Source organism: Crocuta crocuta, unplaced genomic scaffold (genome assembly GCF_008692635.1).
Source record: "Crocuta crocuta isolate KB4526 unplaced genomic scaffold, BGI_CrCroc_1.0 scaffold168, whole genome shotgun sequence".
Lineage (NCBI taxonomy): Eukaryota > Metazoa > Chordata > Mammalia > Carnivora > Hyaenidae > Crocuta > Crocuta crocuta.
In genome coordinates, this window is record NW_027532591.1 from 3,488,892 (window position 1) to 3,560,980 (window position 72,089).

Here is a 72,089-nt window from a genome sequence, read left to right on the forward strand (position 1 = left end):
CATCACGTTGATTCTCAAGTCAGACAGAGACCCAGCAAAAAAAGAGAACTACAGGCCAATCCCAATCAAAATTGCACCAGCATTCTTCTCAAAACTAGAACAAACTTTCCTAAAATTTGTATGGAACCACAAAAGACCCCGAATAGTCCAAGTAATATTGAAGAAGGAAACCTAAACGGGAGGCATCACCATGCCAGACTTTAGCCTCTAACAAAGCTGTCATCATCAAGACAGTATGGTACTGGCACAAAAACAGANATAAACAATTCTTATACCAAAAGGTAATTCGAGCCAAACATTGATTTTTTTCTTCCCAAGTTTTTAGTTAACATGCAGTGTAATGTTAGTTTCAGGTGTAGAATTTAATAACTCATCACTTACATATAACATCTGGTGCTCATCACAGGTGCCGTCCTTAATACCCATCACCTATTTAACCCATGCCCTCGCAGGCCCCGTTACCCTCCAGTAACCCTCAGTGTGTTCTCTACAGTTAAGAGTCTATTTCTTGCTTTTTCTTTCTCCCTACTATGTTTGTTTGTTTTGTTTCTTAAATTCCACATGAGTGAAATCATATGATATTTGTTTTTCTCTGAATAACTTATCTTGTTTTGCATAATATGCTCTAGCTCCAACTATGTCATTGTAAATGGCAAGATTTCATTCTTTTTGATGGCTGAGTAATATTGCATTGTATTTATATTCCACATCTTCTTTATCAATTCATCAGTTGATGGACATTTTTCCATAATTTGACTGTTGTTGAAAATGCTGCTATAAACATTGATGTGCACTATTCTTTCGAATTAGTATTTTTGTATCCTTTGGGTAAATACCTAGCAGTGCAATTCCTGGGTCATAGGATAGATCTCTTTTTAACTGTTTTCCAAAGTGGCTGCACCATATTGCATTCCCATCAACAGTATAAGATAGTTCCCCTTCCTCTGCATCCTTGCCAATCCTGTCATTTCCTGTGTTTTAATTTTAGCCATTCTGACAGGTGTGAGGTAATATCTCATTGTAGTTTTGATTTGTATTTCCCTGATAATGAGTGGTGCTGAGCATCTTTTCATGTGTCTGTTGGCCATGTGGATGTCTTCTTTGGAGAAATGTTTGTTCATATCTTCTGCCCATTTTTTAACAGGACTATTTGTTTTTTCGGGTATTGAATTTGATAAGTTCTTTACATATTTTGGATACTAACCCTTTATCAGATATGTTATTTCCAAATTTATTTTCTCATTCCAAAGGTTGCCTTTTAGTTTTGTTGATTGTTTCCTTTCCTGTACAGAAGCTCTTTATCCTGATGAAGTCCCAATAGTTTATTTTTGCTTTTGTTTCCCTTGCCTCAGGAGACATATCTAGTAGGAAGTTTCTATGGCCAATGTCAAAGAGGTTACTGTCTATGTTCTCCTCTAGGATTTTAATGGTTTCCTGTCTCACATTTAGGTTGTTAATCCATTTTGAATTTATTTTTGTATATGGTCCAGTTTCAGGTTTTTTGGCATGCTGCTGTCCACTTATAATACAAAGTTGTAGTGATCTAGACAGCATGATACACGCACAACTATATGGGCAATTAATCTTCAACAAAGCAGGAAAGAATATATAATGGAAAAAAAGATAGTCTCTTTGACAAATGGTGTTGGCAAACATTTTTAACAATAATAACAACATCATGAGGGTTTAAAAAAGCAGAAGTACATGAAAAAATAACATATTAATCTAAATTATTGTACTGACTCATTTGTTCCAAAAAAGCTTGTTTCTATTTTGTCTTTATGTTTATATCACAGTACTAATGAAATAAAATAAAATGTCTGCCACTTATCAAATATTTAGATTAAGTAATGAGAACAGGAAAAATAATTAATTAATTAGTTAATGGATTCAGAATCTCTATGTTGTTTGGAAAAGGATAAACGTATTAAATCATTTTCATCATTTTTAAAAATATTTTATAGCTTTTTTTAATGTTTTATTTATTTCTAGGAGAGAGAGAGAGAGAGAGAGACAACGTGAGCAGGGGAGGGTCAGAGAGAGAGGGAGTCACAGACTGAAACAGGCTCCAGGCTCTGAGCCAGCAGTCAGCACAGATCCCAACACGGGGCTCGAACCCACGAACCTTGAGATCATGACCTAAGCGAAAGTCGGACGCTTAACCGACCAAGCCACTCAGGTGCCCCCATTTTCATCATTTTTAAAGTTTCTTTGTTTATTTTGAGAGAGAGAGAAAGAAAGCAAGAGGAGGGAAGGGGCAGAGAGAGAGAGGGAGAGAGAGAGAGAGAGAGAATCTCAATCAGGCTCTGTGCTGTCAGCACAGAGCCCAACAGAAGGCTCGATCTCAGAAAATGTGAGATCGTGATCTGAGCCAAAATCAAGTGTTCAATGCTTAACTAACTGAGCCACCCAGGAGCTAATTTTCATCTTCAATATGTTAAGTATAAACATAAAAATATAAAAGGCAATAATTAGAGATACTTTCCAAAATAGTAGTGTGTAAAAAAATAAAATGAAAAAAATTCAGAAGTTGCAAAGAAAACAGAAAAAATGAACAAAAATGGAGTAAGAGGTAACACAAAATAAGATAATAAGATAAATCCAAGTATATCAATAATTGCAGTGCATAAAGGTATATAAAAGCTCAGATAGAAGACAAACACTGATACACTGGATGAAAAAAAAAAGCTAGCAATATCTGGTGTACTAGAGACAAATCTAAAACCAAAGAATAGAGTAAGATTAAAAACTAAATAGATGGTCAAATATATACCAGGAAAATATTAACCACAAGAAAGTTAGTATCATTATACTAATATAAATGTAAGCTTCAAGGCAAAATGTATTTTTTAAAAGTTTGTTTATTTTGAGAGAAAGAAAGAGGGAGAAAGTGGGAAAAGAGGCAGAGAGAGAGGAGAGAGAATCCCAAGCTGACAGCACGGATCCCAACACAGGGCTCAATCTCACAAACTGAAATCACAACCTGAGCTGAAATCAAGAGATGGATGCTTAACCAACTGAGCCACCCAGGTGCCCCTCAAGGAAAAAATATTAACAACATAGAAGATAACAACATAATTTACCTAAAGTTTAAAGTTTAATAATTCTAAATAATTGTTGCATGTACCTAACAAACTGTCATACATACAAATATAAATTCACATATGAATTGTCATACATATAAATATAATTTCTCATCATTACTATATATGCATGCATACATAAATACATGACAAAAATTGACAGAACTACAAGAAAAAATAAGCAATTCTACCAAGCACAGTGGGAGATTTTTATTCTTTTTTATTTATAAAAAATTAAAAAATCAGTAAAATAAAACACTGATTAAGAGTAATACATGAGGGACGCTTGGGTGGCTCAGTTGGTTAAGTGTCCGACCCTTGATTTCAGCTCAGGTCATGATCTCACAGTTCATGGGATTGAACCCCACGTCTAGCTCTGTGCTGGCAGCATGGAGCCTGTTTGAGATTCTCTCTCTCCCTCTCTCTCTGCCTTCCCCACCTCCCACCCATGTGTGTGCGAGCTCTCTCTTTCTCAAAATAAATAAACATTTTTTAAAAAGAGTAATACATGAACATATAGTTTATGAATTATTATAAAGTGAATACCCTTCACACTAGAAACAATTTATTGTGTTCCTCTGATTCCTATTATTTCCTGCAAGGTGATAGCCAGATCCAGTGGCTTGAATTGATTCAGGTTCATTTACATCTGCAAGACCACAAGAAATGTTGTGGTTGTTTGTTAAGAGGCATATCATGTCTAGTTGTGATTTAACAACCATTGCTGCCAAATGCTTATAGCCATTAATTTACTGAGACTTCCAAAATGCTGATATTCTAATGCAGACATTTATTTTTTTATTAGGTGAAATACTTCATTAAAGGGATAGTTTTCTTTGTCTACTATTTGAGTGCCAAATGATATAGTTCATGCAATAAAGGCAGGATAAATTCTTGATCTTTTTCTTTGTCAGCTTTCAAGTAACAAATTTGTTTCTTATCAATTTCTGAATATGATCATTTTTTTATCACTTTGAGCTCATGGATTCTATGAATTTCAATCTATTATAATTATGATCCTTCTTGAAGTTCAATTTGTTTCATATGTGGCCAGTGGGAACTTCTTCAAGTTTAATAATGTGTCCTTTTGATTTGATCCTAGTAGTCTTTGATAGCTTCCTTGTTATATAGTATGAAAAGATATTCTAGGCCCATCTTGCACATTTCCTGGACTAAACTATTTTTCTAAGAAGCCCTAATGGAAAATGTTCATTCTAGACTACAGTCTGGAAATGTAGGTGCTAGGATTGCTCATTATTACTGCGTTGGTCATTTTTTTTAATTCTTTTTCAGTGGACAAACTAATTCATACACATACACTAATTCATACATATATGTACACGTACATATGTGCACACACATCTATATGATATCTCACATGTTCATACTAACACTTCCAATTCAAATGTAATACTACCATGTTTTTATATGATCTCTTCCGTCTTCTGTATTACTTCTTTATTTCCCCTCTTCCATACTGAGAATCTTGGCTCTCAAAAACATAGAATATGACAGTAATAAATGACAGAATTTAACATACATCTGTCAGTAACAGATATATAGATTTTCAAAACATAGTAATATAGAATATGTGAACATTAATTCACAGGCTTAATTTAATGAGAATACTTAAGACATTGCATGTCAAACTGAAGAATTCATGTACTAGTTAGGGTCTCAACAGTAAACATATGGCACACTTGAAAAAGGATAATTCAATGAAGGTTTATTTACAAAGGAATATTTGTAAGATATAGGTACAAGGAAACCACAAGGGATAGTTCGGTAACCCTGAGTTTAATAGTAGCCAAGCTATCACTACCCTAAAGATAAAAGGGAAGTTTTCGAAGGAAATAATTTCGAAGGAAAGAGCTGCATTGAATTAGGTATCTTAAAAAAGAACAATAGCTATTAGGCAACAGATACAGCCAAGTGACCTTGAAAGAAGTAGTCCCCTTACAGGGAATAATTACCCTGACCTTAGCCTTATTCCTCCCTCCAATCTCTTGTTGGGGACTATTTCACCTAGATTACTTACTAAAATAACTTCATAATTTGTTTGTGCTTCCTCTTTTGCTCTTGTCCATTATATTCTCAGCAGAGCAGCCAAAATGATCCTGTGAAAACATAATAGAGAATTTGGGGAAGATAGCAGAGAAGGAAGCACCTTGAATCTGTTTCCCCACCTAGACAACAATCGCACTGTCAGAATCTGTCTGATGTAACTAATTTTGAAACTCTGGAGTCTGTTGAAGGTTTGTAACTTCCAGTATAAGGCCTGGACAGGTAAATTGTAGTTAATTATAGTCAGTTTCAGCTCTTAGTACAGTAGCAGCTACCTTCTCCCAACCCCCAGACACATGGCAGGCAGCTGTACATGTGGTTCTGGAGCAGCTTGCACAGCTTGTGGGAGCTGGGGTGGGTAAAAAGGACCCTATCCTCCATATATTGGTGATTTGTGCTCTGATTATTGATTGCTGCATCTGATCACAAAAGTACAAAGAGCCTGGCAGCCATTGTTATTACATCTCCTCCAAGAGTTGCAAGCCCATTTCCTTCCAGCTGAAGTGACTTCCAGGAGATTAAATTAGGGCTAGTGCCCTTTTCCTCACACTTGATGTTTTGCTTTTCTCCTTTCAGTGGCCAGATATTAAAGACAAGTACATCCAAAAAATGACTGAATATATGGAAAAAAATCACAAAGCGACTGTGTATGCCCAGAAAAGACTTAGGAAGACATTAAGTTTACTTTGTCAGGCTGATCCTCAGCACAGAAACAGCACAGACAAAAACAATTAAAAAAGCAGAAATATTATTTTTAAATAATAAAAAACAGCTAACCTTGGGGAAAGGAGAGAATCTGATTGCCAAAGTTACCACATTATTCAATTCAAGGTCCAATGTTCAGTAACAATAACAAAAAAATCACAAGGTGTACAAAAAAATTAGAAAAGTATGGACTATTAAAAGGAAAAAGGTAAATCAACAGAATCTGTCCCTGAAAGACTTAATTAGCAAATATATTAGACAAAGATATGAAAACTTCTATCTTAAAGATGCTGAAAGAACTAAAGGAATATGTGTAGAGTCAAGAAAGTGATAGATGAACAAAATGGTAAATCAGTAAAGAGATTAAAAAATTAAAAGGAAACTGAAAAGAAATTATAAAGCTGAAAGAACAGTAATTGAAATGAAAAGTTCACTAGAGGGATTCAAAGGCAGATTTGATTGAGCAGGCAGAAGAAACAATCAATGAACTTGAAAATAGGAAAATAGAAATTGTCAAGGCTGAGGAACAGAAAGAAAAAAGATTGAAAATAAGGGAACAGAGCCTCAGGGAACCTGTGGGACATTAATACTCATTGTGGAAGCCCTGGAAAGATAAGGCAGAGAAAAAGGGGCAGAGAGAATATTTGAATAAATAATGGCTGAAAACTTCCCAAATCTGAGGAAACACATGAATATAAATATTCAAGAATCTCAATATTCCAAGATGAACTCAAAGGAACCCATTACGCATTACAATCAAACTTTCAAAAGCCAAACCCAAAGAGTGAACCTTGAAAGAAGCAGCAAAAGATAGGCAAATCATCACATACAAGGGATCCTCAATAAAATTATTAACAAATTTCTCATCAGAAACTCTGGAGACTGGAAGGCAGTGGACCAATATATTCAAAGTGCTAGGGGTGCCTTGGTTGCTCAGCTGGTTAAGTAGCCAACTCTTGATTTTGGTTCAGGTTATGATCTCACAGTTTGTGAGATTGAGTCCCAACTTGGGCTCTGTGCTGACAGTGGGGAGCCTACTTGGGATTCTCTCTCTCTGCGCCTCTACCCCACTCTCTCTCACAAAATAAATAAATAGAAACTTTAAAAAAAGAAGCAAAGTGCTAAAAGAAAAAAATGTTAACCAATAATCCTATCTCTGACAACTGTCCTTCAAAAGTGAAGGAGAAATCAAGACATTGCCAGATAAACAAAAGTTGAGAGAGTTCATAACCACTAGACCTGCCTCACAAGAAATGCTCAAGCAAATCCTGCAAGGTAAAACGAAAGGACACTAGTCAGTAACTTGAAGCTGTAAGGAGAAATAAAGATCTCAATAAAGGTAAACACATGGGTAATTATAAAATCTACTATTGTAACAATGGCATATAACTTTTTGTTTTCTACATAATTTAAGAGAAATTTAATATTTCTACATAATTTAAAGATAAAAAAAAAATATATGTAGGGGTGCCTGGGTGGCTCAGTTAGTTAAGCATCTGACTCTTGGTTTTGGCTCAGGTCATGATCTCATGGTTATCGAGTTTAAGCCCTGCATTGGGCGCTGTGCTGACAGTGTGAAGCCTGCTTGGGATTCTCTGTCTCCTGCCTTCTCTCTGCCCCCCCCCCACCTGTTTACTGTCTCTCTCTCAAAATAAATAAATTTTAAAAATAAAAAAATATTAATGTAAAAGCTACTATTACTGTAACTTTGGTTTGTATCTCTAATCTTGTTTTCTATATAATTTAGAAGACCAATGTATTAAAAAATTATTTACGTTTTGAGGCACATAATGTATAAAGATGAAATTTTGTGAACAACTGAAAGGGATAGAGATAGAAATGTAAAGAAGCAGAGTTTTTGTTCGTTATTTAAGTTAAGCAGCTATAAATTAATTTAAACTGTTATAACTTTATAATGTTAAATGTGATCACCATGGTAACCACAAATAGCTATAGATTATACACAAAAAGTAATTCAGAATTTTAACTCTACATTGCAAAAAATCAACTACACACAAAAGAAGACAGGAATGCAGGAAATGAGGAACAAAAAAATGCAATAATAAAAGCAAATCCCTCCTTATCAGCAATTAGTTTAAATGTAAATAGTTAAACTTCCAATCAAAAGACAGAGGTTGTCAAAATGTATTAAAAATATATGACCTTGGGGCACCTGGCTGGCTCAATCAGTTAAGCTGCTCCTGACTCTTGATTTCCACTCAAGTCATGAAGTCATGGTCATGAGATAGAGCCCTGTATCAGGCTCCATGCTAAGTGTAGAGCCTACTTGGTATTCCCTCTCTCCTTCTCTCTCTGCCCCTCCCCCACTCTTTCTCTCTCTCTTACTCGAAAATAAATAAAATTTAAAAAACCACACACACACGACCTAACTATATGCTGTTTACAAGAGACTCACTTATCTCAAGACACAAACTGGTTGAAAGTGAAAGTATGGAAAAAGATATTCCATGAAAATACTAACCAAAAGAAAGCAGAAGTGGCTATACTAATATCAGACTAAAAACGCTTTATTTTTTTATTTCTTCATTTTTTAAATTATTATTATTTTTTAATTCACATCCAAGTTAGTTACCATGGTTTCAGGAATAGAATTTAATGATTGATCACTTACAGTTAACACCCAGTGCTCATCCCAAAAGTGTCCTACTTAATGCCCCTTGCCCATTTAGCCCATCCTTCCACCCCAAATCCCTCCAGCAACCGTCAGTTTCTTCTCTGTATTTAAGAGTCTCTTTATGGTTTGTCTCCCCACCCTCTGTTTTTATATTATTTGTGCTCTAAATAAATAAATAAATAAGCTTAAAAAAAAAGAAATTACAATAAGAACAAACTAAACCCAAAGGTAGCAAAAGGAAGTCGTAAAGATGACAGCAGAATGAAACAAAATAGAGAATAGAAAAGCAATAGAAAAATCAAAGAAACCAGAAGTTGGTTCTTCAAAAAGATCAACAAAGTTGAAAACCTTTAGCTAGGTAGACTACAAAAAATGAGACAACTCAGGTTACTAAAATCTGAAATCAAAGTGAGGTCATTATTACGGATTCTACAGAAATTAGAGTATTATGTATAAATGCCAAAAATTTGGATAACCTAAATGAAGTGAAATCAGGGTCTCAAAGCTATAACTATACACTCTTGTTCATGGCAGGATTATTCACCATAGCCAAGATTTAGAGACAACCTAAATGTCTACCAACAAATGAGTAAAGAAAATATGGCATATACATACAATAGACTATTCAGCCTTGAAAAGGAAGGAAATTTTGCAATATGTTGCAACATGGCTAAACCTTGGAGACATTATGTTAAGTGAAATAAGTAGTCACAATAAGAGAAACATTGTATGATTCTATTTATCTGAGGTACTTAGTCAAAATTGTAAAGACAGAAAGTATAATGATGGTTGCCAGGGCCTAGGCGGAGGGGAGAATGGGGATTCACTGTTTAATAGTCATAGAGTTTCAGCTCTACAAGATGAAAACAGTTATGGAGATGGATCGTGGTGGTAGCTGTGCAATGATGTGAATATATTTAATACTACTGAACTGTATACTTAAAAATGGTTAAGATAATAAATTTCATATTATGTATGTTTTACCACAATTTAAAAAAGGTAGATCAGGTTATTTATTGGTTCAGTATCCTTCAACAATTTCCGTTTCATTCAGAATAAAAGTCAAAGTCCTTATTATGACCCACAAGACCCCGCATGATCTGAACCCTCTCTCTTTATCACTCCGACCTTATCTTACTATCTACCTCTCCTATATTCTTTTCCTATCACACTGGCCTCAGGGCCTCTGCATTTAATATTCTATCTTTTGGAATGCATTCTCCACAGATATTGACTTGGCTCTTCTCTATTTTTTTCTTCAGGTAAAGTGCTCTTTGTCCATCCTACCTAAAACTGCAAAAATCACGACCACACAGTTCCTATCCCCAATATATGATTTACCTTTCTATTCAACATGTGTCATCCAAATGTGCAACATATTTTGTTGATTTATATTTATATTATTTTCTGTCTTAATCTCCAAACAAAATATAACTCCTTGAAGACAGGAACTTTTGTTTGACAGTACAAAATAGTAGAAAAAGTACATTGGTTAAAGAATCTGAGAGTCTTGGATTCCAATGTAGTTGTGGCTTTGGCCAGTTATTTAACACATAACTCAATTTTCTCATCTATAGAGTGAAGACAATATCTCCTTCATAGGGTTCTTGTAAAAATATACACAAAAGCACCTGACACAGAAGGCAATCAGTAAATATTCATTTCTGTTGCTAATATAGGGTAGTCATTAATTTTCTGCTCAAGACAATTTTGTTCACTAGAAGAAGGTATCTGCCTTGGAGGGTTTTGTTTTATTTGTTTGTTTGCTTAATGATTGTTACCTTCCAAATGAGTCTAGGGTGATTGTGTTTCAATATTACTATTAACCCATATCACTAGAGATTAAAACCAGAAGCATATTCCTATTAGCAAGATTTTACCCACAAATATACATTTCGAAGGGAATGGAAGGCAGTAGCAAGCATTGCCAGCTTACAACATTCCTTTTGCATCCACTTTCTGTTTTCTATTACAGGTGGAATCTCATTTTAATGAATACCATTTTAAACATCTGTTTCTATATACTTAGGCTATTTTTGTGTTCTAGCAGATGGGCCACAGGAACTGTGCTTTGTTGACTTGGCTAAAACAAATTCTAAAAAAATGAAAATTCTTTCTTTACAAGTACTGTTTATGCAGAAATAAGTATTTTAATAAGAGGTAATTATCATTTGCAAGTGATATGCCCTGGCCAAGGCTATTTCCAAGAAAACAGAACTGGGTTGTGGGTGGGTGATAGGCAAAGTGGACTAGAAAGCAAAAGAAAATTAGAGAAAAATGGAGAAAAAACCTCAAGTTAGTTCTGTTGGAAAGTACAAACCTTAAGTCAGAACTCTACTTATAAACATAACCTCTCTTTTTCCAGGGCTTACCACACATGTTGCTCCTCTACAAAGACTTTTCTATTCCTTCTACTCCTTCTATTACCCCTTGTCCTGAATCTTTTGTGGTAACATTTACCAGGGTTCATCTTACACCTTTAAATATAATTGTTTTGTGTTCTGTCCCTTCCCTCCAACAAGACGGTGAGCTCAGATCTCTAGGACAAAGATTGATTCAACTTACTATGACCAATACCTAGCACAGAGCTTAATTTATAAAAATGTTTAATAAATTCTCATTGAACGTAATATACATGAAGAGGTATTGATATGCTTGAATCAAGTATTTTTACCTATCTTGGATAGGTATTTCATTTCCACAGGATTTGACACATAAATGCTCAGTGCCACATGTTGGTTGAAAAAATTATTGCAATCAATATACTAAATTTAGTGAAAATCAAAATCAGACTTTTAACATTTAATTTCTCTCAGGACTTTGATGCACAAATAAATCTACTATTCACTGCAGAATTAAACACTGATAGCATGTGACTAGAATATACTGTGAGCCCTAGGGGGACCCAGCTTAAGGCTCTTCATTCTCACCACCAGAAGAGGGGGGCGAGGTAAAGGCGAAGCTCACCAGGACAGGGACGTGGAAGAGCTTGGCACACCGCTGGGTTTGGTGGGCTGCATTAGCAGGTTACCTCAAATGAACCAGAGGACAAAATGGGGACTGCAGAAATTGTTTAGAAGGAGCCCACTGGGAGCACGCTGGAAGGCTTGCTCCTCTTCCCTCAGATTACATCACCCCAAGAGTTGGTGCTAACTTGAGCCAACCATTCTGAGTGAGGCTACAGTTTCTGGACTCCCCGCACCAGGTTTACCACCCTCCAAGGTTTACTTTCACACTACCCAGACTGCCTTCTGTGAGGTTCCAGCTTCCAGTGGAGGGACTCCAGCTTCATCAGAAGGCAGCTTCGAGTCCAGAAAAGGCTGAGTGGGCCCCTCACCTCAGGATGTAGGAAGAGCAGTGGCCCAAGTGACAGTCAGTTTTGGTCATGCTGCTCCTCACTTGCTCAGCCCGATCTGGTTTCTCTCTCCCTAGTTGACCCCAACAAATGGCATTTTTCAAAACTGCTGAAAAAATGCCTCTGCCCTCCTCGCTCCTGTGGAGATTGGCTTCAGTGGAGTCTCTACTGCAGACCTGAGAAGTGGCACCCATTTTCGCCCTCAGTTTCTCTTGCTCCATTTCTTTGGCACCCACTGAGCTTTGGAGTTTTGGAGTTGATGACCATTTCCTGACCTAGAGTTCCTGGAAGGCCCTATGTTTTAGTTAAATCCTCTGGCTTGCTATGAGGAGTCCCCTGCCTTGTTTGTAAGGGAAAGGTCTGAATCTTCTTAAAAGGATGATGAAAGTGCTAAATCTAAACTAAAAATGTTGCCCTATTCTGGCCCTTCCACAATGGTCTTTGGAATAGTAAGATAACCTTGTTTACCCTTCCTTACATCTGAACACTTTCTGGAAAGAAACCAACTTTCCTACCATGTGCAAATTAAGGTAAAATTCAAGAGCTTCTCCTTCATGTATGAGCTTACTTTTGCAGAAGCTATAATGGTAACGAAGTATAAGCACTTTCAGTGTGCACAGTAGTATCTATGGCTAACTTATTCAAAAATTAAGATTTGCTGAACCTTATGAACAAATAAAGTATAACATCAATCACGTGCAATCCAGGGACCTTGTCTACATCTTGATTTAAGTCAACAGAAGAAAGGCCTTTGGGGAAATTTGAAAATAGACTCAGTGAAAAAAACCTGAGAGATTGGGAGACAAAGGACGCAGAATCCACTGAGAGAGACTTCTAACGTGAGTNGAATATATTTTCCATTATTATAATCCATCAAATATATTTTTCCAAATGCAATTCATTTTCTTCACTGTGAAGAATGTATACTCAAAGTTAGTATTCTACTCTTGAACCTTTATATTCCCACTGTTCTTTGAGTTTATGCCACACATAAATTTAATTGTGAATCTACTTAATGTGCCTAGTGAATGGGAAAAAGAAAGCTAAAAACAAGTTAGGAGTTGATATAAATATAGACTGTAGGTTATGTAAAGTCAGATGGACCTAAGCTCCCTATTTATTTGCTATGTATGACTTTAAGCAAGTTCTTTTTTTTTTTTTAATGTTTATTTGTTTATTTGGGTGGGGGTCATGTGTGAGAACAGAGGAGGGGCAGACAGAGGGGGAGAAAAAACCCAGGCAGTGTGTCAGCACAGAGCCTTATACGGGGATCGATCAACTGTGAGATCAAGACCTGAGCTGATATCAAGAGTCAAATGTTTAATGGACTGAGCCATCCAGGTGCCCCTTTAAGCAACTTTTTAAATCTTAAATTGGTTTTCCCCACAACAAGACTTTGAGACAAGAACTGAGATTCAAAAAACTTTGAGAAGCCTGGTGAGGAAGTGAGATAAGGAAGGAAGGAAAGCCAATAAAGTGTGTTAATGAACAGGTTACCGCTAAGGGCAATTGTAACTCAATTCTACTGGTGATCCTCTAAGAGACTATAGAATAAAACCCAGAATTGTTTCACTGAAGGACAAGAAAACTGGGACATTTATCTATCAGTTCCCCTACCTCAGTGGTTAAGGGTTATTAGGAGTGTTAACTCTCTGGTACTTCCCTTAAATAGCATACTCCTATTGCTAGAGAAGACCTTCAGGCAGAAAGACAGATGATTGAGATAGGAAGTTATTGGCATGGCATTAATGGGAATTGCCACTGAAGCTGGAGGTAGCCTCCATGGTGGGCCAGGGTGATATGGGCATGACACTAAGGATGTCTGATACATTCAATTAAGTCTTAGTTTGTTTCTCTGTAAACTGGATATAATAATTAGCGATTATAGCTAGAGTGATATTAAGTTCCTAGCCCATAAAAAGAACCTAAAAAATCTTTGTATATGTAATAATGTTCTATAATAATAATTAAGAACCTCTTTATTTTTACTTTTTTTATTGAAGTATGGTTGACATACTGCTATATTAGCTTCAGGTGTACAACATAATGATTCTATAACTCTATACATTATGCTATGTTCACAAGTGTAGCTATCATCTATCACCATACAATGCTATTACAATACCATTGACTATGTATTCCCTTGCTGTACCTTTCATCCCCATGACTTATTCATTCCATAACTGGAATCCTGTACCTCTCATTCTCCTTCACCCATTTTGCTCATCCTTCCCTCCTCACTCAGCCATCCACCAGTTTGTTCTCTTTAAAAAAATTTTAGGATACATTAACATTTAATTGTGGTTCCACTTTGTAGAACACATTTCTGTTTCCTCTAATTTATTTATATTCACACTTATTTGGGTGCTTAGCTGTCACATTACCTAGAAGTGTTCCCAAACCTGATTCTTTAATACCCTGCTCCTTCCCCTATTTATGTCTTTCCACTAGACCATAATGAGAACAAAGACAGTGTAATTTATCCTTCAACAAAAAATGTATGAAACATTGTGACAAATGGGGGATCATAAATATTTTAAAAGAAAGCCCCATTCTCAGAATTTTCCAGTTGAAGCTGGATATAAATCCAAAATTAAACAACTAAGATGCATTATGATACTCTGAAAATGGTAAACCTGAAGTTTTATAGCAAGAAATATAAGGAGTTAACTCCAGAATTTAGTCTGGAAGGATACAAACCAGATTGTTAATAATAGTTGTCTGTGGAGAGGGAAGTGTATGTGTGTATATGTGTGGCATTTGGAGAAGAGAGGTCAAGATTCAGGAATAGTTAACTTTTTACTCTGTTGTGTGAATCCTTTAAAAACAATGTGTACTTATCACTTGCTTGTGTAATTAAAGAAAAAAAAAGTGTGATGAAGAGGTTGAAGGGATACCAGAGTTAGGAAACAGCAAAGGCACAGGCATTTTAGCTCAGGAGAATGCATTATATTCAGGGAGGTACTTGTAGTGTAGTATGGCTGTTCCATAATGAGCCTAAAGGGAAGTGTCATGAAATCAGATTGGAATGTTAGATTTGGGCCAACTCAGTTCTGTAGGCTATTACAGTAGGCAAAACAAAAACATGAGAGCATTAGGATCTTCTGCCCGTTTCTTCACTGCTAGGAATTTACCCAAGGGATACAGAAGTGCTGATCCATAGGGGCACAATGTACCCCAATGTTCATAGCAGCACTCTCAACAATAGCCAAAACATGGAAGGAGCCTAAGTGTCCCATCAACAGACGAATGGATCAAAAAGATGTGGTTTATCTGTGTAGCAACATGGATGGACCTTGAGGGTGTTATGCTGAGCGAAATAAGTCAGGCAGAGAAGGACAAATATCATATGTTTGCACGTATAGGAGGATTAGGAGGAACTTGACGGAGGAACAAGGGGGAGAAGAAGGGCGGAAATGGTGGGGGAAAGGGAGAGAGGCAAACCATGAGAGACTCTTGAATGCTGACAAAAACTGAGGACTGATGGATGTGGGGGGGAGGGGGGATGGGCATGGAGGAGGACACTTGTGGGGATGAGCACTGAGNAAACAAAAAAACAAAACAAAACAAAAACATGAGAGAATTAGCCAACAAAGCTGAAGGAGGGAGACCTGGAGGATACCAGAGACAAGGGGCAAAAGCTACTAACTTGGTGCATAGATATAGAAGGTAAATGAGCACGTGTCTCAACTAAGTTCTGTAAAATAATTAAACCTTATGCACCCTAAGACATCTATTACATGTAATGGATTATTTTCCTATGCATCTGGAATAGTATTAATTGTGCACTGATCCTTGGGAGAATTGAGAAATAATTATTTTTTGTGTTCAAATGAAGGTCCTGGATTGAAAAAGGCCTTGGTAATTGTGTGGAAGATGGTTGTTTATTATTGGCTAAAATATGTCCTATATGTGTAGAACCAAATTTGAGTTTAGTTTTCAGTATATTGAATTTGAGATATTTATGGGACATTTAGGAGAGATGGGATAGCTAGTTGAGTAAAAGATCATGGAGCTCATACTGGAGATCGATACTGGAAATAAAGTTTAATGAGTCATCAGCATATAGGTGTTGTAGTTAAAGCCGTAGGTTCAGATGGATCACCCAACTTCCATGAGGAAAAAAAAAAAACCCAAAGGTTTAAAATAGAGATTGAGAGAACTATGACATTTGGGAACAGGCATTAGAAGATGAGCCTGATAAGAAATCTAGAGCAAGAAATGGAAACCTGGAGAAACTTATGGCATAGAAGGCAAGGAAGAAAAAAATTACAAGAATGAGGGAGGGATCAACTGTGTCATTACTATAGAAAAGTGTCCATTGGCCATGGTAATATGGAGATCAATGCGGACCTCAGTGAGAGCAGCTTTGGAAGAATATGTGGGCAGAAGGAATATTAGAGTGAGTTGAAAAGTGAATAGGAGGTGAGAAAGCAGACACAGTGAGAGTAAACAACTGTTCCAAGAGGCTTGGCCATGAGGAATAATAAAGGGTTTATTTGTCTTGAAGAAGGAAGAGGATTTTGAATGTTTAAATGTGAAGGGGAAAAGGTCAACAGGGAGAAAGGAGGAATAAATAGTACAGAAGGAAGAGAGAAGTGATGATTAATGGTTTCTAAGCTCAAGTGTAACATTAAGACTTAGGTAGGAGGGAGATTCTTCAAGAAAGAGATTCTCTTTCTTCAAGATGAATATTCTGGGGAAAAAAACCTAATGGAAATTAAATTACAAATGGCATGGAGGAAATTAAAGGAGTCTTGGCCTAATGGTCATAGTTTTCTCAATGAAAACTAGTGCTTATTTCTCACAGCTAGTAACAGAGCCAGAATTTGAACCCAGAGTTTTTCTGGCTTCAGATCCTATGACTTATTCAGCTTTATGTTTAACAAACCCAAGGGAGAAAAGTTAAATTTATGGACTATGAGGTTTTGTGATGGATAGGGGAAAAGTAGGGCTGGAAGTAAAACCAGAGAGTAATAAAAAAATTTGGGGGGAAATGGCAGGGTCAACAGTTTAGGAACATCAAGGAGGTAAAATTTAAATTATCGTGGGATTAAAGTAATAAAGCTGTATTAAAGAATCAGAGAAAAGCATATTATGGTAAAGAATAGAATATAGGAGTTAAAGTTTTACAGGTGAAGCAGATTGGGACTGAGGTGGGGTGAAGGTGGAAGAGGGCATGGAGAGTAGGGGAAAGTGATTATGGTTAGTATTTTTTTTAAGCTTTTAGAGTACTAGATACTATACTAAGCACTTTATATGCATTACAGCATTTAATCCTCACAATTCTTAATAAGGTAGATACTATCACTATTTGCATTTACTAGTGGTTTGACTGTTACTTTCCTAAATTAAACTAATGGAATCAGATTTTCATAAGGCAGCTTCATTTTATGGTTAATTTTCTTACTACATTATTCTCCCCACCTTTTCCCCCAGTCCCTCACCAACCTCTCTGGTAACCATTAGTTTATTCTCTATAGTTAAAAATCTGTTTCTTGGTTGGTCTCTCTCTTTCTTTTTTCCTTTTCTCATTTGTTTTGTTTCTTAAATTCCATATATGAGTGAGATCATATGGTATCTGTCATTCTCTGACTGACTTACTTTGCTTACCATTATACTTTCTACCTCTATCCACTTTGTTGCAAATGACAAGATTTCATTCTTTTTTATGGCTGTATAACATTCCAGTGTGTGTGTGTGTGTGTGTGTGTGTGTGTGTGTGTGTGTGTGTACCACATTTTTATCCATTCATCAGTCCATGGACATTTGGGCTGCTTCCATACTTTGGCTACTGTAAATAATGTTGTAATAAACTAATTCAGTATCCCTCTGAATTAGTGTTTTTTGTCTTTTGTGAGTAAATATCCAATAGAGAGATTAGTGAATCATAAGGTAGTTCTATATTTAACTTTTTGAGGAACCGCCATGCTATTTTCCAGAGTAGTGGTACCAGTTTACATTCCCACCAACAGTGCAAGAGGGTTCCTTTTTCTCCACATCTTTACCAACACCTGCTTTCTTGTATGTTTGATTTTAGCCATTCTTTCAGGTGTGAGGTGATATCTCATTGTGGTTTTGATTTGTATTTCCCTGATGATGAGCATCTTTTCATGTGTCTCTTGGCCACCTGGATGTCTTCTTTGGAGAAATGTCTGTTCATGTCTTCTGCCCATTTTTAATTGGATTGTTTGGTTTTGAGGTGTTGAATTGTATATAGTTTGGATACTAACCCTTTATCAGATATGTCATTTGCAAATATCTTCTCCTCTTCAGTAGTTGCCATTTAGTTTTATTGATGATTTCCTTTGCTATGCAGAAGCTTTTTATTTTGATGTAGTCCTAATAATTTTTTGTTTGTTGGCTTTAATGTCCCTTGCCTTGGGACACATAGCTGGAAAAATGTTGCTACAGCCAATGTTAGAGAAATTACTGTCTGTACTCTTACTGGATTTTTATGGTTTCAGGTCTCACATTTAGGTCTTTAATCTTTTGAGTTTATTTTTGTGTATGGTGAGGAAAAGTAGTCCAGCTTCATTATTTTGCATGTGGCTTCCTGTTTTCCACGATTTTTTGAAGAGACTTTTTCCCACTGTAAATTCATTTGTCCTCTGTTGAAGATTAATTGACCACAAATTTTGGATATATTTATAGGTTTTCTTTTTCATTCTATTGATCAATGTATTTATTTTTTATCCAGTACCATACTGTTTTAATTCCTACCGCTTTGTAATATAACTTGAAATCTGGAATTGTGACACCCCCAAGCTTATGTTTTCTCTTACTACATTGTTTACTACATTCTTTAGCAGATTTTTTCCAATGGCATTTTTGACTAATTTGTAGAATTTTATGAAATAATTTTAATCATAGTAATTAATGGTTTAATATTGAATAACAAAGTGATTTAAAACATCTACTTTATTATGTTATGATTATATTTAATTAGGTTTTTCAGATCAAATAAAAGGGAATAAATATTAATGCTGAACAAAACTACTTATATTAGGCAGCTAACATCTTTTAGAGAAAACCACATTTCAAAGAATTTAATTTATTAAAGTGTTGGGGAGAAAAATGATTTTATGGATGTTATAAAATTAAAATTTCAATGAAATATGAAATAAAGGCAAGAATCTGCAAAAACTTATCTGGAAATATTTTAAGAATCATTTTATAAGGTAAACAAAAAGAATATTAGTGAAATCATAAAAATATCTATTTAAAAAAGGTAAACAAGGAAAAAGAAACTCAGTTCTACTTAAATAGCAAAAATTTGAAGAAACATAAAGGTATAAGATTACATATTGTAAAGGAATTTTAAATAACCTTAAGAAAGAAGGCAATTGAAAAGAATACTAATATTAAATTTTAACAATGTTACCTGACACATGATTAGTATATGCATTGAGGAGAGCACATGGGAATAAAAAAGACTTAGAAAGATTTTCAGTATTAAATTTAACCAATGCACTTCAGGGTGACAAAAACAATCATTTCAAGCTAAAACTGAAACACATTATGTTTTTAGTACATTGCTAACATCTATTAACTCAAAGTTAATTAATTTATCAGAGTTTCAGAACATAGAAACCATATGATTTGTTTAAATCAATGCATTTAAAAAATGTTTATGTGTTAAACAGAAAAATAAAGGAAAAAACACAAAGTGTTTTATTTCAAGTATGTCATGGAGGATTATGATTTTTAAGTAATTTAGTAAATGGTAGAAACACTTGACAAGTGTTCTCAGAAAAATCATTTATCAAAATTTGCTCAAAAGAGAAAGTAAAAGTCCTTCATCCTTCCTAACCTCTGTAAAACAAAAATAAACCAAAGTTCAAAAAAGTCACCAAGTACAGAAAATGTAGGTTTGAATGTAATAGGATAAACATTCAACAGGTAACCTTCTAAACCTTTGGAACATAGTGAATAACAGATTTGGGATAGTTATTCAATCTATTTAAAAAAAAAGACAAACGAAAGTAGAACAGCAGCTTTAGAATTTACTCAAGAAAAGCTAAAATTCCTATGTTCATTTAAACTGGCAAAATATATGAGATTTAAATATGATTTTTCAGAACATCTTGAAAGAATTTCACTCAGATCTTCAAAATAATAAGTTTCTAAGGCCAAATGGAAGATGTCACAAAAGAATCAAAAGTTGTATATGATGTACTTAAATTGATAAGTGGCAGAAATCAATCACAAAAGGGATAGGTATCTAATGTAAAAAGTATTCTGAAAAAGAAGCAAAATATAAATCTAGAAATGTGGTCTATAGTCATTATCACATTTGGGTTATTAAATCGTAATCAAATAATTCAAATATATCAAAAAGAGTCATTACTACATTTAATGGAAAATTCATGGCAGTCTCTTAACAAATTAAATATATTATTAAAAGCCAGAAAAACTATAGTCTTCTCATAAATATCTTCTTTTTTTTTTTAACACAGAAATGAAGTATCAGAGGGAAATACAGGAACATTTTTTGCAAATGTAAAGTTTTCTTCTGATGGATTTAAAACTTGAAAGCCAAAGAACCATGCCAGATAAACAAGATGAGAAAACTAGTACTTTTAATTTTATATACTCTTTAATGACTGGAATACTCATCATCAAAATTGAACTTAAATTTTTTTTTCAAGTTTATTTATTTACTTTATAAGAGACAGTGACAGGAGGCAGGGTAAGGAAGGGCAGAGGGCAGGCTCCATTCTGTCAACACAAAGCCTGAATCAGGGCTTGAACTTACAAACCACAAGATCATGACCTGAGTCGAAACCAAGAGTCTGACGCTTAACCAACTGAGCCACCCAGGCACCCTACAATTGAACTTTTATAAGTGTGCTCCTTAGAGTACCTTAAGTAAAAGGAAGAAGTGCTGCACAGATGATGAAACTGTCACAATAATTGTTGGTAAGCTTTAGATCACAATGTTAGTATTTTTGTTATTTAATTTATTAATACTCTAAGGTTTGAACAAGTAGTCTATAAGTTTATATATTTGTCTAGAAATTTCATAGGCTAAACTTTTGGAAGTTAAGCAATCCTACAATTTTAATTATTTGGGCTTATGTCATTGCATTGAAATATATTCTAGGTTGTTAGAGAAAAGTTTCTGAGGACACTATTTCTCTGGTAGTAACACAAAAGAATTGTCATAAGGAATATGGACACCTCAGACTTCCATACATATCCTGAGTGAGAAATGAAGGATCATGGTACTTTTCCCCTATCCCCAAATCTTCTGTCAGTTTTATTTCCTTTTTCTTTTTATTTTAGAGAGACAGAGAAATGAAAGTGGGAGAGAGGGGCAGAGGGAGAGAGAGAGAGAGGGAGAATCCCAAGCAGGCTTGGCACTGAGCATGGGGCTTCATCCCATGACCCTGGGCTCATGACCTGAGCCAAAACCAAAAGTTAGATGCTCAGTTGATGAGCCACCCAAGCACCCCAACAAGGACCTCTTTAAATAAGAGGTTAAGCAGAGTTTAAGGGAATCTCATAAAGGTTGTAACAAGCCTTTTTCTAGCAACAAATTATTTCTCTCTTGAAAAAATATTTTAAATAATTCTGAAATGCTTATGACCATTTCTCTTTTACTACACCATTCATAATATAATTCCCACCACAAATAAGCTTACAATTCCCTCCTTATCCAAGTACATTTGATAGAATGGAAGACTAAGTAGGTCTGTTTAGCAGCCAGATGAGTTCCAGGAGAGATTTTCCTTTTTTCCCTGTCACCTACTCTAAAGGTGCCTTACACTAATTGGAAAAGAGAATGAAAATGCTCTCCCTTCTGATTGGACCTATAAGGAAGCCCAGATAAGGTTCAATTAGTTCTGTGCTCCAGTTTTATAAGATAAAATTCAAATCACACAGAATATACATATAAAAAGTGAAAAGTTAAGCATGGCATCCCTAGATCCAGCTTCCCTTGCACAAAGTATGTGTCTGGAGTAGCATTGCTTCTCTTGGACCTTCTTCCTACCTTTGAAAAATATCCCACAATGATCCTTCTTTTCTGCATCCAAGGAGAGAGGATTATACAGGGCATATATACCCGGGGAAAGCAATCATATTCATATTCTTACTAGCATAATTTTTAGATATTTTTGTACTAAAAGAGCATCTGTCTCTACTGACCTTAAAATATATTTCAAAGCCTTGTTCTGTTAACTTTGCCTTTGCAGTTACCATGCCCAATTGCTTCTTCCTGATTCTTGATGGTTTTTGTTATTTTTTTTCCTTGAGTGCAGCAAATAGAGGGTGCAGTAAGGGCATTCTGCACCTCGTTCTAAAAGAGTTTACAATCTAGTAGAAGAGATAATTTCCCAGCAATGGGAGCTGCTGAATTTCCTTAAAGAAAAAGAAAAGGAGCTTAAGAATTGGCATCCCAGGGACACCTGGGTGGCTCAGTTGGTTAAGTGTCTAACTCTCAATCTTGGCTCAGGTCACGATCTCATGGTTCATGTGATGAAGCCTCCACATTGGGCTCTGTGTGGGTAATGTGGAGCCTGCTTGGGATTCTCTCTCTCTCCCTCTCTCTCTCTCTCTCTCTGCCCCTCGCTACATGATTTCTCTCTCAAAATAAATAAATGAACATTTAAAAAAAGGAATAGGCATTCTGATTGGAAGTGAGCCATTCTGACTGGAAGTGAGACTTAAAATATGAAATGGACAGAGGTCGTCTGAAATTAAGGATAGTGGTAAATTGCCTTGAATAGCTGCATAAAATGGAGAAAGATCAGAATATCTTCAGTGGAGAATAAGCAACTAAAAATCTACATAATTTATTGATTTAATTTCAATAAAATTGAATTGATTTGATTTAATATCAATAATAGGCAAAGCAGAAGTCATGAGAGAAATAATTGTTTCTAAAGACCCTGACTACTCACATAAGCTATTTGATTGTAGAAACCTCCATCATTTTTATTTATCATTGAGAATAAAAATATATATTATAACGGTAGTTCTATTCTATAGTTGCTGTAAACACTGAATTAACAAATACTGAATGATTGCTTCTAAGGAAAAATATAGGGTTAGGTTCCTATAAGCTTCTGATTACAACATTTTTGTTAACCAGTCAATATATACTTTTGTTTTATGTGTGCTTTTATTTAAAGACACTTTATAAGGTATAGTTAGTTGATTCATTAACACTGAACTCAGCTGACAGCAGCACTATAACTCAAAGCTGAATGAAGCTTATCTACCACATACTTTTCTTGGTAAAACACATCACAGCCTTCTTGCACTTAGGAACACTAGACGGTGTTTTACATTATGTTTGGGGGCCATTTTAAACAGTGAGATCACCAACAAAAAGTACAAAACTGCAAAAACTGTAACACTAAATAGATCACAAAATGGATAATTGTTGGGGCGCCTGGGTGACTCAGTTGGTTGAGCATCCCACTTTGGCTCAGATCATGACCTCTTGGTTTATGAGTTCAAGCCCCACATTGGGCTTGCTACTCTCAGCACGTAGCTCACTTCAGATCTTCTGTCCCCACCCCCTCTCTGTCGCTCCCCCACTGGTACTCTCTTGCTCAAAAATAAATAAAACATTTAAAAATTTTAGAAAAGAATAAATTGTCTACAGGATGAGATCTACAATAAGAAAGCAGAACGTTGCCTTGTTTGACCTTGGCTAAAATCATGTACATCATCTAAAATTTTTTACCACTCTGCTCATATGCATGTCTGTAAATAACAATAGAAGGACTGTGAGTATTGATTTTGATGTTACAAATAAATTCCATTGAGTAAATAAATTCACAAATATGGAATCCATAAATAATGGGGATCAATCATAATTACTTTAGCAAGGGTTCAGGTCCATCTTTCACTGAAAGATTTAAATGCTTCTGAAAACAAAAAAATCTCTCAGACTCTTTTACATAATTTAGTTTTTAATATGTAGTGTTTAATTTCATTTTCATTGTGTTCATACTTTTCTTTTCCATGTCTTCTTTTAAAATATTGTAATTTAACTTTTTACTTTGAAAAACTGCTTTATTGAGGAATAATTGAAATACATATTTATGACATTTTGAACAAAGTGTTGACATATGTATACATATACATCACCATAATCAAGATAATGAGCATTATTTATTACCCCCAAAAGTTTAAAAAAATGTTTTTAATATTCATATTTTTGAGAGAGAGAGAGGGATACAGCGTGAACATGGGAGGGGCAGAGAGAGAGAGAGAGGGAGACACAGAATCTGAAGCAGGGTCCAGGCTCTGAGCTGTCAGCACAGAGTCTGACGCAGGGCTCGGACCCACGGACTGCAAGATCATGACCTGAGCCAAAGAGGAGGTTCAACGGACTGAGCCCCAGGCACTCCCACACCAAAAGTTTTTATATACCCTTTTGTAATCCCTCCTTCCCATCTTTCCCTGTCTCTCATCTCTAAGCAACCATTAGTCTGCTTTCTGTCACTGTAGATTAGTTTGCATATTCTAGAGTTTTATATAAACGAGATCATATAGTATTAAGTCTATTTTTTTGGCTTCTTTCACTCAGCATAATTATTTTAAAGTTTATCCCTGTTGCTATGTCAATAGTTTATTTATCTTTATTGCTAAGAGTATTATTCCATTCTATGAATATAGTATAATTTGTTTATCTATTTATCTGTTGTTGGACACTTGAGTTCTTTCCAGTTTGTAGTAGTGTTCTCTTGCTGATTAACAAATTACTACAATCTTTTATAGTAACTACATAGAATAACACCCATGTGTTGGTTTTTAGTTATGTAGAGCAGAAGTTGAGGTACAGAATGGCCAGATTTCTCTGCTTCTGGTATTATAAAGCTGAAGTCAAGGCATCAGCCAGGCTGCATTCCTTCTTTGTGGTTCTGGGGGAAAAAGCTGCTTCCAAGTTCATTCACGTTGTTAACTGAATTTTGTTCTCTGTAGTTGTAGGAACTAAGGTCCTCATTTTCTTGCTGGGCTTCTCTCAGCTGCTAGAGGCTACCCTCATTCTTAGCCAAGTAGCTCCCTCTATCTTCAAGCTATTAATAGAGAACTTACAATATTCAAATCTCCCTGAAGCTTCAAATCTCTGACTTTCCCAGTGTCTGACCTCTAGGCCCATATTTTTCTCATCTTTCAAGTATTTATTTGTTTGTTTGTTTTCATAGTTCAAGTTTATTTAAGTCCTAGTTAGTTAACATATAGTGTAGGATTGGTTTCAGGAGTAGAGTTTAGTGATTCATCATTTACATATAACACTCAGTGCTCATCACAACAAGTGCCCTCCTTAATACCCATCACCCATTTAGCCCATCCCCCCACCCACCACCTGTCCAGCAGCACTCAGTTTGTTCTTTTTTTATGTTTATTTATTTATTTTTTTTAGAGACACAGAGAGAGAGAGAGAGAGAGAGGGATTGAGAGAGAGAGAGAGAGAGAGAGAGAGAGAAAGCCGGAGAGGGGCAGAGAGAGACAAGGAGAGAGAAATCCCAAGCAGGCTCTGCACTGTCAGTGAGGAGCCTGACTCAGGGACTAGAACTCACAAGCTGTGAGGTCATGATCTGAGCCGAAATCAAAAGTCAGACATTTAACCAACTGAGCCACCTAAGCACCCCAACCCTCAATTTGTTCTTTATAGTTAAGAGTTGCTTATGGTTTCCTTCTCTCTCTCTTTTTCTTTCCCCTATGTTCATCCGTTTTGTTTCTTTTTTTTTTTTAAGGTTATTTATTTATTTTGAGAGAGAGAGTGTGCAAGTGGTGAAGGGCAGAGAGAGAGAGAGAGAGAGAGAGAGGGAGAGAATCCCAAGCAGGACCTGCAGCACCAGTGCAGAGCCTAATAGTGCAGAACCTAATGTGAGACTCATATTGACAAACCATGGGATCATGACCTGAGCCGAAGTCAGATGCTTAACCAACTCAGCCATCCAGGTGCCCTATCAATTTTATTTCTTAAATTCCACATATGAGTGAAATCATATGGCATTTGTCTTTCTCTGACTGACATTTCACTTAGTATAATACATTCTAGCCCCATCTACATCATTGCAAATGGCAAGATTTCATTCTTTTGATGGCTAAATAACATGCATTGTGTATATATATACACCACATTCTTCTTGATCCATTCATTAGTCAATGGATATTTGGGCTCTTTCCATAGTTTGGTTACTGTTGATAATGCTGCTATAAACATCAGGGTTCATGTGCCCCTTTGAATCTGTTGTTTTTTGTTTGTTTTTGTTTTTTTGTATCCTTTGGGTAAATACCTAGTAGTGAAATTGCTGGATAGCAGGGCACTTCTATTTTTAACTTTTTTTGAAGACCTCTAGGCCCAGATTTAAAGGTTTTATGTGATTAGGCCAGGCCCACTCAGATCATCTCACTATCTTAAACTCAATTACCTTGGGACCATAATAACACCTGCAAAATCCCTTTATAGTAATACATAGATTAGTGCTTCATGAATAACTGGAAAAAGGTGTATGTATACCAGAGGCTGGGAATCTGGGGGCCATCTTAGAACTCTGTCTACCACTCAGCTTTTGACTATTACAAATAAGCTGCTCTAGGAGTGCCTGGGTGGCTCAGTGGGTTAAGCATCTGACTTGATTTCAGCTCAGGTCATGATTTCATGGTTGGTATGATGGAGTTCCATGTCAGGCTCTGTGTTTACAGTGCAGAGCCTGCTTGGGATTCTCTCTTTCCCTCTCTCTCTGCCTCTCCCCTGGTCATGCTCTCTCAGGATAAATAAACATTTAAAATAAAAGAATAAGCTGCTATAAAAATTTTATGGACATGTATTTTCTTTTTTCTTTGATAAATACATAGGAACAGAATGGCTGAATCACATGGTGGGTATATGTTTAATGTTTCATGAAACTATCAAACTATTTACAAAGTGATTGTAACTTTGTACAGTCCCACCAGCAAAGGAAGAGAATTCCAATTCTACCCCATTCTTGCCAATCTTTGTTATGGTTAATCTCATTTTAGCCAATTTAATGAGCGTGAAGTAGTATTTCATTATGATTTTAATTTGTCTTTCTCTAATGCATAATGATGTGGAGAATCTTTTCATATGCTTATTTGCCATTTGTATGTCTTGTTTGGTGAAGGATCTGTTCATATCATTTGCTCACTTTTAATTGGGCTGTTTGTTTTCTTATTGATGAGTCTGAGAGCTCTGTATATATGCTAGAAACTGGATATAAAGCATACTTAAAAAAAAGCCTACACCAAAATTCTAGTATAATTAACATATAGTGTTATATTAGTTTTAGGTGTACAATGTAGTGATTTAACGATTCTCAGTAATTACACATTACTCAGTGCTCATCACAATAAATATAGTCTAATCCCCTTCCCCTATTTCACTCTTCCCCTATCAACATCCCTTCCTGTAACCACCAGTTTGTTCTCTAAGAGACTGTTTTTTTGTTTGTCTCTTCTTTGTTCATTTATCTCTTAAATTCTACATAGGGTGAAATCATGTGGTATTGTCTTTTTCTTATTGACTTATTTCATTTAATATTATACCCTTTAGATCCATCCATTTTGTTGCATATGTCAGTATTTCATTATTTTTTATGGTTGAGTAATATTCCATTAAGTGTGTATATGTGTGTGTGTGTATTTGAGTATAATTGACAATGTTACATTACTTTCAAATGTACAACCTCACTACATCTGATGAGCTTATACATTTTACTATGTTCACCACAAGTATAGCTACTATCTCTCCCATTACATCACTATTACAATATCATTGAGTGTATTCCTTAGGCTCTGACTTTAATTCCCATGACTTACTCATTCTGTAACTGGAGGCCTGTATCTCCCTTTCCCCTCCACCTATTTTGCCCAACTTCCTACTTCCCTCCTCTCTGGCAACCGTCAGTTTGTTCTCTGTATTCGTAGTTCTGATTCTGCTTTTTGTTTGTTTATTCATTTTTGCAGATTCCATTTATGAGTGGAATCATATGGTATTTGCCTTTCTCAGTCTGACTTATTTCACTTAGCATAATACTCTTTAGGTCCATCCATGTTGTCTCAAAAAGAATGATCTCATCATTTTTTATGGGCATGTAATATTCCATTGTGTATGCATAACACATTTTACTTATTCATTTGTCTATCAATGAACACTTAGGTTGCTTCCATATCTTAGCTATTGTAGATCACACTGCAGTAAATATACAGGTGCATGTATCTTCTGGAGTTAGTATTTTTTTTTCCTTGGGTAAATATACAATAGCAGAAATGTAGGTAATTCTATTTGTAATTTTTTGAGGATCCTCCATAATGTTTTCCACAGTGGTTGTACCAATTTACATTACCACCAACAGTGCACAAGGATCCCTTTTTCTCCACACCCTTACCAACATTCATTCTTTATCTTCTTGATTTTAGCCATTCTAACAGGTGTGAGGTGATATCTCATTGTGGTTTTGATTTGCATTTCCCTGATAATGAGTGATGTTGAGCATTTTTTCATGTGTCTATTAGTATACCAAATCTTCATCCATGCATTTATTGATGAAAACATGGGCTACTTCCATAGTTTGGCTACTGTAAATAGCACTGCAATAAACATAAGGGTGATATATCCCTCTGAATTAGTGTTTTTGTCTTTTGGGAGTAAATACCCATTAGTGCAATTACTGGATCATAGGGTAGTTCTATTTTTAACTTTTTGAGGAACCACCATACTGTTTCCCACAGTGGTTGCATCAGTTTGCATTCCCACCAACAATGCAAGAGGGTTCCTTTTTCTCCATATCCTCACAAATACTTGTTTTTTCTTGTGTTTTTGATTTTAGCCATTCTGACAAGTGTGAGGTGATATCTCATTTCCCTGATGATGAGTGGTGTTGAGGATCTTTTCATGTGTCTCTTGGCCATCTGGATGTCTTCTTTAGAGAAATGTCTGGTTCATGGCTTCTGCCCATTTTTAATCAGATTATTTGGTTTTGGGGTATTGAGTTGTATAAGTACTTTAAATACTTACCCTTTATCAGATATGTCATTTGCAAATATCTTCTATTCAGTAGGTTGCCTTTTAGTTTTGTTGATTGCTTCCTTTGCTGTGCAAAAGCCTTTTGTTTTTATATAATCCCAATAGTTTATTTCTGCTTCTATTTCCCTTACCTCAGGAGACATATCTAGAAAAATGTTGCTATGACCAGTGTCAGAGAAATTGCTGCCTATTCTCTCTCCGAGAATTTTTATGGTTTCAGGTCTCACATTTAGGTCTTTAATCCATTTTGAATTTATTTTTGTGTATAGTGAAAGAAAGTGGTCTAGTTTAATTCTTTTGCATGTGGCTATCCAGTTTTCCCAACATCATTTTTAAAAAAGACTGTCTTTTACCCAATGTATACTCATTACTTCTTTGTTGAAGATTAACTGACCATATAACTGTGAGCTTATTTCTGGAATTCCTAGTCTGTTATTGATCCATGTGTCTATTTTTAGGCCAATACCATACTGTTTTGATCACTACAGCTTTATACTATAATTGGAAGTCCAGAATTGTGATGCCTTCAGCTTTACTTATTTTTCAAAGTTTATTTATTTATTTTCAGAGACAGAGAGAGCATGTATGTGAGTGGGGGGAGTAAAGAGGGAGAAAGAGAGAGAATCCCAAGCTGGCTCTACACTGTCAGTATGGAGCCCGACACTGGGCTTGATCTCACAAACCATGAGATCATGACCTGAATCAAAACCTAAGAATTGGACACTTAACCCACACAGCCACCCATGCATCCCAGCTTTGCTTTTCTTTTTCAAAATTACTTTGGCTATTTGGGGTCTTCTGTGGCTCCATACAAATTTTAGGATTGTTTGTTCTAGCTCTGTGAAAAATGCTATTGGTATTTTGACAGGGATTGCATTAAATGTGTTCAAAAGGATACATGTGTTCAAAAAGATACATACATTCGTAGACAAATTATGGAAAGAGCCCAAGTGCCCATCAACTAATGAATGGATACAGAAGATGTGGTGTGTGTGTGTGTAATGGAATAATCCTTAGTCATAAAAAAGAATGAAATCTTGCCATTTGCAACATGGATGGAGCTAGAGAACATTAAGTGAAATAAGTCAATCAGAGAAAGACAAATACAATATGATTTCACAAATATGTGGAATTTAAGGAACAAAACAAATGAACAAAGGGGAGAGAGAGAGATCAGGGCAAACCAAGGAAAAGCGTCTTAACTATAAAGAACAAAGTGATGATTATCAGAATGGAGAGTGGCGGAGGGATGGTTTAAATAGGTGATGGGGATTAAGGAGTAAACTTGTTGTGATGAGGTCAGGTGTTGTATGGAAGTGCTGAGTCACTGTATTTTATACCTAAAACTAATTTTACACTGTATGTTATCTAACTGGAATATAAATAAAATCTTTTAAAAAAGAGAAATGATCCTATGTTTTTATCCTTTCTCTTATTGATGTAACATATCACATTGTTTTGTCAGTATTGAAAACCATCTTTGAATCTCCAGAATGAATTCCACTTGATCATGGTGAGTGATTTTTAAAAAAACTTTGGATTCAGTTCGCTCATTTTGTTGAGACTTTTTTCATTTATGTCAGAGATATTAGCCTGTAGTTCTCTCTCTCTCTCTCTCTCTCTCTCTCTCTCTCTCTCTGGTGTCTTTATTTGATTTTGGTATCAGGATAATGCTGGTCTCATAGAAAGAATCTGGAAGTTTTCTTTCCTCTTCTATATTTTGGAATAGTTTGAAAATAGGTATTAGCTCCTCTTTAAATATTTGATAGAACTTGCCTGTGAAGCTGTCTGATCCTGGACCTTTATCTTTTGGGAAGTTTTTTGATTGATGATTCAATTTCATTGATCTGTTCAATTTTTCTGTTTCTTCATACTTTAGTTTTGGTAGGTTATATGTTTTTAGGAATTTATCCATTTCATCTAAGTTGTTCAGTTTGTTGGCATACAGGTTTTCATAATATTCTGTTACAATTGTTTGTCTTTCTGTGGTGTTGGTTGTTATTCTTCCTCTTTCATTAGTGATTTTGTTTATTTGGGTTCTCTCTCTCTCTCTCTCTCTCTATGATTCTTCCTAAAGGTTTATTGATTTTGTTGATCTTTTCAAAAAACCAGTTATTGGTTTCATTGATCTGTTGTATTGTTTTAGTTTCTATATCACTTATTTTTGCTCTAATATTATTATGTCTTTCTTTTTACTGTGTTTGGGTTTTGTTTGTTCTTCTTTTTCTAGCTCCTTTAGGTATAAGTGTAGGTTGTTTGAGATTTTTCTTTTCTCTTGAGGTAGACCTGTGTTACTCTAAACTTCCCTCTTAGAACTGCTTTTGCTGCATCCCAAAGATTTTGGATTGTTGTGTTTTCAATTTCACCTGTTTCCATGTAACTGTTAATTTCTTCTTTTATTTTGTGATTGACCCATTCATTGTTTAGTAGCATGTTATTTAACATCCATGTATTTGTGGTCTTTCCAGATTTTTCTTGTTGATTTTTGGTTTTATAGCAATGTGGTCAGAAAAGTTGCATGGTATAACTGTGATATTTTGAATTTTGAGACTTGTTTTGTGTCTTAATAAGTGATCAATTCTGGAAAATGTTTCATGTGCACTTGAAAAGAATGTATATTCTGTTACTGTAGGATGGAATGTTCTGAAATTATCTGTTAAATCCCTCTGGTCCAGTGTGTCATTTGAGGCACTGTTTCCTCGTTTATTTTCTGTTGGATAATCTGTCCATCAATGTAATGGGGTATTAAAGCCCCCTACTATTACTGTATTACTATCAATTATTTCCTTTATGTTTGTTATTAACTGTTTTTATGTATTTGGGTGTTTTGATGTTGGATGGGTAAATATTTGTAGTTGTTATATCTTCTTCTTGGGTTGTTCCATTTATTATTATATAGTGTCCTTCTTTGTCTCTTGTTATAGTCTTTGTTTTAAAGTCTATTTTGTCCAGTATAAGTATTGCTACTCTGGCTTTCTTTTGACATCCATTTGCATGATGACTGTTTCTCCATCCCCTCACTTTCAATCTTCAGGTGTCTTTCAGACTGAAATGAATGTCTTGTAGACAGCCTATAGATGGGTCTTTTTTTTTTTAATCCTCTCTTTCACCCTATGTCTTTTGATTGGAGCATTTAAAATTGGTAGATATGTATTTGTTGCCATTTGTTTCTTGTTTTATGGTTGATTCTATACATTTCTTTTTTCTTCTCTTGCTATCTGCCATGGTTTGTTGGCTTTCTTCAGTGATAATACTTGGATTCCTTTCTCTCTCTCTCCCTCTCTCTCTCTCTCTCTCGGCATATCTATTACTAGCTTTTGATTTTGGGTTACAATCTGTATTGCTTTCTGTTTTCTGTTTCATTGGTTTTCACATTAGTTTTTAATATTTTTTCTTCTGTTCAGGCTTAATCAGCTCTACTTTAGTTTTTAAGTTTTTACACACTTTGTTTTTAATATTGCAGGTTTTTGGTATAAATTTTTTCGTAAGTTCTGCTTTTTTGACATTCCCTAAATCCTGATATACTGTGTTTTCATTTTATTTGGGTTGAGTTACCTATAAATGTTCATTAGATCCATGATAACACATAGCTCCAAAGTTTCCTGGGGATAATCTCCATCCCACTCAAGCCTAAAAGGAGAGGAACATGGAGAAAGGTGCTTGAGAGGTTTTTATGACATCACGTCGATTCAAATTCCATTGGTTAGAACTCCATCATATGGCTTCACCTAATGGTATGGGAAGCTGGGACACATAGTCTAGTTTTTTGCCTGGGAAGAAGAGGAAAATATATTTGGACAAACAACCAGCAAACTCTTTCTGTTTTCTGGAAGAGCCTGTATAAGATAAGAAATACTTGAATCATGGGTATACAGTAGAAATTGTAAAGTTATTGGGGCCTGCTGCTTTCTTTGGGGGAAATTATGTAACTGCTGATTCATTTTAATGGATACATGTTCATTTAGGTTTTCTATTACTTCTTGAGTCACTTTTTGTAAGTCACTTTTTAGGTATATATAATTTTTATAAGTTTTAAAAATATTAGTATAAATTTGTTGAAAGTATTTTCTTCTTTTAGTCTCTGCTATAAATGTAATTATGTTCTTTCTTCATTTTAAATATTATTTGCTTATGCCTTTTTTTTACTTGGTTATTAATCTAGCTAGAGATTTGTCAATCTTATTAATCTTTACCAAAAATCTTAATTTTTCTTTTATTAATTTTTGTTCTTTATTTCCTTTCTCCATGTTATTTGGGTTTATTTTGCTGGTCTTTTTCAACTTGTAATTTGAGGAATAAGCTCATTATTTTTCAGCTTTCTTTTCTAATATATGCATTTAGGGCCATACATTTCCCTTGAATTTAGCTCTAGATTTGTTGCTACAAGTATTTGTACATATCATTATTGGTTATTTGTATTTGTTTTCAAACTTCCACTGATTTGTTTAATGCATGAGTTATTTACAGTGTGATTTTAAGTTTCCACAAGTATGGGAGCTTTTCTTAGGGTATATATTAGGTTATTAATTTCAAAATTAATTGCATTATTTTCAGAGAATGTGGTATATGTAATAATGATTCTATAAAACTTGTTGAGTCTTGCTTTATGGCCTGGTATATGCATGTGAAATTTGAGATGTTTTCCTGATTTTTATGTTATTAATTTCTTGCAACATTTATTTCTAATTCTAATCATGTGAGATAGATAGTATCACACCCATTTTTTTTTTACAAATAGTTTATTGTCAAATAGGTTTCCACATAACACCCAGTGCTCATCCCCACAAGTGCCCTCCTCCATGCCCATCCCCCCTCCCCCCCACATCCATCAGTCCTCAGTTTTTGTCAGCATTCAAGAGTCTCTCATGGTTTGCCTCTCTCCCTTCCCCCCCATTTTCCCCTTCTTCTCCCCCTTGTTCCTCAGTTAATTTCCTCCTAATCCTCCTATACGTGCAAACATATGATATTTGTCCTTCTCTGCTTGACTTATTCCGCTCAGCATAAGACCCTCAAGGTCCATCCATGTTGCTACACATGGCCAGATTTCATTGTTTCTCATTGCCATGTAGTATTCCATGGTATAGATAAACCACATCTTCTTGATCCATTCATCTGTTGATGGACACTTAGGCTCTTTCCATGTTTTGGCTATTGTGGAGAGTGCTGCTATGAACATTGGGGTCCATGTGCTCCTATGCCTCAGCATTTCTGTATCCCTTGGGTAAATTCCTAGCAGTGCTATTGCTGGGTCATAGGGGAGTTCTATTGTTAGTTTCCTGAGGAACCTCCACACTGTTTTCCAGAGGGGCTGTACCAGTTTACATTCCCACCAACAGTGTAGGAGGGTGGCACCCATTTTTCAGATAAGAACATTAAAATCCAACCAGCACAATGAGTAACTTTTCCATATTCACAGACAGGTCTGGTTAGTCTTCTAACCACTCAGAGCAGACACCAACTAAAGAAGTCAGTATCGTCAGCTTTTTAAACTGGTTGCATATGAGCCTTGCTTATATCTTATTATAGATTTTTAAACCTTCAAGACAAGGATTCAATCTTATTTAAATGGCTTTTTATCCCTCACTTGGTATCTGAAACAGTATTCTACACATAAATGGTGTTCAAAAGATTTTTGTTGAATTTTAGTAACCTGAGACTGAATTCTGGCAAAACCCTAAAAGAGTATAATAAACAGGTAATTTATGAATAACTGAAAAAATAAAACAGGACTTGTAGTTCTGGAATCATTGCAAAAAATAATCTGAAAACACTCCTGATACAAATACCTAGTGGTTTTGGGAAAAGATATAAACACAGGTATGTATAGTTAACTTCTATATTTATCTACATCCCTCAAATACCTCAAAACAGAATCTAAACATAGACAGATTATGTTAAAGGATGTACATGCAGATTTATAGATATATAAATATATATCCTTTATATCAATATAAAGAACGCATTAGATATAGATAGATATGTTAAAGGATAGATGCGTAAGGAAGAGGGACCTATAAAGGCAATAAAAGTTTAGACACATAAATGGGAGGAAAACCAAGTGAATTTACTGTACTGATGTGAAGGCAAAAGAGAGAATGGCCAATAGTGACCTTTTGATTTTTGTGTTAATGAAGTTATTAATGCCTTGGAAATAGATGTGAAGAGGTAGGAATTTTCATTTTAAGAGTTTAGGCTACAAATGGTAAAAAAAAAAAAAAAAGAAAAAAAAAGGATCAATTGTATGCTGGATGGTCTCCCAGGAGAGAGTTTTATTTATTTTAAGATGGAAGAATCATAACCTGATTTAAGATGTAATGTTCTTGCCTAGCTATCTCTTACACATTCTGTAAGATTCAGCTCAAGTGTTATCTCTAGAACAGTTTTTGCACTTGGTCAAATTGCTTCTGTTGTCTTAGCACTACCAAAAGGTCATTATCACAGCACTTAGAATATTTTAATAAACATATCCGTTTAAATGTCTTGTCTCCTCCAGATTATAAACTCCATTATCATGTGTTATTTATCTTTGAATCACCAATTTTTGGCAAAGGTTTGGCAATAGAAAGTTCTCAAGCAATGTTTAACTAAACTATGGAGCTTTCTAAAACTTTTTTTTTTAAATATTTTTTATTTATTTCTAGGAGAGAGAGAGAGAGACAGCGTGAACAGGGGAGGGTCAGAGAGAGAGGGAGTCACAGACTGAAACAGGCTCCAGGCTCTGAGCTGGCAGTCAGCACAGAGCCCGACGCGGGGCTCGAACCCACGAACCGCGAGATCATGACCTAAGCGAAAGTCGGACGCTTAACCGACTAAGCCACCCAGGCGCCCCAACTATGGAGCTTTTTAAAATTTACATTATTTTTTTTAAATTTACTTGTGTCCACGTTTTGTACTTAATTCTTCTATTACAGCACCTAGATACTTTTTAATTGTAATTATTCCTTTTCACGTGTATCACATTTATGTTTAGTAGGCTTTCCTACTAAACAACATACTTACTCATTTTTGTAATACTAGCATTTAGCACAATCACTATCATTCATTCATTGAATATTCAAACATTTCTTGAGTAACCAGTCGTTATTCTAAACTCTAAGAATACCAGAGTAAGAAAGATTTAACTTCTGGTGGAGGAAGAGAGACAATAGACAATAAAAAAAAAAGTAAAGAAAATGATTTATGATAGTAATTATTAAAGACAAACAAGGTGATGTGATATAGTAACTGCTGAGAATGAGGATTCCTTACTTCAGACAGGATACTTAAGAGCAGAATCAAGAAAGTAAAGACACTATGTTTGTACATAATGTTTCTTTAAAATATATATTGACTAAAACTTTAAAGTGAGAAGGGGATCTTAATGATCACAAAGTCCAGTCTTTTTGTTTTACAGATGGATTTAGAGAGAAAGTGTGACTTGTTGAAGGTATTAACAAATATGTAATTTGTCTTTCTCTTGGTAAAGTGGTTTGGAAACTTTCAGATTCTTTAAACCTCACTGGGATTTCCCTAAGATGTAAATGACCTATTTATTAGGGAGAATAATGGTGTACTAGTCACACCTATTTTCTTCCCTAATGGAGACTTGGGAAAAATAAAAAAATAAAAAATAAAGAAGAGGGCAGATATCTGTAGGCGGAGACAGTTAAGTGGGCTATCATCACAGTGATAACAATAGAGAAGGTTCTACAAGGAGACTTGTAGTATCAAGAATTACATAAGAAGCTTAAAAATTTTGCCCCTGATTTTTCAAAGATACTCATTGTAGAAAATACACACACACAGGTCTAGAGTGGAAAACTGTCACTATAAGCCCTTACTCCAGGGATAACCAATGTTGATTATTTTCTTTATACAAATGTTCCTCCCCTTTAAATTTTTCCTTTTTTTTTTTTACAAAATTGAGGCCATATATATATACATATATATATGAAATATGCATATGAAAACCATATATGAAATATATATGAAACCATAAATTTTTTCATGTATATAAATATGGAAACCAGAAAAGTGAAAAGAAAAGGAAAATGAAAAGGGATAAAAAGCACCCATGTAATCTCCTACTAAATGCATATTTTTTGGTCATATAAGTTTCAGATCTTTCATTTTTTAAAGAAATAGAACATTTCAGATAAAGTCTATGTTCCACCCATAGTCCCATTCCCCTCATTGAACATTATGTTTTTCAGTTCTATTCATGCTGATACATATATATCTAATTTATTCAAAGTTATAAGTGTTAGCCTTGATGAATTTTCACTGAACATACCTATATGATCAGCACCCAGTTCAAGAAACAGAACATTATCAGCACTCTTGAACTCTTCAGATAACTGTGTTTGAATTTTATGTTGTCTTCTTTTGCTCAACAATATTTATGAAATTTATCTACTTTGTTGTGCATAGTTGTAGTTTATTCTTTCTCATTGTTGTAGAATATTAGTATCCATACTTAACTGGCTTTTTTTTTTCTAACAAAATCTAATGATATTCCATGTCTCTATTCTCCACCTGATCTAGATAAGGAAGAACCTTAGCAATATTTAAATTCTATTGTTCCCTCACTTGTGGTTGTGTGCATTTAAGCAAGTTCCTTAACCTTATTTTGCCTCATCTGTTCCTCAGCTATAAAATGAGGAAATAATAGTACTTAATTCAGAGTTGTTTTGTGAGAATTAAATGAATTTAAATACATAATACATTGAACAGTGCCTGGCATACAGTATTTACTATATGAATGTTAGATATTATTATTGTTGTTGTTATTGGTGAAAGGATAGACAACATATATCAAGGGGAGAGAATACAGAGTCTGGAAATAGACTGACACTAATGTATCTACTTGATTTTTGACAAGGGTGCAAAGACAACTCAGTGAAAAAAGGATAGTCTTTTTAATAAATATATCCAAAGGGGGAGGAAGGAGCTTGACATATACCTTATGCACAAAGTAATCCAAAATGAATCATAAATTAAATGTAAAACATAAACTATAATTCCTTTATGGGAAAACATAGGAGAAAGTCTTTGTGGCTTATTAGGCAAAGAGTTCTTAGATAGGACCCATAGCATAAGCCACACAAACAAAAAGTTAATAAATTAGACATCACCAAAATGTAAAAGTTTTGCTCTGTAAAAGACACTCTTAAGAGAATTGAAAACATAAGCCATAGACTTGGAGAAAATATTTCCAAAACACATATCTGACCAAGGACTTGAAGAATTCTAAAATATCAGCAAAGATTTGAGCAAATTCTTCACTGAAGAAGAGATATGGATGACAAATAAATGTGTGCAATGATGTTCAATATCATTATTCACTAAGGAAACACAAATTAAAACCACAGTGAGATACCACTGTATATCTATTAGAATGCTTGAAATAAAACTAACAACACCAGATAGTGGCAATGGTACTACCATTGGTGGAATTGCAAGTGGAACTGTCAAATAATGCTGATGGGAAAACAAGATGGTACAGACACTTTAGAAAGCAGTTTGGCATTTTTTATACATTTAAATATATACTTTTTAAAACTGTTTATTTTTGAGAGAAAAAGAGACCGTGGGAACAGGGAAGGAGCAGAAAGGGAGACAGAATCTGAAGCAGCCTCCAGGCTCTGAGCTGTCAGTATAGAGCCTGATGCGGGGCTCGAACTCACAGACTGTGAGATCATGACCTGAGCGGAAGTTGGACACTTAACAGACTGAGCCACGCAAGGGGCCCCAATACATTTAAATATATACATGCTACATGACCCTACTGAAATAAAAACTTATGTTCAAGCAAACACTTTTATGCAAATGGATAGTAGATTCAATCTAACAACCCCAAACTAGAAACAACCATCTCTCAGCTGGGGAATAAACAAACTGTGGTACATCTGTAAAATGGAATGTTACTCAGCAATAAAAAAAATGAACAATTGATACATGCAACAACGTAGGTGAATCTCAAATGCATTATGCTAAGTGAAAAAAGCCAGGCTCAAAAGACCACATGCTGTATGATTCCATTTATATGAAATTGTGGGAAAGGCAAAAGTATTAAGGATAGAGAATGGGAATGGAAAATAAACAATGGTTACCAATAATTGGTGCTTGATTATTAAGAGGCAGTATGAGGAAATCTGGGAAGGTGATAGAAGTGTCATGTAACTTGGTTATGGTGATGAGATTAAACACTCCGTTTTTGTCAAAACTTACAGAATTGCACACACACCCCAATGAATTTTACTATGTATAAATTTAAAAAAAATTTTCTTAAATAAAAGCCTTCTTAGGTTGTTACTCCATGTACTTCCTCTCTGCCAATCCTCTATTTTTTTCTTTGGAACCCTTATTACTTTTATATTATACTCTCCTAATCTTTTCCAAGTCTCATGATTTCTTTATATTTTTCATTTCTTGATGTAATTCAGCAAGTTTCTCAGTCTTATTTTTCATCTCATTAATTGTGTTCAAAGTAGACTTTATCATAAAATTTTTGAATTTTCCATTTTCCAATGTTGCTTCTTGTTTTTTTTAAAAAAATTTTTTAATGTTTATTCTTGAGAGAGAGAGAGCTCAACGGGGGAGAGACAGAGAGAGAGGGAGACACAGAATCCAAAGCAGGCTCCAGGCTCCATGCTGTCAGTGCAGAACCCAACGTGGGGCTCCATCTCACGGAACCTCAAGATCATGACCTGAGCCAAAGTCAGACACTTAACTGACTGAGCCAGCCAGGCATCCGCTTCTTGGTCTTTTATTGGTGATTCAGGACTCCATTCCCTCAGAGATTTTGTTACTATAGAGTCATTCACAGTACCAAAGGATGGTTTGATCTAAGTCTTGTCTCAGTGATTTTCTCTGTTTCTTCTGCTAATTCTTGTTTCCAGATCTCAGTGCTTCACATGCCTGTGGTTGTAGCCTCCATTTATTTCTCTGTGTTGCTTTTTTTTTTTGTCTATAGAAATTTTCATTTTTTTTCAAAGTTTCATTTCTTTGAGTAATCTCTACACCCCATGTGGGGCTCAAATTCACAACCCTGAAATAAAGAGTTGCATGCTTTTCCAACTGAGCCAGCCAGGCACCCCTAGAAATCTTTATCTTATATTTGAGTACAACTATTTCTTTTTAATTTTTTAAAAATATGCATTTTATCTATCTTGCTTTTATCATTGAATGCTATCTGATATTTCCTCATACCATTGTGCCAGTGATTCTCAAGTGGGGACAGTTTTGTCCCCAGAATACATTTGCCTGGAGACATCTTTGGCACAATGCATAGGACAATCCTACAACTCTTGATCTGATCCAAAAGATTAATAGTATTGAAGTTGAGAAATATTTCACTAAATAATTAAAGAATATTATATTTTTCATATGTATCATCATAATATATTTAATTGACTTCCTAATGTGCACTTAGAATGGGTTTTTTTTGTATTGTTAAGTATCACTTTTTTTGGTATAGCTTGTTGGTACCATTAATTCCCAAGTTTAGACATTTTTTGAACCCAAAGAAAACTAAGACTTGAGAAGCATCATCTTGGAAGCTGGAAATTACTTAGGAAATAACAAAAGTATGGGAACAACAAAGTCTATCATGTCATATTTTTAGTGGAATTTATAATGTGTTCCCACATAAAGAACTTCCATTAGTTTTATATTACTTCTTAAATTTTTTATTTAAATTTCAGTTAGTTAACATAGAGTGTAATATTAGTTTCTGGCATATAATTTAGTGATTCAGCATTTTCATGCAATACCCAGTGCTCATCACAAGTGCACTCCATAATCTCCATCACCTATTTAACCCATCACACTACTCACCTCCCCTCTGTCAACCATCAGTTTGTACTCTATAGTTTTATACTTTTAAAACCTTTTTTCCCAGGTAACATGAAGTCAACCTTTGAGCAACATGGGTTGAACTGTGCAGGTCCACTTATACACTGATGATTTTCAATATAGTATAGAACTGTCAGTGTATTTTCTCCTCATCATTTTATTAATATCATTTTCTTTTCTCTAGCTTATTTATTGTAAGACTATAGGATGTAATACATAGAACATACGAAATAAGTGTAATTAACTATGACAAAGGTAAGGCTTCCGGTCAATAGTAAGCTATTGTGTTTATATGTACATATGTAAGTAGTTAAATTTTGGGGGAGTCAAAAGTTATATATGGATTTGTGACTGTGCAGAGGTTGGTGCCTCTAACTCTCATGTAATTCAAGGGTCAACTATACTTCTAAATTGTTTTAAGGCCCTTCTTGTTGTATACAGCTTTCTGTAAAGTTTCCTACAACTTGTTTTATTTTTAGGTATCACATACCAGAATCTTAATAAATACTTGACCAACTTGACTATTATTACCTTATGTATTCTTTAGTTTTAATTATTTTCAATATATACCAGGATTAAGATGATTGGTAGTAGGGATAATAGGAACAAACAAACAAACAAAATAAAGCCAGAGGACTAGCTTTAATCTGTAGCCTAATCTCAGTTCAGGTCCTTCTCTTACCTGGACCTCAATTTTATAATCTGTAAAAGTAAAGCTATACCATATAATTCTAATAGGCTTTTCCAATTATGAACTTGTAAGCTTGTCTCCTGACTTCCTGGTTAATGTCATCACACTACCCTATGTAATATCTTTTGAAATATTATGTCATTTAATTTTACCTGGAGAATGAAGATACTTGTATGAAATAATCTTTTATAATTTATTTGTATAGGTTTTTTAAACCCCTTAACCTATTTTCTGGCTGCTGGTGCTGTTACTTTGGGAATTGGTTTTTTTGCTTTGGCATCAGCTTTGTGGTTCCTGATTTGCAAACGAAGGTAAGGTTTATTAAATATTTAACTTCTTTTCCCTTAAAAATACAAAGAAAGACTTTTTCAAATGGTATTAAATAACTATAATGGTAACTATAAAAATATAGATTCTATAACTTGAGGTTTGGTTACAGACACTTTGCGGAGGGAAAGCTTTACATGTTTAAAATAGCCTGGACAATGAGAAAGAATGAAATCGGGCTATTTGTAGCAACATGGATGGAACTTGAGGGTGTTATGCTAAGTGAAATAAGTCAGGCAGAGAAGGACAGATACCATATGTTTGCATGTATAGGTGGATTAGGAGGAACTTGATGGAGGACCACGGGGGAGAAAAAGGGGGGAAAACAGTTGGGGAGAGGGAGGGAGGCAAACCATGAGAGACTCTTGATTGTTGAGAACAAACTGAGGGCTGCTGGGGGTGGGGGAGAGGGGAACGGGGCTGATGGGCATGGAGGAGGGGACTTATTGGGATGAGCACTGAGTGTTATATGGAAACCAACTTGACAATAAACTAGTTAAGAAAAAAAAAAGATCAAATAAATTTCATGTTATCCTTAAAAAAACAATAGCCTGGAAAGAGAAGTCCCACGAGTAGAGCCATGTGAGTACTATCATAGCAGTCTTCATGCATTAAAATTTCAAGGAATAATGAGATATATTTTATTGTTTGGAAGACATGGGCTCAAATCATAAGATGTGACACTAAAAATTTTTTTATATCTAATTAGAGATTAAAAACATTACTGACATGGAAAACCTCTTTCTTTAGGAGATATTTAAGATAAGAGCTGACAGAATGCTCTGGTATAAACTAAATGTGGTCTTTTTCCAGACACGGAAAACCCTAAAATTTGGTGGTTTTGATTATTTAGTTCAGTATTTGCTTTGTTTAATGTAAATTTTAACATGTTCTTGCACATATTCTTCCAGTATTTCCTATTTCAGCAAATTAATGCATATTATCTGTTCACTTGCACAAGTCAGAAAACTAGACATTCTTCACTTACTAAATCTTTTAACAAATATTTATTGGGTGGCTGCCATTGTTCTAGGGACTGAGGATGCAACTGCGAACAAGTCAGACAGGATTCCTATTTCATAGAGTAGCAGTGCCATTGGGAAGAGACAGATAATGAAAAATAAAGTGGCCAAGGAACGTCTCTTCTAGTGGGCGGTGTTTAATCTGAGATCTGAGTTAAAAGAAAGAGCCAGACATTTGAAGACTTTGTCAGAGAGCTTTCTAAGCTGAAGGGATAGCAAGTACACAAACCTTACATAGCAATGTTCTTGGTTTTGTTCAATAAATGGAAAGAAGGCTAGTGTGAACAGATTATAGTAAATGAGGGAAAAAATGATGAGACTGAAGATGTAGATAAGGGCCAGATCACATAGGATGTTGTAGACTAGAATATGGGGTTTGATTTTATTATTTGTGCCATCATAAGGTTTTAAGCAGGGGAATAACATTATCAGCATAATAATGGTTAACATTGAGTGCTTACTACATACTACGCACTGTTCTAAGTGCTTTATATGTTATTTCATTTAGACTTCATAACCACCCTATGAGGTAGCAGAAATATCATCCCCCTTTTAAGGGCACTAAAATGTCACCTATAGATGATTTACATTTTATAACACTTTTTAAAATTTGAGATATAATTTACATATAATAAAGTACATAGATTTTAATTGTATGATGATGAATTTCAGCAAATATATTCCCATGTATTCACAGCCCCAGTCAAAATATACAACTTTCCATCACCCTGGAAAGTTGCCTCATGCTCCTTTCCAGGCATCACTCCCCACCTCCCACCCAGAAGCAATCATTATTTTAATTTTTATTACCACAGATTAATTTTGTCTAGTCTTGAATTTCATTCAAATAGAATCATGTGGAGTTTTTATGTCTACTTTTTTTTTTCATTTAACATACTTTTGAGATTCATGCATGTTGTTGTATTATATGTATTCCATTCTCTTTACTAATGAGTATAGTATTTCAGTGTATAAATATACCTTAGTTTACTTATTCTGTTAATGGACATTTGAGTCAGCTCCAGTTTTTAGTTCTTAGGAATAAGGCTGTTATGAACAATCTTGTATAAATATTTTTGTACATGTGTTTTCACTTCTCTTGGGTGAATACCAAAGAGTGGAATTGCTGGATCAAATAGTTATCTTTTTACCAAATTGCTGAACAGTTTTCCAAAGTGGGTACTTACTCCAACCAGCGATGTATGAGAGTTCTGATTCATATTTTTAAGATTTCTCTTACTTCTCTGTGAAGCCTAAATTTTAACTGAGCAAGAGTGAAAGCAAAGAATATTAGGAGGCTATTGCATAGTCCAGGTCAGAGATGATAATGTCTTGGACTAATATGAAAGTAAAGGAGATGGAAAGAAGGGGTTGGGTTTGGGATGTGTTTTGCAGGTAAAGTTAGCAGGGCTTGCTGATGTGTTGGATGAGGTAAGGAAAGATAAGTGAAATGGCAGAATTAATGTTAACACCTATGTTTTTACCATGAGGAACTGAGTAGTTGATCATACCATTTACTGAAATGAGAAGATGATTAGAAAGAGGAGCAAGCTGAGGGAATAGTGATAAACTAGGAGTTACATCTTGGATATAAGTTTGAAAGTCTATTGGACATCCATTAGAAATGTCAAATCCTCACATATACATGTAGGAACTTTAGGAGAGAAGTCAAGCTTGAAGACTTAGGGTATCAATTAATAGAGGGTATCTAAGTTATAGAACTGGGTGAGACTAACCAGAGAGAGTGATTGTTGGAAGAGAAGAGAAGAATCTTGGACTCTGCCCTTCAGCCCACCAACACTTAGAAATCTAGCAAAACAATAGGAAGAATCAACATCTGAGTGTGAAAACAGAGAGGTACACTATCAAGGAAGTCAAAAGTAGAAAAAGTTTCAAGGGTGCTGGGAAGATGGCAGAGTAGGAAGACCCTAAGCTTACTCCATCCCATATTTACAGCTAGATATCACTCATATCTAAGTTAATAAACCAGAAAGAGATCCAAAGACTGGTAGAACAACCTCCACAACTAAATGTGGAGAAGAAGCTGCATTAGAGAAACCAGGAAATGCAGAAACTGTGGTCCGGAGTTGCCCACAGGAGGGAGGGAGCTGTGGTTATGTAGAGGGAAAAACACCAGGAAGCCCACACAGAGAAAACAAATCCCCATATTGGAGCCTGGAGTTTTCAAAGTCAGAGGGCCAGTGATAGTTGGGTCTCTATCCTCACAGCAAAAGCCTGTGGAGAGGCAACATAGAAGCAACAGCTTGCAGAATGGGAGAGAGATCAGATTCTACTGATTTCAGAGCTTGTTGGGGGATTTCTCTGGGAACAAAGGAGTTGGCAGGTGCCATTTTCCTCCCCTGCCCCCAAGCATAAACACAGAGCCATCAGTGAGAGGTGGCACTGCACAGGCATTGCTACCTAACCTGCTAATACTATGCCCTGCCCACAAGTTCTCCTGAGGATTCCCCCACTCCAAGCCTGCGGTCTCAGCCCTGGACTCAGTGCAACTTTTGTTAATGCTCTACACACTGCCTCTACATGCTGTGCCCCTCCAGCCACCATACCTTAGGGGGATCCAGCTTAGGACCAGTGACCCAGTGCAAATTTTGTTAACACTGCATGTGCCCCACCCAGCTGCCAAGCACTCCCAGTTGGCTGCTACCACCACCCCCATCCCCTGGCTGTGGGAGGTTTGGCCTAGGACTAGGGGTTGAGTGTAAATTTTGCTAACACCACTGCTCTGCCCGCAAGCGCTTCTATTGTCACATCCCTTCAGAGCTGGCTTACCTGGATCTCACTAACGTCGCAGAGAGCAAGCACAGCCTGCAACAGGCAAAAAGTCCAGATGTCTGGACTGAAATGAAAAATGACTCAGACACAATAGCAGGATGCAAGCAACACACATAGGAAACTCCTCTGGAGCCAGGTTCTGGTGAACAGGGAATACCGCACTGCAGGGTGCTATAGGATCTCTTCTTCATAAAGCCACTACTTTCAAGAGCAGAAGACACAGCTGACTTCTAACATATAAGAAACAGACACAGAAGGGGTGGCGCCTGGGTGGCTTAGTCGGTTAAGCGTCCGACTTTCGCTTAGGTCATGATCTCGCAGTTCGTGGGTTCAAGCCCCGCGTTGGGCTCTGTGCTGACTGCCAGCTCGGAGCCTGGAGCCTGTTTCAGACTGTGACTCCCTCTCTCTCTGACCCTCCCCTGCTCACGCTCTCTCTCTCTCTCTTTCTCTCTCTCTCTCTCTCGATCCTAGAAATAAATAAAAATATTTAAAAAAAAAAAAGAAAAGAAACAGACACAGAAGGTTAGACAAAATGATGAGACAGAGAAATATGTCTCAAATGAAAGAACAAGACAAAAATCACAGCAGGAAGTTTAAATGAAAGAGAAATAAATCATATGCCTGATACAGAATTTAGAGTAATGATCATAAGATATTCACTGGACTTCAGAAAAGGGTAGAAGATTGAATCAAGCATAGACTCTCTTTAAGGAAGGTTTTGTTTTTGTTTTGTTTTGTGTTTTGGGTGAAGGGAAGTTGATAAATAGGTCAGAAGCTGGAAGAGAATGTGAGGTTAAGGTAGGGTTGTTTTTTCTCTCTCTGAAAATTGTAAACATGCTTAGTGTCCTCCTCCCTTTCACACCTCCCCCAAATTTGAACCATCACCACGTTCTACTTATTTTACCTCATAAATCACTCAAATATATCCATTTCTTTCAAGTACCACTGTCATCTTATTTAAGTTATCTTATTCCTCATATAGATTACTGCAGTAGGAGTTATGACTGACCCTCTACCTTCAGTATTGCCCTCATTAAGTCTCTTCTCCATGTTTCAGACAGACATTTTCCAAATACATATCTAATCAAGTCACCCAACCATCCCATCCCATCCCCACTATATTATAAAGGACTTCTCAATGCTTTTAGGAGAAAGAAAGACAACAACTTGTAATACAAGGCCCTACATGGTTTGCCCATGCATACTCCCCCATTTTGTCTCCCACTTTCCTTCTTGCTTTCATTGCTTCTGATACACTGTCCTAATCTGGCCCCTAGGTCTTTATACTCGCTGTTCTTTCTGGCCCATGCATACTCCCCCATTTTGTCTCCCACTTTCCTTCTTGCTTTCATTGCTTCTGATACACTGTCCTAATCTGGCCCCTAGGTCTTTATACTCGCTGTTCTTTCTGACTAGACTATTCTTTCTTCTACATCTTTCTTCCTCCATCACACCTATCTAATATCTTACTGTTTCTTCAGATGCCCAATTTAATCATCTCTCCCTCAGAAAAGTCTTCCCTGACCTCTCTCTAACCAGATTAATTCCCTTTGTTCTGTACTTACACAGTACATCAGGTACCTTTCCTTGATAATACTTTCCAAAGTTGTGATTTTTCATTTTCTTGTCAGTATTTTATTAATGTTTATCTTCCTTAATAGTGTTGAAACTCTATGAGAGCAATAACAGTTCTATGAAGGTAGTGGTTGTGCTTTATTTCTGCTGTCACAACACCCAGCATAATGCCCAACATATAGTAAGCATTCAATAAATATTTAAGGGAACTGAATTCAATGAATGAAGGAATCCTAATTGCCTATACATCAATAAGTAACAATGTAATCTCTTGAATTAATTTAGAAATTTTCTAGTACCTCTGTAAGAAGAAATGGCAATCAGCACTATTTTTTTAAATTGTTAAGTTTAGAATGACTGTTAGAAACTATATTTCCTTATACTTAACTCTCTTTGATCAGCTGGAGTTCTACTTGCTGATTGATTATTTTTAACAGTCTCTCAAAATTATTTGTGTTGCATGGATAAAGATCACAAGTACTCTTGCATTGTAAGTATGAGTTTCAATTCAGTTTCCTTCGTCTTACTTTGGCCGGGTATATTATTAAGTATAAGACTGATGAATGAGTTTCATTTCATTTTCTTTGCCATTGAAAGCAAACTTATGAAAGTTTAAAGTAGATTGATTATCTCACAACCAGAAAGAAGGATATAAAAAAATCATGGTTAATTTCAAACTGGAAATATTAAACCCTGCATAAGAAGTAGCTTAATTTACATACTATGAATAAAATAGGTGTAATAAATCGGTAACATGAGAAGATAATGTATATATTGATTTGTGCTTTAAAAATTAATATATAACAATATATTCTGATTTTAAACCTTTATGTATAACTAGTAGAAACAATTTAATCGGTTTATAATGGAACTCATGTTTAAATGTCTTCTATAAAATATTTTTCAGAGAAATATTTCAAAATTCCAAATGCAAAGCGACTGATGAGAGATGCGGGCAAAGATCATCAAAGGCAAAGATTAAATCACATTCTCAGTGTGTTTTTATTTCTCGAAACTTTCATACTGGAGGATGCCAATTACAGGTAATGTATGATATTTTCTTGAAATATTTTCAAATAATTTATTTAATACTATGTCATTAGCATTGTCTTTAAATTTGAAAGAGTATCCATTATTACTTTTATATTTGAGGGATAATAACATGGGCCTATATTTAAATGATCCAAACTGGTGAGTTTTTATATTATAAGAAATTGAAAAACTAAATGAAAATGTCTGCTTTTATAGTTGTTTCTCTATATTCCTTTTTAAAAAATTTTTTTGAAGCTTATTTATTTTTGAGAGAGAGAGACAGAGTGTGAGAAGGTGAGGGGCAGAGAGAAAGGGAGACACACAGAATCTGAAGCAGGCTCCAGGCTCTGAGCCATTAGCACAGAGCCCGACATGGGGCTCAAACTCACTGACTGGTGAAATTATGACCTGAGCCAAAGTCGGATGCTTAACTGACTGAGCCACCCAGGCACTCCACTTCTCTGTATTTCTAACCTGAGAGCCTACACTCCTCATATTGGGATTTTTATTGAAGATATGGCATAAGAAAAAGCAAAATTTCCAGGCCTGTCAGAAGAAAGTGATTTGGAAATACAAGGATACTCAGATAACCAAATAATCTAACAAAACCAACTAATTGAAATTAAGTACAATTAACAAGCATTTATTAAGACTTCATTGTATTCTAAGCTCTGGAAGCCCCCTATTAAGGATGGTTAAGATATGAATCTTACCTTAGAGATGCTAGTGTAGTACATTACAAGTGGTAAAAGGCAGACACATAGTTGGCTTTCCGTTATGTTATGTCAAAAACTGTGTTGTATGCACAAAGTAAAACAAGGGAGATGCCAGTAGAAGTTTAAAGCTATGCTATAGTTAAACAAAATAAGTATTAGTAGTTGATAACATTACTATTATTATTATTATTATAGCATTAATAAATAGCAACAAGTTGATAGGATATCAAAGTTTCATTTTACAATTTGAATACTGAACTCAAGTTGAACCCAGTTTTCATTTGTTTAACAAATATTTTTCAAGTGCCTTAAATATGACAACAGTAGTTTTGGCACTGAGGCCACATAAATAAATAAGATATGAGTTCAGACCTAGACAAGCCCCAAGTTAGTAGCAAAGAAAATCATGTAAACTAAAAATTACAACATAATGTGTTAAGAGCCACAAAATTGAAGAAATGCAGGGAAAGGAGCATAAATTGAGGAAGGCTTCACAGAGAAGAAACTTTTAGCTGGATTTGGAGAAAGAAATAATTTGCCAGGAGAAAAGAGAACAATAGATATTCTATGTTTAAAGGCTTGCAGCTATGAAAGTAATATGTTCAGTAAAAATGTTATAAAGTTTAGAGTCTAGGGTTCATAGGAGGAAGTGGTGGGAAAAGATCCTGGAGACGAGGTTGTGAGAATCCTAACTCGCAGCCTGAGGATTTTGGATTTTACCCCATAGGCTTTACAGATCCACTGGAGGCATTATGGGATTATAGTCAAGGACATAGACTGCAGAGCCAGTTGATGCAGTTTGGAATCCTTGCTCTTCCACTACTAGCTGTGTAATCTTAGGCAAATTACTTAACTTTTGTGTGTCTGTTTCCTCTTCTGCAAAATAGGGGTGATTTCATCTCCATTGAATTGTTATAGAAAGTAAATGAATCAGTATGTAAAAAACGTTCATTGTGTCTGGCCACATAGTGAGTAACTATACTATTATAATTCTTGGGGGGGGGTGTTTAAGCAGGTGGGTTTAATGATCAAGTTAATTCTAAAGATTAATAGCTCTGGGGGCGCCTGGGTGGCTTAGTCGGTTAAACGTCCGACTTTCAACTTTCGCTTAGGTCATGATCTCGCAGTTCGTGGGTTCGAGCCCCGCGTCAGGCTCTGTGCTGACTGCCAGCTCAGAGCCTGGAGCCTGTTTCAGAGTCTGTGATTCCCTCTCTCTCTGACCCTCCCCTGTTCACACTGTCTCTCTCTCTCTCTCCTAGAAATAAATAAAACATTAAAAAAAATTTTTTTAAAAGATTAATAGCTCTGAAGATTGTTTGAAATTGAGATTGCATTGCAGAGAAAAGAATGTTTCTATGTATACATTTAATATTAATTGAATTTACTCAGTACTCATCACATGCTAGGTATTTTGCTAGATACTATTGGTATAATGATGTCTTCATATGTAATGACGGATACAGACAGTTACAAAAATATCATGAGTACTATGATGGAAGAAATACATATATAGTAGTCCTGAGTTTTAACTGCTTATTGTTCATTCAACAAATATCTAATAAAGGCTTATATGCCAGGCTCTGTTCTAGGCAACTGGAAATTTGGTAGTGAATATGGAAGACAAGAGTCCCTGCTCCACTCACATTATAGCCCTAGTGGAAGAGATAAATAATGGACAAGTAAATGTAAAATATTATTCAGGACTCTTGATAGTTATAGAAACCTAATTTAGAAGAAAAATAGTATAAAACTTTGAATGAAAACATGGTATGAAAATAATAAGGTAGTGCTGACCTCAGCCATAATCACTTTCAGTACAAAAAGATTCTTTTTCTTATTGTCCCTCTTTTTCTCATCTCAATTTCTGCCTGTGTATTGGCCCCTTTCTCACCTACTGGAGACAGGCAGGCAGGTCATTTATCTCGTATAGTCTGTACCCTCACCCTTATGTGGACCCACTATCCTGTAATTGCAGTTAACCATTTATTTGCTTTCCTTTACGGTTTTACCACAAATACTATAGACCCTTGAGCAATCTACTATTAAATTTTACATGTGTTTAAACTCCATGTCTAATATTCTCTTACCTTTTTATGCAACATTATGTTTCTGAGATTCATCCACGTTGGTGCATATACTCATAGTTCATTATGGGCTGTTATACAGTATCCCATTGTATGAATAGATTAAATTTTATGTTTTGCAAATATCCTAAAATTAAAAGACCTCAAATAGCCAAAGCAATCTTGAGAGAGAACATAACTGGAGGCATCACAATCCCAGATTTCAAGATAGACTACAAAGCTGTAATAATCAAAACAGTCTGGTACTAGCACAGAAACAGACCCATAGATCAATGGAACAGAATAGGAAACACGGAAATGGTCCCACAACTCTATGGTCAACTAATCTTTAACAAAGCAGGAAAGAATATCCAATGGAAAAAAGACAGTCTCTTCAACAAACGGTGTTGGGAAAACTGGACAGCAATATGCAAAAGAATGAAACTGGATCACTTTCTTACACCATACACAGCAATAAATTCAAAATGGGTAAAAGGCAAATGTAAGACAGGAAACCATCAAAATCCTAGAACATAAAGTTCTAGCATAAAGTTTTTAATAGCATCCACTTATTATCCTTCTAATATCTGTAGACACTTTAGTGGCGGCACTTTTTACTCCTGATTATATTTCTTTTTTCCTAAATCAGTCTTGCTAGAAATTTTCAATTTTATTATTCTTAGACTTCTCTCCTCTTATAATATAAACACTTAATATTTATATTTTCCTCTAGGCACTGCTTTTGCTGCATCCCACAGATTTTTAAAAAAATTTTTAAAGTTTATTTATTTTGAGAGAGAAAGAGCTAGTGGGGGAGGGGCAGGGAGACAGGGAGAGAGAGAGAATGCCAAGCAGGCCCTGCACTGCCAGTGCAGAGCCTGATGTGGGGCTCAAACTCACAAACCATGAGATCATGACCCGAGCCAAAGTCAGACACTTAACTGACTGAGCCACCCAGGTGCCCCTGCATCCCACAAATTTTTATGTATTTTCTTTTCATCATTATTCAGTTTAACATATTTTAGAATGCCCTTTCATTGTCTTTCCTGATACTGACATTTTTGAAGAATACAAGTCAGTTATTTTATAGATCATAGGCTCAGTTCGACTTTCCTTATGATCAGATTCATTTTATCACCTCTGAAGACATACAATGTTCATCTGCTTTTCACTAGTGATTTTAGTTGATCACACAATCAGGATGATGTCTGTTCTTCACCCCAGTGTATTATTCTGGTTTTTACCCTAGCAATTAAATAATTTGTGTGATGACACTTTGTAACCATGTAAATATCCTTCATCAAGCTCTACTTACCAGCTATATAAATTATTCTTGCCTGAGCCAATCTTCACAAAACTGTAGCAAAATGATGTTTTTCTAATTCTACCACTATTGGTCATTTGGCTTTCTACTATAAGAAAAAAGCCCCCCATCTTTCTTACTTTATGCACTGATTTATTATCTACATAGACTAATGAGTTTCTGTGTCATTCAGCAGATTATATTCCATTACTATAATTATTTTGATGCACAAGTTTTTCCAAATCTAACCAGTGGGAGCCCCTTGAAGGTTATTTTTCTGTCTTTTTGATATGTCCTCATCATTTTTTGATTCCTTACTTCTGATCCAATAGCATCATTTTTAATAGTTGGAGGAATATCCATTGTATTAATATTTATGTATCATAATACATTTAAGAATTTCTTCTAGAATTTTAAATTTAGAGTTTTAAAAATGCTTAACAATATTGTAAAGAATATTCTGGTAACTGTATATTTACATAAACCCAAAACTATTAACTTGGCATAATACATTTCTGGAAGTAGATTTGTTATATTGCCCTTCAGAAAAATTCTACCTAATTATAGTCAGCAATATGTAAAATGTTCATTTTGTTATTCCCTTAGTTTGGGTGAATTTCAATCATTCTAGGGCCTTATTCTGTGGTCCCCAGACCAGCAATATTATCATTACCTGGGAGTGTCTATTAGAATTGCAGAATCTCAGACCATCCCCCTCCTGCCCCAGACCCACTAGATCATAGCCTGCATTTGAACAAACTCCCCAGGTAAGACATAGGCACATAAAAGTCTGAGGGGCAGCATTCTAATATAATTTGTACAGGAGTCACAAATTGAATTGGTCTTAAATCCGGCAAGGTAAATGAGGAGACTCTACTGGCATTTATCTTAATAAAAGGTAAAAGTGACAAATAAGTAAAGTTGATAGTGAAAAAAGTGCTTAATGTTATCCTATATATATATATGTATAAGACAGTCACACACACACACACACACACACATACACACACATACACATATATGTACAGTGTACCCTAAGCAAACCGTTTTGGGGGACAGGACAATGCACATCAGAACAGAGTACTAATACTGTTCCCCCAAAATACAAGAGACAGTGTTATTATCTCTCCAGCCAATTCCAAACACCCTACGTACTAACTCATTGTTTATCTAGTGGTCTAAGGAAAACCCGAATCAGAACCACTTGCAGAATGTGCTAGAATGCATACTCCCAAACACCCCCCCAGAGAATCTGTCTTAGTGGGGTCTAATATTATGCCCAAGTATCAGCATTTAAATAAGCACTGATGCCCTGGAGTTGAGAACTACTATCCCATGACATTTTCCAGAACACATCTGGAATGTATTGTTTGAGTAACTGTTTTATTTGCTTCAAAAGAATAGACACATTTTTATAAAATACACTTTTTTGTTTTTGTTGGTTAGTGAAATGAGTAAGTCTAGGAATTCTAATTATTTTTTTAGCCCTCTCTAGTTCTAACCAAGTGACTCTGAGTTAGTGAGGAGGGAGAGAAATAATCCAGATGAACTCTTTTTCACCCTTTCATTCCCTATCCTGAGACTGCTTTCTTGAACTAATTCATATTCTTTCCAGATGATACCTCAATACTTTTTCTTTTCTGACAACATATTTTTGGTGAAATAAATTCATATCATGGAAAAAAATTTCCATCAAAAGTTTATTATGAAGTTAAAATATATTATTCTTATATAAATATGTTAAATATATTTTAAAAATTACATAGAAAGCATTCAGTTTTTTAAATAAAATAACTTTTTTATGTAGGAGGAGCAAAGAGAAAAGGAAACAACACGTATAAAAGGTAATTTTTCTCAAGAATTTATTAAAGAAACCAACTTATAGCAATGCACATCTTAAAATATCAAGAAGCTGACCTAAATGTTACCTAAATATTGTTTTTAAAACCATGGAAGTATAAGGGAAATGTTAATGGATTAGTATGTGAGCGGGGATATATTTCTCAGAAAACAAAACTTGCAATGTCTTATCTTAATATGTTTAATTTAAATATTTGTTCCTTATTTATACCAAAAGGTATCATAGCCAGGGTCAAAAGACATGAGTATTTTATAATCCTTTGATTATGCATATTGCATAGTCCCTAGAACCTCAAAATGTTATCCTCCTACACAATTTAAGAAATGTTGGAAATAGGGGCACCTGGGTGGCTCAGTTGGTTAAGTGTCCAAATCTTGATTTCAGCTCAGGTCTTGATCTCAGGGTGGTGAGTTCAAGCCCTGCCTTGGGCTTCATACTGAGCATGCAGCCTACTTTAAAAAAGAAAAAAAAGGAAAAGAAAAGAAATGTTGGATATTCGAAATGTAATAGTATCTAACAGCTTTAAGAATTAATGTTACATATTAATATCATACTATATTAAATATTGTATATTGTATACATATATAATATTAAATATTATTCAAGATACTTAAAATATTATATAGTATGANAAACTTAGATTTTAAAATACCGAACATGCAACATAAATAATGTAATGAGAGAAGCATTAGTCTTAGAGAACTAGAAGTCTAGATGAAGTCTAGATTTGTGGTGAGTCTTCAGTCTCTAATCATGTCTTCTCTTTTGTGAAGTGGTGCTAATAGTAAGTACCTTGAAAAATTATTGAGATGATATGTGAGATATGTAAGCATCTTTATATATTGTAAGGCACTCTAGAAATGTTAGATGTTACTTTAATTGGTGTGAAACCAACCCGCAGGCCCTTCCCACTGTGGACCAAACATTTTATAATCTTATAGAAGCATGTTTTTTAATTTTTAATTTTTTAATGTTTATTAATTTTTGAGAGAGACTGAGCATGAGCAGGGGAGGAGCAGAGAGAGATGGAGACACAGAATCCAAAGAAGCAGGCTCCAGACTAGGATGTCAAAACAGACCCCGATACTGGGCATGAATTCAGGGACTGTGAAATCATGACCTGAGCCAAAGTCAGACGCTTAACCAACTGAGCCACCCAGGCATCCCCAGAAGCATGTACTTTTAAATTTTATTTTAAAAAATCAGGGAATACTTAGCTAAAAATACTTAAGAAACTATCTACATTTTCTGATTTAAGGGACATTCCAAACCTGAGCTTTCTAGCCTTTTTAGAATCTTCTCCTGCTAAAACAGGTTGATTTTATTTAGACAAGACTTTTCTATTCTTGATTATCATGAAATTGTTAATTCCTAATTACATATTCAACATTGTACAGATGATGATAGCAACTCAGAATTTTACTATTTCATCCCACTGTCCATTATAACCCTCAAAAGAGTCTGAATTTTAAAAAGTAACATTGTCCTTATAAGTAAGATTTGGCTTATGAATATGTAATATTAACAGTCTAATTTTCTTTTACAGCAAATAAAGATCACTCTAAAGATGAATTCTGCCTTGCAACAAAAAAGGTCACTTGCGACCCTTCAGAGATTAGCTTGACAACACATCCCAGCAGTGGTACCTTAAGCTTATTGACACTACCATCTGATTCTTATTACAGCCAAAGTGTAGAAGCAGCTGATGACTGGTTTTCTGATGACACTCCAGCAAAAGAGAGTTCTCCAATGCCTTTTCTCAGGGAACCTCTAATGGAAAAAGTATTTTCATATCTATCAACAATTCCATTAGAAGAATGTACTGAAAGTGTACTGAATATGTCACTTTATGATGATCAGAAAGATGACAGCATTAAGGAAATATTTTCACGAAGAAATGCAGAGGTTGAAATACAAAAATTTCAACATAATATTGAATGACTTTTTTCTTTTGAAACTTTGTATACACTGAAATCATGGAAAGTTGAAACCAAATTATCAGCTTCTGAGTCTCTTAAAATGTCCATACTAATATTACTTTTCTTGTTCTTTGCCATATAGTGGTCCTCCTTCCTTTGCCGATTCTTATTTCTAGAAACAAATGCAGGAAAAATTACAGTGACATCATGAACATTAAGCTTAACTCCTTGTATCTCATCAAAGGATATAATAAATAATCCAAATGTATTTTAACATGCAGAGAAAATAAGAAATCTTCAGCACAAATAGATTTTTGAATAAAACATTCACAGCATTTCTTTATACTTTTGACATTTTTCAATTTTATTTCAATGTGTGTAGGGCTGGGCAGAATACTTCCATCAGCTGTTCTGAATTTTAAATACATCAATCACCTACCATTCAAATGTTATTTTGTCACGATGTTGGTAAACATTATCCTGTTGCTCTTTTAGGGGGGCCTGGAACACTGTGAGAATCCAGAATATAATTTTTTCTTTGCCTTCTCCTGTGTCTGCTTCTCAGAATGGTTTCCCAATCCTTACCCCACTGTGATGGAAATGTGGACATTTATGTTCTTGAGCAGCTGATTCAAGCTAGATGAATCAGAGTTCCTCTCTAATCAGAGACCCTTGATCAGATTTCTATGTTTGGTCCTGAGGGATTTCTGACACCCACTATGTAATTAATCTTTTTTCCCCCTCTTTCTCCTAAATACTGTCCATGTATTTAGTCCCCTTTTTCTTTTTTTCTTTGGGAAAAAATATTAAATGTAATATTAGCTTTTGTGTTTGTTACTCCTACCAAACCTGTGCAGGCCTTCCCAAGAGATAAATCATACCTATTACAGTAAATGAAAATAAACTTGTCTCAGTTAAGATAGTAGCATTACCCAGGTCTATCATTTCTGTCCCAGGGGAAATATTAAAAAGGATTAGAACACCTATCTTCTGAAGCCCCTTGTCATTTCTACTAGTTATCAGTTGTGAGAACATCTCTCTAATATCCACCCCTCCATCTAAATAAGTTATTTCAGTTTAAGGTCTGTAAGGAATCACATATATATTAAATGTTTTCTGTCTCTTGGTGTCCTATCCCAGAAAAGTCATCTCTACTTTTGGTGAGATGCTAAAACTTTCCTAGGAATTTGGGGTTGGAAATAAGAGATTGTAGCTTTGATCTGATTAGTCTTTGGAATAGAGGAAACAAACTGGGGAGCTGTGGGCTGTCATGTCTTACCTTGTGGTTTGGGAAGGGAAAACAGTAAATCTACAGTGAGAGAGCAGTGGAGCACTTGCAAAGTGAAAAGCAGAGATGAGAGATCAGGAGAATGCAATTCCTGGCTTTCTAACGGTTCTTCATTTCCTTGTTCCAACCCTTCATGAAGGGTTGGCTTGGCTTCGTATAGCACACGTTATCCTAATAATAAATCCCCCTATTTGCTTAAGCTAGCAAGATCTGATATTTGTTAGTGTCCTGTTTTTAACTATTGTTCTGGGTTTTGGTTAAAGTGCCCTTGTAATTTTATAACAAATTATCCCTTTTGCATAAAGCAGGAAGAGTTTTGTTTCTGTTACTAGGACCGACGCATCCTAACCAAATTTCATTTTCATTAGAAATGAAAAATAACTGTATATACGCATGTACAGTAATTGTTATATTACTGTATAATGAATAGATTGAATTTATTTCTCAAAGCCTAATGCATTTACTTGTTGATTAAAATGTTAATATATCATAGACATATACATTGTTCTCTTTGAAAAGAGGAATGAGCAGTACATATGAAATTACACTGGTCTAAAATAATCTTTTTTAAAATTTTAAAAATGTTTTTGTTTATTTCTGAGAGAGACAATGCGAGCACAGGAGGGTCAGAGAGAGAGGGAGATACAGAATCTGAAGCAGGCTCCAGGCTCTGAGCTAGCTGTCAGCACAGAGCCCGTCGCAGGGCTTGAACCCACAAACCGTGAGATCATGACCGGAACCGAAGCTGGACACTTAACCAAGTGAGCCATTCAGGCACCCCTAAAATAATCCTATTTTCAAGAATTGTGAAGGATCTGGGGCGCCTGGGTGGCTTAGTCGGTTAAGCGTCCAACTTTTGCTTAGGTCATGATCTCGCGGTTCGTGGGTTCGAGCCCCGCGTCGGGCTCTGTGCTGACTGCCAGCTCAGAGCCTGGAGCCTATTTCAGAGTCTGTGTCTCCCTCTCTCTCTGACCCTCCCCTGCTCACGCTGTCTCTCTCTCTCCTAGAAATAAAAAAATAAAAAAAATTAAAAAAAAAAAGAATTGTGAAGGATCTGAGATTTCACCATTCATGCCCTCTGACAACTTAGATTTCAATGGTTTTGTGTCTCTTGGGTCAGTGACAAAGGACAGTCTATTATTCATAGCAATAGCAAGGGTGGCTTTTGAAAGAGGCTGACATCCATGGAATAGATCATTTTGTCCACTTAATTATTAACATTTCTTCTGATATTGCTCTTTGGGGGGCAATTACATGAGACTCATTTATATTCCTATTCTGTGTCCATTCAGAGAAACTTATGGACATATATCTTTCTTGTTGCTAATTTTCCAATTGTACTCCTTATAAGTCCCCAACCATTCAGCCAAACCATTACTTACTCACTGCCAGCAAATCAGTAAAAATCCATAACTCTGCAAATTTATCTTTCCAAGCTATACAACTAGGTCACTTCTCAAAGTTATGCTACTGAAATTTTCACCAAGGCCATACATGAGCAGGACTCTGGTACTCCAGCTGTGAACTTTAGATGATGCTAGCATATTATACAGAACTGTTTGATAAATCAGACTCAAGTATCTTCTTCCTCAGTGAACTGATTATAAGTAACTCTACTTGATGCCATAGGTTATGTGGCAAGAGAGAGACCATGTGCCAGGAATAAGAGTCATGGGCATTTAACCATTTCCTCATGCAATTTTCCATCAATGAATGAATGAAAAAAATAATACACACACACACACACACACACACACACACACACACACACTGGAATGTTATTCAGCCACAAAAGAGAAACTCTGCCATTTGTGACATGGATGAACCTGGTAGGCATTATGCTAAGTGAGATAAGCCAAACAGAGAAAGAAAAATACTACATTGTTATATTTATATGTGAAATCTAAAAAAAAAAAAAAGAAAATTGCATTTACAGCAACAGAAAGTAGAATGGCCATTGCTGGGAACTGAGGGTTGGGGAAAATGGAAAGAAATTAGTCAATGGGTACAAATTTTCAAGCACAAGATGGGTAAGTTCTAGGATCTGATGTACAGCATGGTGACTATAGTTAATAGTACTATAGTGTATACTCAGAATTTGCTAAGAGAACAGATCTTACCACATACACTCAAAAAAATAACTATGTAAGGTGATGGAAGTGTTAATTAACTTAATTGTGGTAAATGTTTTACAACATATAGATATATCATCATGTCGTACATCTTAAATATATACAATTTTATTTTTCAGCTTTACCTCAATAAAGTTGGGAAGCAATAAAATAAAAGCATCTTTAAAAGCTATTACATTAAATTCTAAGACTTCAGGAAACTATCAGATGCCCTTGAAACTCATGATAATATCTTCATCATCAGCCTAGAGATTTAAAAAGCCCAAAAAACTGGAAATCAATAAAACTGATGTTCTTTGGTAGAAATGTCTGCTTTAAAAAATCCACTAAAGCACCATGAAAATATAATAAAAAGTTGTACTGACTTTGCAGTGTAAACAAATATTGATATTTTCTTTAAAAAAAGAAAAAAAAAGACGTGTTAGGTTACATCCAGATCAGCCTAATATAGCTATAGTACTAAGTTCTCTCTGACAACTCTGTCTGATGCCTTGTGTATTATCATGTCTTTCCACTCTGGCTTTGCATAAAAAATATTCCAAGCCCTAGGTGAACTGTGGGAATTGTTTGACCTACTGGTTTCTAACATTCTTTCCCCAGCTTCAGGTAATTTCCTTATTTGCATGTGCAGATCAGTATTCAACTAAAGATTCAGGGGGAACCTTCTACAAACCTCCAAAACTTGCTCTTTGTTCATTCCCTCCTCCCTGGCACTCTGCCTTGCTAATTGTAGCTTCTCTCACCTCCTGATATGCCCGTATCTGTCTCCTGAACTCATCAAGATTACCAGATTCTAGGTTCTTTCAAAAGACCAACAAAAATGATAAACCTTTAGCCAGACTCATCAAGAAAAACAATAACAACAACAGAGAGAGAGAACTCAAAATTAGAAATGAAGTAGGAGAAATAACAACCAACACCCCAGAAATATAAATAATTATAAGAAAATATTATGAAAAATTATATGAGAAAAAATTGGACAACCTAGAAGAAATGGATAAATTCCTAGAAACATATAACCTCCAAAACAGAATCAGCAAGAAATAGAAAATTTGAACAGATCTATTAACCAGCAATTAAATTGAATCAGTAATCCAAAAACTCCCAACAAACAAAAGTCCAGGACCAGACAGCTTTACAGGTGAATGCTACCAAGCATTTAAAGAAGAGTTGGGAGGAGGAGCCAAGATGGCAGAACAGCATGGAAGTTTTTTTGTGTGTCTTGTGTCCATGAACTATAGCCAGATCAACACTAAACCACCCTGCACATACAGAAAACTGAGTTGAGGATTAACAACAATCTGCACAACCCGCAATCACAGAACTCAGCAGGTATGCGGCGTGGAGAGGTAAACTGGGGAAGAGAGAGGCCCCGGAGGGCAGGAAGCTGCTTTTGCTTGTGGAGGGAGNGGGGGGAGTATGGGAAAAGCACCCCCCCAAAAGCAGCTGAAGACAAAGTGGAAAAGTGGAAATAACCACAGGGACTGAAATGAAAAGGTAGAAAAGAGAAAGGAGAGGGTTTAAATTCCATTAAGACTCTATAAACAGGAGGGGCACAGAGCCAGAACTCCACAGCTCGATACCTGGCAGTGAGAAGGGTGAATCCCCAGGAGCAGAGTGAAGTCTGGGGTCCTTGGGCCACATGGGTAGAGGCGGTTCCCCTGCTGGGGGGATTCCCCACAGGCAAAATCCCAGCGGATCCTGGAGAACAAACACATTTGCTGGTGCTACAACAAGGTTGTTAAGGGTAAAGTCTGGTGCCAGATGTGGTTGTGATTTTCCATAATCCCTGAAACGCTACTGCTACACGACCACGTGAACTTTTTCTGGGGCGGGCTGATACCCAGGCGCAATCTCTGGGAATTGGCAGCAGCGCAGTCCTGCAAACGTTCCTGCATGTGGCCGGCACCCGGCCATTATAGAGGGGCAGAACGGGTCAAAGCTGTAGTCCCCCAGAAGTAAGGGTCCGGAAAAACAGCGCATCTGAGATAAAACTCAGGAGGAAGGTGCCGCCTGGCAACCTGACGGCTTGGCCATGGACAGAGTAAAACGAGGAAGTGTATGGAAACTGGAGACAAAGGACAGGTACACAATTGTTGATCAGGGAGATCCGACTTGCGCTACTAGAGACTGGGTAGCTGGGTGCCGCCATTTTCACTGCCCCCACCCCCCACACATGCACAAACACACTAAACAAGCCTCACAACTATCCACCCGAGTAAGCTAAGCAGCGCCATCTAGTGGAGAACAGCCATAACACTAAGCCCCGCCAAAATAGTCCAACCTCGCTCTTCAGGAACACCACAAGTCTCCCTGTCTACTTAGTTTATAGACTATAAAGTGCTTCATAGGTTGGCTTCTAGGGGAAAACGATGTAATTTCAATCATATTTCAGTCTGTTCACTGGTCCATCTATTTAATTTACTTTCCTTTACGTTTCTTTTCTTTCTTCTATCAATCACACCTTGAGATCATAAAAGCCATATATGAAAGACCCAATGCTAGTATCATCCTCAATGAGAAAGACTGAAAGCTTTCCCCCTAAGGTCAGGAACAAGACAGGGATGTCCACTCTCGCCACTGTTATTCAACATAGTATCAGAAGTCTTAGCCTCAGCAATCAGACAACACAAAGAAATAAAAGGTATCCAAATCAACAAGGAGGAGGTCAAACTTTCACTCTTCGCAGATGACAGGATACTCTATATGGAAAACCCAAAACATTACACCAAAAAACTGCTAGAACTGATCCATGAATTCAGCAAAGTGGCAGAATATAAAACCAATGCACAGAAATCAGTTGCATTCCTATACACCAACAATGAAGCAACAGAAAGAGAAATCAAGCAATCGATCCCATCTACAATTACAACAAAAACATAAAATACCTAGGAATAAATCTAATCAACGAGGTGAAAAATCTATACACTGAATACTATAGAAAGCCTATGACAGANATGGAACTAGATGGTATTATACTAAGTGAAATTAGTCAGTCAGAGAAAGACAAATATCATATGACTTCACTCACATGAGGACTTTAAGTTACAAAACAGATGAATATAAGGGAAGGGAAGCAAAAGTAATATAAAAACAGGGAGGGGGACAAAAACATAAGAGACTATTAAATATGGAGAACAAACAGAGGGTTACTGGAGGGCTTGTGGGAGGGGAATGGACTAAATGGGTAAGGGGCACTAAGGAATCTACTCTTGAAATCATTGTTGCACTATATGCTAACTAACTTGGATGTAAATTTAAAAAATAAAATGAAATGAAAAAATAAAAAAGACTGAAAGAATGAAATAAATAAAGAAGAGTCAACATCTATTCTTCTCAAACTATTCCAAAAAATAGAAGGTAAACTTCTAAATTCATTCTATTAGGCCAGCATTATCTTGGTACCAAATTAAAGACACCACAAAAAAAATAAATAAATAAAGAGAACCATAGGCCAATATCTCTGCTGAACATAGATGCAAAAATCCTCAACAAAATATTAACAAACCAAGTCCCACAATGCATTTTAAAAATTATTCACTGTGATCAAGTGGGATTTATACCTAGGATGAAAAGGTGGCTCAGTATTCACAAATCGATCAACATAATGCAATCAACATTCGAGAGAAAGGATAAAACCCACATGATCATTTCAATAGATGCAGAAAAAGCATCTATTTTTATGTGGTGACAAAGTACCACATCCATTCATGATAAAAATCCACAACAAAGTAGAGGGAACATACCTCAATGTAAAAAAGGCTACATGTGAAAAGTCCACAAGGGGCACCTGGGTGGCTTAGTTGGTTAAGCTTCTGACTTCAGTTCAGGTCATGATCTCATGGCTCATGGGTTCAAGCCCCACATCCGACTCTGTGCTGACAGCTCAAAGCCTGAAGCCTGCTTCACATTCTGTATCTCCTTCTCTCTCTCTCTCTCTGCCCCACCCTCTTTGTGTTCTCTCTCTCTTATAAATAAATAAACTTTTTTAAAAAAAATCCACAGCTAACATCATCCTCACTGGTAAAAACAAACAAACAAACAAAACACCTCCCCAAAAAAACCCAGAGCTTTTCCTCTAAGATCAGGAATAAGACAAGAATGTCCACTCACATGACTGTTATGCAACATAGTACTGGAAACACTAGCCAAAGCAAACAAAAAAAAGAAACGAAAGGCATCCAAATTGGCAAGGAAGAAGTAAAATTCTCACTATTTGCACATAACATGATACTATATATAGGAAACCCTAAAGACTCCACCAAAAACCTTCTAGAACAGACCAATGAATTCAGTAAGATCATAGGGTACAAAATCAAATATAGAGAAATCTGTTGCATTTCTATACACAAATAATAAGTAGCAGAAAGATAAAATAAGAAAACAATCCCATTTACAATTGCACCCAAAATAATAAAATACATGGGAATCATCTTAACCAAGGAGGTGAAAAATCTGTGCTCTGAGAAGTATAAAACACTGATGAAAGAAATAGAAGATAACACAAACAAATGGAAAGGTATTCCATGCTCATGGGATGTAAAAACAAGTATTGTTAAAATGTCTACTACCCAAAGCAATCTACAGATTTAATGTAATCCCTATCAACAGCTTTTTTACAGAAGTAGAACAGATAATCCTAAAATTTATATGAAACCACAGAAGACCCTGAATAGACAACAGAGCTTAAAAATGAAAAACAAAATTGGAAGTATCACAATCATAGATTTCCAGGTATACTACAAAACTGTAGTAATCAAAACAGTATAGTATTGACATGAAAATAGACACACACATCAATAGAACAGAATAGAGAGCCCAGAAATAAACTCCTGATTATAAGGTCAATTGATCTTCAACAAAGCAGGAAAGAATATGCAATGGGAAAAAGACAGTCTCTTCAACAAATGGTGTTGGGAAAACTGGACAGCCACATGAAAAAGAATGAAACAAGACAACTTTCTTTTCTTTTAAATTTTTTAATTGTTTTAATTTATTTCTGAGAGAGAGAGAGACAGTGTGAGCAGGAGAGAGGCAGAGAGGGAGACACAGAATCCCAAGCAGGCTCCAGGCTCTGAGCTGTCAGCACAGAGCCCAATGCGGGGCTCAAACCCACGAACTGTGAGATCATGACCTGAGCTAAAGTCGGACGCCCAACCAACTGAGCCACCCAGGCGCCCCAAGACAATTTTCTTATACCATACACAAAAATAAATTCAGAATGGATGGAAGACCTAAATGTAAAGCCTGAAATCATAAAAATCCTAGAAGAGAGGTAATTTCTTCAACACTAGCTGTAATAATATTTTTCCAGATGCGTCTCCTGAGGCAAGGAAAATAAAAGCAAAAATAAACTGTTGGGACTACATCAAAATAAAAAGGTTCTGCACAGCAAAATAACCAACAAAACTAAAGATAACCCACTGAATGGAGGAAGATATTTGCAAATGGCATATGAATCTGATAAAGGGTTTGTGTCTAAAATATATAAAAGGGACGTCTGGTGGCTTAGTCAGTTGATCATCCAACTTTTGATTTCAGCTCAGGTCATGATACCAGGGCCATGGGATATAGGCCTGCATCAGGCTCTGCACTGAGAGTGGAGTCTGCTTAAGATTCTCTCTCTCTCTCTCTCTCTCTCTTTCTTTCTCTTTTCTTCTCTCCCTCCCTCTCTGTCTGTCTCTCTTTCTCCCCACTGCTTGTGCTCTCTAAGAAAAAAAATAAAAATAAAAAATAAGTAAAATATATAAAGTTTTTTGTTAACACCAAAAAAACCCAAATAATCTAATTAAAAGTGGGCAGAAGACATGAAAAAACATTTCTCCAAAGAAGATATCCAGATATCCAAGAGAAACATGATAAGATGCTCAACACCACTCATTATCAGGGAAATGTAAATTGAAACCACAATGAGATATCACTTCACAGCTGTCAGAATGGCTAAAATAAAAACACAAGAAACAAATGTTGGTGAGGATGTGGAGAAAAAGAAACCCTTTTGCACTATTGGTGGAAATGCAAACTAGTGCGGCCACTATGGAAGACAATATGGACAATATGGAGTTTCCTTAAATTAAAAGCGGAACTAATCTATGATCCAGTAATCACACTACTGGATATTTATCCAAAGAATATGAAAACACTAACTTGAAAGGATATATGCACCCCTATGTTTATTATAGCATCATTACAATAGCCAAAATATGGAAACAGCCCAGTGTTCATTGATAGATGAATGGATAAAGAATAGGTGGGAGATATATATATATATATCACATGGTTGGATCTAGAGAGCATAATGCTAAGCAAAATAAGCCATTCAGAGAAGGACAAATACCATATGATTTTATTGGTATGATTTTATGATTTTATTCATATGTGGAATTTAAGGAACAAAACAGTGAACAAAAGAGGAAAAAAAGAGACAAACCAAAAACATACTCTTACTATAGAGAACAGATAATTTCCACTGGGAAGATGTTTGGGTGAGGGGATGGCTGAAATAGGTGAAGGGGCTTAAAAGTACACTTACCTTGATGGGCGCTGAGTAATATATGGAGTTGTTGAATCACTATATTGTTCATCTAAAATTAATATATTTCTGTACATTATACTGGAATTTAAAAAGGAATCACCTAATTCTGAATTTCCCTTCCCCCCTCTGTAGTGTGGAAACTGCCTCCAGGAAGTAAGTTTGGGAAATAAACTTATTTCTCAAATCTACCTTCTTTCTTATAAAGCCAGAATGATATTTATAATGCAAATCTGGTATTATCTTGCTTCACTTAAAACCCTTCAATTGCTTCCACCTAACACTAATCTCTTTCTTAAACTCTAGGTAGTAGTCATCCTAAGCATTTTTGAAATTCATCAGGCTGTTACATTCACCTATGTCTATTTTATTCTGTACTCCTCACTCCTTTAAATTTAAAATGCAGTTTTCTGTGGTCAAAGGGTACAAACTTCCAGTTATAAGTTCTGGGGATATAATGTACAGCGTGGTAATTATAGTTAATAATACTGTATTACATATTTGGAAGCTACTAAGAAAGTGGATCTTAAATGTTGTCACCACAAAACAAGAAATGGTAATATGGGACACAAGAGAGGTATCAGCTAACACTATGGTGGTAATCATTTTACAATATATAAGTCTATCAAATCAACATATTGTACACCTTAAACATACACAATGGTATATGTCAATTATATCTCAACAAGCTGGAAAAAAGACAATTCTTTTCCTTTATGAAATATTCTATAACCACTTTCTGCATTCAGGCACAGTCAGTTCTTTCTTTTTCTGTACTTACACTTTATCTAGTACTGAATTCAATTGATATTATTGTTAACTCTATGGTTATGTGTTCCTCATACTACATTAAAATTATTTATATATCTATCCTACCACCACTAGATTATTAGCTCATTACAGATAAGGCTTATGTCTTCTTAATGTTTCTATCTCCAGGATTTACCACAATGCATAGCACATAGTGGATGTATAATAACCATTTGAGAATTCAGAATTATTCCTGTTTACCCCACCTCCAAAATATCCCTCAAATGTATTCTCTTCTATCTCATCTGTTGCTACTCTAATCTAAGTCATCATTTTATCTTGCCTACATTACCACAAGTCTCATAATTATCTCCATTTTTTCCCTCTTGCCCTTGAACAACTCATTTTTTACACAACGTCCAGAGTAATACTTTGAAACATAAGTCAGATTACCACAGTCCCCTTCTTAAAATCTTCCAGTGCCCTTTTGTTGTACTAAAATACATTCCAAACACCTTAGCATTTTCTATACAGCTTTGTAGGAGCAACTACTTTCTACGTCATTGATTTCATTTTGAATACTTCCCTGTTCAGTACATTCCAGCCACTCTGGCCATTCCATTTCTCCAACATACCACACTTATTTCTGCCTTAGTCCTTTGTACTTGTCCTCTCTGCTTGTAATGATCTACTTCTAGAGTTTTATATGGCTGGCTCTTAAATATTATTTTGATTTCATCTCAAATATCACTTCCTTAGAGGAGCCTTACCTGAATTTCATGCAGAGTAGGATGGCAGAAGAAAAGAAAAAAGCTGGGGTGCCTGAGTAGTTCAGTTGGTTAAGTGTCTGACTGTAGCTCAGGTCACCGTCATGATTCAGGGGTTTGAACCTCATGTCAGGCTCTGTGCTGATAGCTCAGAGCCTGGGGCCTGCTTCAGATTCTGTGTGTGTGTGTGTGTGTGTGTGTGTGTGTGTGTGTGTGCCCCTCCCCCTACTATCTCTCTCTCTCTCTCTCAAAAATAAGTAAACATTTAAAAATAATAATAGGTAAAAAAATAAAAGAAAAAACTCTGTGATGTGGTATTGGGTTGGAATTAGAGGTATTCATATGTATATATTATATGCATTGTGTGTTTGTGTGTGTATATTTATTTACACTGATACCTCTAGTACTACTAATAGCATTAGTATTTTTACACTATGTGCACATACTATATTTATTAATACTGAGAAATTATCCCAGTGGTAATGAACACAGTTAATGCCCAGACTTGGTTTCTAAAAACTATTCTCCACTAAAAGGAAATAATATTCTTTGAAGAAATGGTTAATTCTAGGACTTAGGCAGGGAAAGTACACAGTAAACCTGGAACGTTTTCTTGCACCTAAAGTAAGAAAGTGCTCATTGAAAAAAGAAAAAAAAAGGAAAGGAAAGGAAAGAAAAGTGCTCATAAATTGATAGGACTATGCCCAAAGAACAAGTGAGCTCCCAATGGTCAAATTAAGAAAAGTTTGTGGACAAAATGAATAACAATAAATTGTAATATATTGAATAAAAAAGATTCCATGAATCCATCCTGATAACTTTTTTAAAGTTTTTAAATGGGTAAGGATAGAAAGCCAACTAATAAATGAAGAAAGAATAATAGAATTAGGAAATCACCATTTGCAACATCCTTGGTAATAACTGAATCATGCAAGAAGACTATACCAACACATTAAGTTTAAGATAGTTGAGAACTTGATATTTACAGTCTCAAAAATCACTCACAGTTTATGTACAAAAAGAAAAGAAAATACCTTTACAATGAAAACAATCTGAAAGTGATCAAACCAAGTGGTCAAATTTATATCACAAAAAGTAGGACCAATTGACATTATTATTTGCCTCATGTTATGATGTACTGAGGACACAAGAATTCCTATGCAGTCCTTGCCCCACAAATTACCTAAATTTAATCATAAGATAATAACCAAGTAAGCACAAGTTAAAGCGTATTCTGCATTGCAACTGTTCTGGATTCTTTAAAAAAAAAAAAAAACCCACAATATCATAAAAAAACAATAAAAGGCTAGTAAATTGTTCTTTATGAAATGAGGTTAAAGAAACAAGTCAGCTAAATATAGCATGTGGTACTTGATTAGACACTGGATCTATCTCTTTCTCTCTATCTCTGTCTCTCTCTCTCAGACACATACAGTCACACAGTTATAAAGAATGTTATCAGAACAATTGGGGAAATTTGACTATGAACTATGTATTAATAATATTGTATCAATGTTAAATTTCATGAGTTGGTGATTTTAATGTAATGTAGGAGAATGTCCTCATTCTTAATAGTCACATGCTGAAGTACTTAGAATGCTCTATTTCCCACATCTATAACAAAATTGCTTAGTTTGCTATCTTCAACTAGAACTCCCAGTCATTGGCTGATGATAAAAAGATAAAAACAATTGTTTAAATAAGATTGGCTTAGAAGTGATATGCACAATGAACTGCAGTGAAATCATTGAAGAACTTGTAGTATGATAGAAGCAATTTGAGCTGAATCTTGATCTATGACCAGTATTTAGCTTGACAGAGAAGTAGAAGGGTTACACAGGTAGAGTGGTCAGCATTACACATGCAAGTGCAGCAGGAAGCTTGTGTTGGGATTCAGACTTAATCTAATGTAGCAGAAGTAGGAGTCTGGGAAGGGATAGAATGGTGGGAAATAAGACTAAAAAATGGACAACTAAATTGTGGAAGCTATGAATGCCAAGCTAAGATTTCGAGTTGATTCTACAGGCAATTGTGTCATCAAATATTTTTAAATAGAGAAAGGTGTTTTTGAAAGAAAATAATAGAACAGTATTGAAAGTTTTTTCTATACCCAAGGTCAAAATTGAAATTTTAAAAATTCAAGATATAGAAAATTTCGATTTTATTTTCTTTAAAAATTTTTTAAAAATGTTTATCTATCCTTGGGAGTGAGAAACAGACAGAGTGTGAATGGGGGAGGAGGAGAGAGAGAGGGAGACACAGAATCTGAAGCATGCTGCATGCTCTGAGCTGTCAGCACAGAGCCTGATGCAGGGCCTAAACTCACGAACTGTGAGATCATGACCTGAGCCGAAGTCGGATGCTCAACCAACCGAGCCATCCAGGCGCCCCTAAAAAATTTCAATTTTAAAGAATAAACACAGTATCACTGTCCCTTTTCCCACATTTAGATTATTTAAATCATAAATGACATTGTGTACTTTAACAAAGCAAAGTTACAAAGCAAATTTAAGGAAATCCAATATCCTTGAGGAGATCCAAACTTGCCAGCTAGTTTAGATCTCCTCAAGTAGAAATATCAGATATTAAAATATTTTATATCCTTCCTTGAATCTGCTAAAGATGTCTTTTTGAGTGTTGTCTGATTATTTTTATAACTCCTGAATTTTTAGAATTATGTTTCATTTTCCGGGTTTCTAAATTCAGGGGGTAATTATTAAATTATAGATTCTTATATTTTAGTTCTTCTATTCAAAACCACACAGTCTTGGCAGCACTATTTTTTATTAGAATTTTACCAACATGCTTCTCTTTTCATTGGTATTATTAAATGTGCACACGCACGCACACACACACACGCACAAGCTAGACCAACAAAAGTAAAATGAAAGTGGCCTTTTAACTTACTGAATTAAGCAAACTGGGGATTTGAATCATAGTATAAAAAAACTTTCCTATGAAACAAATAAAATAGTAACATTTGTAGTCTAATTAAAAGTAGGTTATACTCTTTCCTGGGTAGTGAAAAGGAGTAACCTTGATAGTATGTGACTATCCGGAAGGCTGTTAAGAAACGCCTCCTATCACCATTCAGGGCTGAGGTAGGATTGTGCCGAGAACAATATGCTTTCAAAAGGGAAAGCCTGCTCAACAACAACTTCTTGTATACACTTCAACTACAAACACCATGCCACAGGCGTCTTCTTCACTAACACCAATGTAAAAGAGTTGGAATTTTTTTTTTCCTTTTCCTTTTTTGGGCCTTTTAACCACCCCACTTCAAACTTAGAGTATTTCATGGATTCTCTATGGATTTGCTTATGCTAGACGTTTATTAAGATATGTGGTCATTCACTTAGCATAATGTTTTCAAGATTTTTAAACATTTCAAGATTCATCCATACTATTCCGTGAGTCAGTACTTTATTCCTTTTTATGGCTGAATAATATTCCATTTAATGAATATACTCTTTTTGCTTATTACTCTTTTTTTACATTTTAAAAATTTTAACTGAAATATAGTCGACATACAATATTGTCAGTTTAAGGCATACAACATAGTGATTCAACAATTATGTACATTGCAAAATGCTCACCACAATCAGTATAGTTATCATCTGTCACTATACAAAGTTATCACACATTATTAACGATATTCCTTATGCTGTACTTGTCATCTCTGTTATTTATTTTATAACTGGAAGTTTGTTCACATATGCATGAAATCATATGGTATTTGTCTTTCTCTGTCTGACATACCTCACTTAGTAATATCCCCACTAAGTCCATTCATGTTGTTGCAAATGGCAAGATTTCATTCTTTTTATTTTTTTTAAAAGCAATCTCTACATTCACTGTGAGGGGTTGAACTCATGACCCTGAGTTCAAATGTCAGATGCTTCAGTGGCTGAGTCAGCCAGGCACCCCAAGGTTTTATTCTTTTATATGACTGAGTAATATATTCCATTGTATCTATATACACATCTTCTTCATCCATTCATGTATCAATGGACATTTAGGTTGTTTCCACATCTCATTACTCTTTTTTTTTTTTCAAGTTTTCTAGTCTTTTAAAAAAAATTTTATTTTAAAGAAAATCAGAAAGAGAGAGCACATGCACATGAGTGGAGGAAAGGGGCAGAGAGGGAGAGAGAATCTTAAGCAGGCTCCATGCCCAGTGCAATGAGCATGTGGGGCTCAATCTTACAACCATGAGATAATAACATGAGATGAAATAAAAAATCGGATGCTCAACTGACTGAGCTAACCAAACATCTCTCACATTTCATTACTTTAAGCTAAAGATCAAAGTCCTTTCTGTGATTTGCAAGACTTTCCGTGATCTGATCCCTGTTACCACTCCCATTCCAGCCATTCCTACTTCTACTGCTATGTCACTTGGCTCCTTTCAGCCCCTCACCTGAGCCTCATGCTTTCTGATTCTGGCCTTTTCTGTGTGCTATCCCCCTCTACCTGGGTTGGGACACACCTACTCTCCTCATCCTTCAAATCTCAGTTCAAATACCACAGTCTCAGAAAGAAATTCAGTTCTCAGTTGGATACATCTCCTTGTTACTCACTATCACTGTCATAGCAGCTTGCACCTGACCACAATGACACTCACCCC

At 35.6% G+C, this 72,089-nt stretch overlaps 1 protein-coding gene across 2 annotated transcripts; it reads left to right on the forward strand.

The window, feature by feature from the left end:
• The first annotated feature begins 32,568 nt into the window (after positions 1–32,568).
• On the forward strand, positions 32,569–56,289 carry CUNH1orf185 (chromosome unknown C1orf185 homolog). Of its 2 annotated transcripts, none has more exons than XM_077779749.1 (5): positions 32,569–32,590; positions 41,588–41,693; positions 48,007–48,142; positions 54,021–54,057; positions 55,621–56,289. In XM_077779749.1, exons 1-5 carry the CDS (start codon positions 32,575–32,577, stop codon positions 56,013–56,015), a joined length of 690 nt encoding a protein of 229 aa, XP_077635875.1. In that variant the 5' UTR covers positions 32,569–32,574; the 3' UTR covers positions 56,016–56,289. The 2 variants fall into 2 exon arrangements, with proteins under 2 accessions (XP_077635875.1, XP_077635876.1); XM_077779750.1 differs by lacking the exon at positions 32,569–32,590 and adding an exon at positions 32,687–32,723.
• The last annotated feature ends 15,800 nt before the right edge of the window (positions 56,290–72,089 follow it).

Coding starts and splice junctions, on each gene's coding strand:
- CUNH1orf185 (XM_077779749.1), top strand. Junction 41,694..48,006: donor TTCCTGATTTGCAAACGAAG/GTAAGGTTTATT, acceptor AATATTTTTCAG/AGAAATATTTCAAAATTCCA. Junction 54,058..55,620: donor GGAAACAACACGTATAAAAG/GTAATTTTTCTC, acceptor TTTCTTTTACAG/CAAATAAAGATCACTCTAAA.